Source organism: Bidens hawaiensis, unplaced genomic scaffold, assembly GCF_021521415.1.
Source record: "Bidens hawaiensis isolate Kalapana, Puna unplaced genomic scaffold, B.hawaiensis_p1.1 tig00419434_1, whole genome shotgun sequence".
NCBI lineage: Eukaryota > Viridiplantae > Streptophyta > Magnoliopsida > Asterales > Asteraceae > Bidens > Bidens hawaiensis.
In genome coordinates this window covers 514703-586791 of record NW_027504859.1, presented here as the reverse complement: position 1 = coordinate 586791, position 72089 = coordinate 514703, and positions in this window count along the sequence as shown.

The window sequence follows — 72089 nt, the reverse complement described above, 5'->3', positions numbered from 1 at the left end:
CATGTAGCTCCCTATTGAAAATTATCTGTAGAAATCTTGGATAAGCTCAGAATCTATCCTTTTCAGCCTTGCTCAAAATGCCTACCTCCCATCAAAGATCATCTTGGAGAAATTCAACGGTAGATTATAGATAATAGCAACAGTGGCGTTTTCTAAATAACGACTCATTAGAGTCCAAGATCCATTCCTCGGGGCAAAGCCATGGACCAAATGTTGTATCAGAAATCTGTATAACATAGGGAACATGCCCTTTTGAAATTATCATTCGCGCACTGTCCCCTGATATCCCATTGTTTGTACAAAAATTCTCAGCAGATGATCAGTATTGAAGTTGATCGGATTGTGGTCGTCATCGTGCAACTGCAAGCATCTTCTGATTAATCGTTTCGTTATTTGAATTTCTTGCCTTGCAACGGTAGCCTCAATCCTCCTACCGTTCATATCATCATACAATCTAGCTGAGCGCGAGAAATCAAGTGAATGATTTCTATAAATGACCAGGCATTCTGTCATGGCAAAACGGATGTTCGATCTTATCAGCCACCTTATCATCATATCCACTTCCTCATTGTCAGGAGTTACCTGCAACAAGGCACACATGTTGTGCTTTTGTTCAAAGGGATATCTTGGATTTCCTTGATTCGCCATATCTGAACACACTAACAAAAATATTCAAAGCAAAAATTAGTCCTAAAGTTCACAACTTTAAGTAATTTCAAGTTATAATTTAAAGAGGATAAGAAAAAAATTCATTCAGAACCTGATCTTTGACAAATTTATAACCTACACACATAATAGAGAGTTAGTAAATATGCATAATCAAAGCCCATTATGAATTAAATGTTGTGGAAAAACACTTAATTGAGGCTTACCGAGTCGAAAAAAGTGGGGTGGTAAATTAGGGTAAGGGAATTGAGATTATTACAATTAGGCAGTTGAGTTTCTGAAACAAGGGTGAGAGAGTGGAAGGTGAGAGAGAAAGTGGGAAAAACGAGGGTGAGAGAGTGGAAGGTGAGTGTTAAATCAACTGAACAACAGTTTGCTCTATATGCATCCTTCATTGCATCTTATGAGAACTACATCAAAGGTAAAATAGTCGACCATGCAACTTTGGTTGAAGACTATGATCAGATTGATGCTGATGATTTGGAAGAGATGGAACTGCAGTGGCAGATGGCTATGATAGTAAGAAGGGTAAAGAGATTCATGAAGAAAACGGGTAAAAAGTTCGTTGGAGAAAGACGGGTTTGATAAATCAAAGGTTCGATGTTACAACTGTCAACAGAATGGTCACTTAGCTAAGGAATGTACAAATGAGAGAGTCGAACGAAGTCAGAACAAGCATGCACAACAGAATGGGGGAGGTAGTGAGAATAGGGCTATGGTATGTAACGATTCCGACGAAACCCGGTACACCCTAACCGGTGGACAATAGTTACGTCATATTTAATGTCGGGTACATGAGTTACCATAGTAATTATACGAGAATACATGGTTCACTGTATTGATTGTACGTGAATATATAATTCATCGTATTAAATATGCGATTAATCGATCGATAGTTATTGAAACCCGAACGAATCGAGGGTTCAATTATAGACGATATCTATAATATTTAGTGATTTTACGGAGCATTAATGCTTCGGGATAAGTAAAATACGGCACAGAAAAAGAATTTCGATTTAATGGTACGTCAGTACATTAAACGAAACCTTTAATACCAAACCAAGCAAGAGACGATCGATCAAGCCGAAAAAGATGCATAATTATTAATAATATGATGTTTCAAGTTAATAAATGTCATGGTTTAAGTTTATAAAGTTTTTAAATCGGTTTTATATAAATTTCATTTTTTAGCCGAAAAACGACCGTTTTAGCCTCGTTTTAAGCCGAATTAAACATTTAACCGAAAAACGAATTGAACCAGATTATCCAAAACATTATCCGGATTTCGAGAATCCAAACATGTGGCTAGAAATGGAGAGGTGGGTCCCATCCCACCCCCCTCATACATTCCGATCGGCAGCCCCCTTTGCCACTTTTATATTTTTTTTTCAAGCATTCCAACATTATCCTTCTTTCTCTCAACAATTTCATCCAAAAACCCGGAATTGTAGCATGAAAACCGAGGTAAAAACCGAGTTATTTACGTGTTCATCTTCATTTCTTGAGTTTATTTGCAAGAAAATGAGGTTTCAAGTGATAAAAGGGTGAAAACCCGAGATGAAAACCGATTCTTGCATGATCAAGTGATGTATACGGGTTATACAAGGGATCTTGGTCCAAGAAAGGAGTTAAACGAACCGAGAACGAATTTTTACGGTTAAATCTTTGTTTTTAAAGCAATAACCGAAACTATAGTGTATGAGGCTTGATCGTGAGTGTAACTTGCTTGGTATTGTGGTATGTTGGTTGTAGGTTCTGTATTTAGTGGTAGATAAGGCGGAAAGACGAGTTTGTAGCTTGCAGTGGCGGAAAACGAAAGGTATATTCGGTTTATGTTCGGTTTTGGAGTTTTTGGACAGATTGTTGATGGTTTAGAGTTGGGTCATAAATTTTAAAGGGATGTTCTACACATGAAAATAAGAGTTCTGTGAATTTTTGGACAAAGGATAAATATTTGGTGAATTTAATGCTCGGTTTTGGCTAAAAATGGTGAAAAATAGTTAAATATCATGCAAAATTCTGGAAAATTGCAGATAAGCTTTTTATATCATGTATAAGTCACACACAAAATTTGAGGTCAGTTGGAGAAGTCTAAGTAGGCTTTTCGGTTAAACGAGTTTTAGGGTTTTCTAGCTCGGTTTTAATGAAAATGGCATGTAAAAAGAGATTTTGGTTCTGGAAAAATTAGAGGGGACTATGGGGATGGCAGGGGTCATCCAGGAAAAATTTGGAATTTTTCTAAGGTCGTTTGGTATTTACGACATATTTAGTGTTTAAATGGTGTTTAAAAATAGATAAATAAATTTTAATTATAAAAATTAATTCTGGAAATATTTTTATAAAATTCCCCACTGTCAAAAAGTGATTTGTGCAAAATTTCAAGATCCTAGACTAAACGGATAATTATTTGTGCAAAAAAGAAAATAAAAACAAACTTTTAAAGCTTAAAACGCGTAAACCGGTAAAGTTCGCTTAAGCGAGCTGACTGGTGTATAAAAACCCTAAAAATGAACTATTTTCATATAATTGAGTTAAACAAGTAAAAATAAATCATCCGAAAATAATTCGGATGAATTAGGTAATTTATTCCGATTTAACGGTTTCCGGTACGCTAAAGACGGAAACGGGTCCCGCGGCCAATCGGGACGTCTAAACCAAGCTCTAATTTCACAAATTTAATTAAATTATCAGTCAACCACTACTTTCGGGTCGTGTGTGACCAAACTCATTTTTGAAACGTAAAAACGGATAACCGTGCTAGGCACGCAAAACGAGAAAATCGACTAATAGTAATTGTGGCCATGGAACTCTAAACGATATCACAATCTGAGTCCGGAGAAGTGTTTCTGGATTAACATTGCCCCCGGAATGGGTACAGTACTTGGTTAACAGTGTCCCCAGATGTACCGGTTAACACGGTTAAAGTTATATTAATAATGAGTGTATAGTAACGATCGTAGGGATCATATTACAGATTGGACGTGTTAACTGATAATGATTGTTGTTACCTGCTTGTATGTGCTAAGGTGAGTTTCACGAGCCCCTTTTTCTGAATTGTTTTTAAATATTTTCCCGGGGCGAAAGCATGTTACTATTGAAATGTTTAAGTACATACTAAACGCATGGATTTGCGTGGATTTATATATATTTTATTGTACGGGAATCGTACGGAAATGTACTAAGATGGTAATTGTCTGAGTTGCTAACATTCTAAGGCCCCGGAACACGAGTGATTAACTGAAAGCCGGTAGAGTGTGGATAGTACTATTGGTCCAACAAACCCAACTGGTCCGGCATGGATTTGCTGATGTTTCCCAGCCAGTTGCACATGTCTATTTTGGGTGTTATATATATTTTGCTATGTAATGTTAGACATAGCGGTTTGGGGCAGGTTCGTGGGCGGAGTATGCCACGGGGTTGTGTGTGATAGTCAGAGGTTTCACTTGTGGGCTCAGCATAATTACATCGATAATATTATAATTTGATAATGATTTATCATGGCTTACTCGAGTTGTGAAACTCACCAACTATTCGTAGTTGACCCGTTTTCTCACATGCTTTTCAGGTACAACTAAGATGAAGTGATTGCTTACGTGCTAAGTGCTTGATGTGTGTAAGATTTGCGTGCTGGATGTTAGGATACATTATAATAAATAGAATTATGTATCGTATTGTATGATGTGTGTATCACCTAGACGGTAATGAAATACAAGATAATGTAATTTGAGGTATATTAATGTATTCAGTTTTCTTTATAAACAATGTGGTTGATATCAGAGGTGTCTGTTGCATCCCGTTTACGTTTCCGCTGCGGTTACGTGGTGTTACAGAACTTGGTATCAGAGCCATTGGTTATAAGGAATTATGATGTCTTTAAAAGATACCTAAAATATAACCAGTAGCTCAAGTATTATAGGATCTGAATATCAACTAATAATTTATAGTGACGAGAGCTGGATGAACTTGGATGGACAAGTGAGTTATTATGGTCCGGAACATAATAACAGACTTGTCCGCAAGAGGGAATTCAGGGGAAGTCACGGGGTACATTAATAGGTAAAAATGGAAACATATGTGTAAAGTATATAATATTATTTATGTGTGCTAATGTGTATATATATATATGTACATATCTTGTGGGTACGTGTATTGGGAAATAGGACCCGGATAAGGAACCGGAGGATGAAATAATAAAAGTACCGAGGATGCTGAAATTTCTAGAGCATCGGTTGATGATAAGTCTGACTTATCGGGTCATAGTTATGATAGTGCCAAGTTAGATCTCCCGTTTGACATTAACCAGAAATATCAAGTAACCGTCACTCCCAACCAAAATTGATAAATCCCTTAACCTACCAACACCGGTACCGTATATCCTAATAACCCCCTATGTTCACCCGAACCGTCGACCCTCACGTACGGACGGACCCGTACCTGAACCCGTTCTTATTCCATTAAGGTAAATAAATAAAATAAAATAATAATAATAATAAATTTGATAATAAATCAGCAGATAAAAATAATATATAGAAATATATATATGTATTTCTCACTCCCAAACATTTGAGACATACCTTCTCCAGATCGAGAATTACCGATTTCAGCGAACCTAGAACGCCTGAGGACATTGACTGAGCAAGTGATAGAGTTTCCCATAATAGTAATTGATAATATTTGAAGGCAACCCATGTTGCGCGATTACCTTGAACCTTGCAACTCCCTATGTTATCCTTACATCCGTTAGATGTCTATACCTATGTATACTCGAATAGAATGATTACCCATACACAAAGAGGTTTTGGAATCATTATAGCATAGTTGGTTGTTCGTTCGTAGGTGGTATACCGTGTATGCCGAATATACAAATAGACACGGATATTATAACTCCGTGGTACGTAATCGTTTGGTGCTCACGGTGAGCATGGATAGGTTATGCTAACATGCCGAAGGATATTGAAATCAAGCATCTTAAACATTAATCTTTGTTGAGAAAGATCTATATGTCAGTTGGTGACAAGGGTTATGAAGCATATTTAAACGTTAACCGACGTCAGGTTAAGTCCATATGTTATTATACTTGTGGGACATATATACTAGATACTGGTATGTGTAATATGTATGATAATATTTGGTGTGTATGTGTACCTGCTGTTATGATTGAACTGGTAACGAGTTATACGGTGAGATTAGTATTGATTACTGCGTACAGGACGAGTACGGCATAATGACATACAAAAAGAGTAACTCTAATGATGGAGATTGATATGATTCATTTTATTGCTCAAAGATAGCAGATGATGATACCGAATGTCGTATCACAGATCACTGCTAGTGTTGATGCAAATGTGATCGCGGAATTATAGATCGAGCAACCACATGAATATGAATATTTCAATTCTTAGTGGTATTACTAAGAGTGATAATGTCCCACCGAATACTATTATGACTACAAATATTAATTATAAACTAAACATGAATAGTAGTCGTAATGAATTAGATCCGGTATGAAGGATATGTTTGTTGGTTGTGTTAAGGAAATTATTAATAGTTTACTAATGGTAAAGGGAGGAATAGATAAGTGAGTGGATAGAAAAGATCGAAATGGGTAAGGATATTGGTAAGAGCCTAGAACATTGTGTAGTGAAATATGCTACAGATATGTTGGTAGATTATGTTGTACCGTGATGGAACACGATGGTACGAAATTATGGTTAGAAAATTTTTACTCAGATGATGTGGTCAGAATTTAAAATTCTTGTGCTAGAGCACTTTTATTCGAGTAATTAAGTTCAGAGATTGGAAACTGAGCTATGGAAGATAGAAATGTTGTGTGCTGATCACTTAGAACACGCTAATTGTTTGAAGGAATTGTCATGTCTGATAACATGGCTAATTACTCCTGAACCTAAGCGAAGTGAGCACTATATTAGGGACTAACTCCATCGATAAGGAGTATAGTCAATCCTGTAAAATATACAACCTTTGGAAGGGTTGTGTCACAAGCCAGCATTGATATATTTGACTCTATGGGAAGCGGACTGGAAGGACGTTAGGTGAGACGTCGAGTGTTAAAGAAGAGAAATGATAAAGGTATAGTGCAAGATAGGCTTTCGAATAAGTATGTATGTCCTACAACCCAGAATTATACTAAGACTAGTTCTGGTGTGAAAACTTGAACCGCATGAAGTGTCCTTCCCTAAATGTGGAAGATATGGTTATCGGCAGGAAGAAGAATGTCGAGTGATAGTAGGCCACAGGTGTGGTAAAGATGGACGTAATGCCCCAATTGTAGAACCAATTGAAGCCATGTGAACCGGCAACCCCAACCCATTCGTGTAACAACCACTCCGAACCCAACAACTTCAATAACAATCCATCCAAAGAAACCAAATTATGCCAAACAGTTGTACTTGCTATGAATGTGGACGTACATAACGTTTCAAGAGAAATTGCCCAAAGTTGAACCAAGGTGTCGTTGGAAGACGAACCTCATGACAAGCATCAACCTCTGATCAAGCAAGGAGCCGTGTTTTTGTGAGTAATTCGAATAAAGCACGTCATGATCCAAAGGTGGTATTAAGTACGTTGTAGTTTTAAATCAATAGACTTCAGCGATATTTTTACGGTCGTCGATAGAAGTTAGTTCCTGTTAACCTCCTATCATTTGGAAAGATACCGATTAGTGAAACTATAGAACCCTATACTGTAGAATCGCTAACGGTAAACCCCTAATGGTTAACTAAATTGTTCGGAATTGTCCCATTATTCTGAACGATTAACCTTTCTTTATTGACCTACGACCAGTAAAGTTAAGAAGTTTTGACGTAATAGTTAACATGGATTGGCTAACTCAACATGAAGCTGAAATCAAATATGAAAAGAAGATGATTAGAAGCTCTCCTTCGGACGATGAAGCGATTAGATACAGAGAAAAGTGTACGGGATTATGTTACCACTCTAATCTCATCTTGAGATGTTATAATATTTACGACAAGAAGACGTGGTGTATTTAACAAACGCGATTGCCAAAGTATTTAAAAGAAAACATATAGAAGATATCCCGATGGTAATTGAATTTCCACAAGTTTTCCCAGAAGAACTTCCGGGATTACCGCCAACCCGACAGGTCGAATTCAGAATCGATTTAATGCCTCAAGCTGGCCCTGTTGCTAAAATACCTTACCGACTTGCACCAACTGAAATGCAAGAATTTTTGGATAAGGTTTTATACGACCTAGTTAGTCACTATGGGGTGTACCAGTGTTATTTGGGAAATGAAGGACGGAAGTGTTAGGATATGTATTGATTAGAGAGAATGGAATAAAGTGACGATCAAGAATAGGTATTCACTTCTTCGAAGTAAATGATCTGTTTAACCAACTGCAATGGGCGATTTATTTTTAGAAAATTGATCTTAGATATAGTTATCACCAAATGAAAAATCCAAGAGGAGGACGTTGCAACAACAGCGTTTCGGACTCGTTACGACCATTATGAATTCTTAGTTATGCCTTTCGGGCTAACGAATGCGCCGGAAGCATTCATGGAAGTCATGAATCGAGTCTGTAAACCCTACCTCGACAAATTCGTCATCGTGTTTATTGACGATATTTTGATATATTCGCAACGTAAAGAAGAGCACGAACGACGGTTAAGGAAAATTGTGGAAGTGTTAAAGCAAGAAGAGTTGTACGCGAAGTTTTAGAAATATGATTTTGAATAAAGAAGGCATAATCCCTTGGTCATGTTGTAAAGCAAAAAGGATTTCACATAGACCCAAATAAAATAGAAACCATTAAAACTGGTAGTCACCCAAGGCACCAAAGGGAATGCGCCAATTTTTAGGACTAGCCGGAGAGTATCAGCGGTTTATCGAAGAATTTTTAGCGTTACCCAACTCATAATCCTTTGTACGACGCAAATGTACAAATTTTATAGATGATAAGAGACCGCAGTCTCATATTCATCGAAGATGGGTCGAGTTGTTAAGCGATTATGACTGTGACATCCGTTATCACCCCGGCAAGGCCAACGTCGTAGCCAATGCCTTGACTAGGAAAGATCGGGTTAAGCCATTGCGAGTGCGAGCGCTGGGGATGATAGTCCAGTCGAACCTTTCGGGCCTGATACGAGTCGCTCAACGTGAGGCGTTGAAAGAGGAACAATTGGAAAAGGAGGGACTTTACGGCAATAAGAAGAATTTCGAACAGCGCGTGGACGAAATTCTCTATTTCAAAAATCGGGTTTGGATCCCGACCCTCCATGACCTTCGTGAATTAATCATGGACGAAGCACATAGATCGAAATATTCCATACATCCGGGATCGGATTAGACTATTGATGATACGATTATCTGAAAGGATTTTGTTAATGGCCGAGTTTGGAAAAAGATATGGTTACGTATGTTGGTGAATATTTAAGTTATACAGGAGATAAGGCTGCACACCGAAAACCCTAGGGAACGCCACAACGACAGAAAATTCGCCAATGATAGTGGGAATAAATTACAATGGACTTCGGGACGCAAATTCCCAAGATATACCAAAGGCATGATGTAAATTGGGTAATCGCGGATCGATTAACCAATCCTCGCATTTCATCCCAATCCATGACGATTACCACAATGATTTCTCGCCCAAATTCATGGTGGTGAAATGGTATCTCGTCGTGGGGTACCATTTTCAATTATCTCAGATCGAAATAGTCATCCTACTTCCATGATTGGAAGGCGGGGAAGGAAGCATCGAGAGCTTGAAGCTTTCTATGGGTGAAGTAATTATCGCCAATTTGTTAAATTGAAAATGGGCGTCAATCAAGCCATAATATTTGAATTGATTCGAGAAACAACAAATCGGATTTATAATATTTTAGATAAGTTGAAAGCAGCGCGAGATTGGCAAAGGATTTATGCCAACATTCAGAGGAAACCATTGTCGCTGGAAAGACGTGACAACGTATTTTTAAGGCATCACCTTAGAGAGGTGATATGAGGTTTGGCAAAACCGAAAATAGCTCCTTAATTATTGGACCTCATGAGACTATCTCCATGGTTGGTCATTTAGTTTATCGATTAAAGTACTCCAGGGGCTAAGTACTATACATGATGTTTACCATGTATTCGGATTGAAAAGTACCTAAGCGATGAGGCAACGAAAGTACTAGTAATGGAGGTACTCATATAAGATATACTTGATATCATAAATAATTCTGTAGAGATAGTAGACGGGAAAAATAAACAATTTGGACATACCAAGCTTTGCTGATTAAGATTAAGTGGAATTCACAGCGAGGACCAGATTATACCTGGTAACGCGAGGGTGAATTCTGAAGAAAAACCCCCACCTTCCTCTCGGAAGGGGATAGTGGGCGTGTAAAATTTCGAGGACGAAATTTCTTAACGGGGGGAGAATGTAACGATTCCGACGAAACCCGGTACACCCTAACCGGTGGACAATAGTTACGTCATATTTAATGTCGGGTACATGAGTTACCATAGTAATTATACGAGAATACATGGTTCACTGTATTGATTGTACGTGAATATATAATTCATCGTATTAAATATGCGATTAATCGATCGATATTTATTGAAACCCGAACGAATCGAGGGTTCAATTATAGACGATATCTATAATATTTAGTGATTTTACGGAGCATTAATGCTTCGGGATAAGTAAAATACGGCACAGAAAAAGAATTTCGATTTAATGGTACGTCGGTAAATTAAACGATACCTTTAATACCAAACCAAGCAAGAGACGATCGATCAAGCCGAAAAAGATGCACAATTATTAATAATATGATGTTTCAAGTTAATAAATGTCATGGTTTAAGTTTATAAAATTTTAAATCGGTTTTATATAAATTTAATTTTTTAGCCGAAAAACGACCGTTTTAGCCTCGTTTTAAGCCGAATTAAACATTTAACCGAAAAACGAACTGAACCAGATTATCCAAAACTGCTAAAGAGGACTATCAAAGCTAGTTGGGCCTACCGACATATCATTTATCGTTTAATGTAGAACAAAAACAATTTTCAAGGGACGTTTATCTTTAAAACTTTTTTTTAAAACTTTTTTATTTTAAACTTTTTTTTAAAATCGTCCTCGATGAGAACAAGGAAAAGAAATAAAATTAAACTAAAACTTAAATTAGCAAAAATTAAAATAGAGAACAGGATTACTCCCCTGGTTTATATGTGGAATCTTCATCAGTTGTTTATCAATCGAGCGACTGTATAACATTTCATTCGCAGCCGCAACCTCAGGAGAACCAGTTCCAAAACGCCAATAGAGCTACCATGCGCATAATAATACCTGTAATAACTCAAACTCACTCGCATGTAGCGGCGTACAAAACAGAAAACATAAACATAAGAAATAAACATATTTTTGTGTTTTTGTATTTTTAATTTTTTTTATTTTTATTTACTTTTTAATCTTTTTGAATTTTTATTTTTTAAATTTTTAATTTGTAAAAATAAAATAAATAAATAAATAAAATAGATAATAAAGAAAATCATGATACAAACTATTAAACTCGGGCTATCTCCCGAGTGATGCACCCAAACGCGTCTATGCCTCGGTAAATGAGTCAAGGTAGAGCACCTCGACTGTCTGATCAGCTCTCGGCTCTCCTAGGTAGTGCTTCAACCTGTGACCGTTCACCTTAAACTTCCCGCTTCGATCTTGAATCTCAATAGTGCCATACGGGAATACCTTAGTGACTGTGAACGGTCCCGACCATTGGGATTTCAACTTTCCCAGAAATAACCTCAACAGGAAGTTATACAATATGACCTTATCCCCACACTTGAACTGCTTATTACCCTTCAGTTTTCTATCATGCAGTTCCTTCTTGTGCTCCTTATACTTAAATGACTATGCATACTCATGATCCGGGAGCTCATTTAACTCGTGCAACTGATAGAAACGATTGCCCTCTGTGGCGGAAAATCAAGATTAACCCTTTGAAGGGCCCATGAAGCGCGGTGTTCCAACTCAACAGGGAGATGACAGGCCTTCCCATAAATCATCCGAAATGGTTTGGAACCGGTCGGAGTCTTGTAGGCTGTACAGAAGGCCCACAAAGCGTCATCTAATTTTTCGGACAAATCCCGACGATTTGAACTTACCGTTTTCTCGAGAATACGTTTGATTCCCCGATTACTCACTTCCACTTGCCCACTAGTCTGTGGGTGGTAGGCAGTCTTAAGCCGATGGGTGACCCCATAGCACTGCAGCGCCTTATCCATCTGCGAATTGCAGAAGTGAGTACCTCGATCACTTATTAAGGCTTTCGGGAAACCAAAACGAGCGAATAGACTTTTTAGAAAATGAACTACCACTCGGGCATCATTCGTAGGTAGAGCTTTGGCCTCAACCCACTTAGACACGTAATCGACAGTCACGAGTATTTACTTGTTCCCATGCGAAGATGTTAACGGTCCCATGAAATCAATGGCCACACATCGAAAACCTCACAAACTTGAATAGCATTCTTCGGCACTTCGTTTCGCGATGAAATGTTGCCAACACGCTAGCAACGATCACAGCTCCTAACAAACGCATATGTGTCCTTAAAGATAGAAGCCCAGTAAAAACCATAATCAAATACCTTTTTTTCCGTCGAACTCACACTATGGTGACCTCCTGTCGGACCCACAAGACAATGGATCAGAATCTGCCATCCCTCCTTGACATCTACATACCTCCTAATCAGCTAATCAACACCGGTGCGGAAAAGATACGGGTTGTCCCATAGGTAAAAGTTAATGCCAGCAAAGAATTTCCTCTTTTGCTGAAAAGGCATCTTTGAGAGGTACCCGTCAGCGAGATAGTTCGCGAAATCAGCGAACCATGGAAAAACTTCCTCCTGCGCCGTAACAAACATGAGACTCTCTGTCGGAAAACGATTTTCAATCCTAACCCCCGAATCTCCTAACTCTGCTCCCTCTAGACGCGAAAGAAGATCGGCTGCCATATTTTCGGCCCCTTTTATCGCGGATCTCATTGTAAAACTCTTGAAGCAACAGGATCCAACGGATAAGACGAGGCTTAGCATCCTACATGCTGAAGAGATATCGAATAGCAGCATGATCCTTGTAAACAATCGTCTTAGACAAAATAAGATAAGACCTAAATTTGTCGAATGCAAACACCACAGCTAAAAGCTCTTTCTCGGTGGTAGTATTGCTTTCCTGTGCGCCATTTAAGGTCTGGCTAATGTAGTAGATCGGCTGGAAGTGTTTATCCTTCAGCTGTCCAAGAACCGCTCCGACTGCGAAGTCGCTCGCGTCACACTTCAACTCGAATGGTAACGACCAGTCGGGAGCAACCATGATCGGGGCGTTAATGAGTTTTTCTTTTAAAAAATAAAACTCCTTGATACACTAATTAGAAAAGACGAATGGTGCATCCTTCTCTAGAAGTTGGGTCATGGGTCTCGCGATCTTAGAAAAATCTTTGATGAACCGGCGGTAGAACCCGACATGACCTTGAAAACTACGAATGGATCTCACAGAAGTGGGCAGGGGAAGATTAGAAATGGTCTACACCTTTGCTCGATCAACCTCTATCCCTGCACTTGAAATCCAATGCCCAATAACAATGCCCTCGCGAACCATGAAATTACACTTCTTCCATTAAGGACTAGGTTGGTGTCGACACCGCGGAACATCATCCTTTCTATATTAGAAAAACAATGATCGAAGGAACTCCAAAATACAGAAAAATCGTCAATGAAAACCTCCATGTGTTAGTGCACGGTTTTGCGTCTAGAGTCTTTGTATTTATCGTTAATGTATATTTGATGTTTTATGTAATATTTAATGTTTATTTTGAACTAGTTCGTTAAGGTTAAGTCTAGTTCGCTAGGGTTGTTAGCGAACTACATCTAGTTCGTTAAGGTGAAGTCTAGTTTGCTAGAGATGTTAGCGACCTAAGACATTATTATGTATTCCCTCCTGATTCGTTAGGGGATGTTAACGAATCAGGAGGCAGTTCGTTATGATAAATTATATAACGAAGGGGAAGCTGGTTTGCTAGGGGATGTTAGCGAACCAGGTCGCCTTCTATATGTAGTGAACAACTGTTCACTTGTAAACAGAAGCGAAGTTTTTCTGAGAAATAAGTTAATAGAGAAAATTATTGAGTAATTACTCTCTTTCAAGCTTCATATTAATATTATTGATAATAATTTACACATATATAACACTAAATCAAGGTAAATTATAAGTTCGATCTATAAACGTATTGATAGGATATTCACAGATCCAAGATCTGTTTATTGATATTGATTATTGATTCGGGAACCAACAAGTGGTATATAGCCGTTGGTGCTTGTTACACTTGATTTGGTGTTTTTTTTAATTGTTATTATTATTAAGTTTTTCAGTTTGTGTTTTATTTTGAATCAATTGGTGTTTGAATTGATTGATTTATGGACGAATTGCATTGAATTCGTGTTGGTTAAAGTATTGTAGAGGTTTGGATTGGATGAATTGAGATTTGGATTGGATTTGTGTGTTTTGGTTTTGGTTTTGGTTTAAGTCCGAAACAGGGGTGGGTTTTTGGTTGATTTGTATTGGTTATTGGTGTTAATCGGTTACGAAGTAATGGGTATTGGATTCGGATTTGGTTTACGAGTATTTTGGTAGTTTATTTGTGCAATTTGGTTGAGAAACGAAGTAGTATTACAGATTTGGTAGTTCTGGGTTTCTGGGTTAATCTTCAACATTTCTGGAAATTTTTTTTAAAGTTTTGAAGATTTGAAGAAGAATGTGATTCGTTATCTTCTTCATGGTGATTCGCTATATGTTTCACTGTGATTCGTTATCAACAATGCTAATTCGTTATCTTATTCGTTAGCCAATTCGTGTGAGTTATTGATTCATGTTATCTAGTTCGTTAAATAGATTAACCGATTCGTGTGACACGTGTTCTTCTTGGGATTTGTGTCATAACAACCTTTGCCACGTGTCATAAGGTATCAGAGTTTGTTACAAATGGTTGTAACAACCTGATTCGTTATAGTATAATTTGCTATCAACTGTAGTTGATTCGTTATCTTAATTCGCTAAGTTTATTAATATTGATCAATTCGTTTGGCCAATTCGTTAAGTTTGACTTGGTTAATTCGTTTGGTCAATTCGTTAAGTTGACTTGGTCAATTCGTTTGGTCAATTCTTTAAGTTGACTTGGTCAATTCGTTTGGTCAATTCGCTAAGTTGACTTGTGATTCGTTAAACCTTTATCACATTCGTTATCTGTTTCGTCCTTTGAGTGATTCGTTAATTTTATTTGTGATTCGTTAAGTTGACTCGTTAAGCTGACTTTTGATTTGCTAAAACCCTCACCTCATTCGTTAAGACTGGATTCGCTACACTATTCATAGTTCGTTAAAATTGTTCATTGATTCGTTAACCATAGTTTGTAGTTCGCTATAACTGTTCACATCCTTTAAACTTGTTAATTTATTTGTCAAATATACTGATGCAACAGATGTTGCAACTTGATACCGAGATAGGTTCATATTCTAAATGTCCAAGATTGATGAAGTTCAGTGATATTGCCAAGTGGGAACCTCGATTTCGTGCCCATTTGGGATCTGTTCATCCTGACTGCTCATATTGTCTTGATGAAGTTTATGTTGCACCAATGATTGGCGATCATACTATTGGGTATACTCCTAAAGCCATTTCTCAATACTCATAAGAAGAGAAGAAAGCTTTAGAATTCGAGATAAAAGCATATTCTACTTTGACTACGGCATTACCAGAAAATATCTTTCATCAAGTTGGTCATATCAAGAGATGTGCGTCTTTATTTCAACATCTGCGTATGAGAAGCATGGGGAACACTGCTGAAAGTAAGAAAGTGATGCTCAAGTTTCAGTTTCGAAACTTTAACTTATTGAAAGGAGAAACAGTTGAAGAGATGACTACAAGATTTAGTCATTTAATTGCTGAAACGGACAAAATGAAAATGGAAATTTCTTAAAGAGATAAAATTGACACTATTAAAAGTGTGCTTCCAAGTTCTTACTCAACATTTCTAATAGTTTTGAAAGAAAATGACTATTTTCTGAATGAAGATTTGACGGCACTTGAATTTCTACAAAAGATCGAAGATAGAGAATATGATCTTAAGTGTCAAAAATCCTCCAAAGAAAATCAAGATCCAGCTTTCTATGGTGGAAGTATGCCTCTCAGTTCAACAATCTCTCCAATCACTGCTCTTCTTACTCATGCGGCAAGTGAAAAAGAATCAACAATGTTAAATGATCCAAAAGTTTGTTTTTACTCTGCTGGTAATTCGGGTGGTTCTGGAAGTTCGACAAGTACAAATCCATTTGCTACACTACCTAGTGTTAATATGAAGGAAGCTGAGCAAAACTTTGCTTTTCTGACGGCTTTTATGTCTTCATATGAAAACTTAGTGAGTAGTAAAATTGCCACAAGTGATTTAACAGATGAGGACTATGATCAGATAGACCCAGATGATCTAGAAATCATGGATTTGAAATGGAACATGGCGATGATCGTTCGTAAAGTTAAAAGATTCATGCAGAGAACTGGAAAAGATCTTCCAGCTTTAAACAAGAAGTTGGGTTTTGACAAATTAAAAGTAAAGTGTTATAATTGTCAAGAATTTGGGCATTTCGCGAAGGAATGTGATAAGCCAAGTAAAGAATACACTGGACCTCGTGGTCAGAGTCAAAATGCTTCTTCACGATGAGGAAGTGATGTTGAAAAGAAACCATCTTCTGCTACAACACAAGCAATGTTAGCAGATGGTAATGATTGGTCACAACGGCTACTATGCAATGATGTTCAAGCAAATTTGGCTATGTTTGGGTTACATGAAGATTGTCAAGATGCTACTGGTAGTGAGATGTCTTCCGATAATGATACTGGATCTGATTCTGACGACTCTTGCGACAAGCCTTCTGAATCAATGTTTGCTTGCATGGCCAAGATCAATGAGGTTAGTAATTCTATTTCTACTACTAAATGTGTTAAAATATCATGTGTTGACTGTGAATCTAACAAATCTAATTTAGAAGCATTGAAAAATCAAAATGATAATCTTATAAGAGAAATTGCTTCTCTTAAGGATACTTCGACAATCTCTTGAATCTCAAATGAGATCTCGAGAAAAGATTGAAGCATTGTCAACAAGTAACCACGATCTCAAAGCCGAGTTATCTGTGAAAATGACCATTAATGATCAAAAGTCTCAAGAAATCTTGAAAAATCGTTCTAAGATAACTGAGCTTGAGAATTAGGTTCTTGAGTTGAAAAACAAATTGGGGAAATTTAGAAATTCATCGTTTCTGTTGAATGAATTATTGAAATATCTGGGAAACAAAAAGATTCCAAGAAAGGTATTGGTTTTGTTGAAATTCCACCACCTTTTCGTAATGATTATAAAATTAATCCTTTTGCAAGAAAAGAAGAAGATTTGATTCAAAAAGAATCTGTGATTCCTGAAAAACCTAAAATGGTTAAACCTGAAATTGTCAAACCCCAAGTTGCTCCTCAGAAACCTCATGTGGAAAGTAAAAAGGTCTTTGTTGAAAATTTTGACAAAGTAATTATTGAGGATGTGTTTGAACCTGAGATTATACACAAGAATAAGAACATTCCTAGTTCTAATCATATTCTTTGTGAACCTCAAGAGTTTGAGGAAGCTGTGTATGGTTCATTCAAGTCTCAGATAAACAAGGAAGAAACAGTGAAAACTAAACCAGTGAGGACAAAGAAGTCAGTTAAACCAAAGATTTCTGACGAGGACTTAATGCGTTTCATTAATCCTCCAAGTTCTAAGTCTTCTTCGGCTAGAGTTTTTAAGTTAAAAGGAATGGACACAATGTTCACTGAAAAAGACATTCCAATCAGTATCATTAAACCTGAACTTATTGAGAGTGTTTTTGTCAATGAAACTTCAAAAATTCAAGAACTTGAACGTGTGTATGCTCAAATAAAAACTTTAGTTAAATCTGATCCATTGACTAAGGCAAAACAATTTTTAAAACAAGCTAAAAAGATCAATTTTGTGAAATCAACTGGAACAGATACACTAAAAAGTTTTTCGAACAGTTCTAATTTGGATTTTTACTTAAAGAAGAAATCTGAATTATCTGATGAGTTTGCTAAGAGCATGACTAAAAATGTGAGTCATCATCAACCATCTGCATCATTTATTCCAATTACTTCTAAACATCATCATGTAGACATGCGAACTTGTTTTTTATGCGGTCAACAAGGTCATGTTGGGAAGAATTGTAGTCACCAGAATTATCAGAATCTTCATCCTTTTATCAAGGACAAATCTAAGCCAATTCCAGTGGTCAAGGAGATTCTGTAACGATCTGTGTCGTATGCTGATGATACTCATATTTTGTTCTCCGATGTGAATCCTCGGAAGGTTCTTCATGTCAATGAGACATACGGTCAAGTGAAAACAAAATTCATTCCAACTGAACCTATATGTCAAAACAAGAATTCAAACATTGTTCAGGCAGCTTATTTAAGACGAAAGTCTAGGAAGCCGGTAACTTATTCACAAGTGGCTGAACAACAATTGAAATCTGTTAAAGTTAATGATCAAAAAGAAAACCAAAAGGTGCTCAAGACTGAGGCCTGGGCTGCCTTTTTGAACTAATCACTTTTGCTTGTGTGTAGGGTTCATCCAAGACCATTTCTGGTGAAAACTGGATCATGGATAGCGGATGTTCTCGTCATATCACTGGGAATCTCAACCTATTAACCAACGTAAGAAATATTCAAGGGGGTTATGTAGCGTTTGCTGGGAATCCTGGGGCATGATCACACAAGAGGGTGAAGTTTCAAATCGTCACATTACGTTTGAGAAAGTGAATTATTGCGACAAGGTTGATTATAACTTATTGAGTGTATCGCAGATTTGTGATAAAAAGTACACTATGATATTTACTGACAAAGAGTGTCTTATCTTGAAACCGGGTTATGTTATTCTGGAGGACATGGTTGTCATGCGATCACCACGATAAAATGATATTTATGTTTTAAATATGAATTCTAAGATATCACCATCGATTGAAATATGTTTTGTCTCGAAAGCAACCGAGAAAGACTCGATTCTATGGCATCGTAGAATGGGTCATATACATGTTAGAAAGATGAATTATTTAATGGCAAATGACTTAGTTGAGGGTGTCTCGTTAAAGAATTTTAATTTATCTGATCACTGCGTTGCATGTAAAAACGGCAAGCAGAAGAAGATGACACATCCCTCTAAGTTATTGAATTCCATTGATACTCCTCTTGAACGACTTCATATGGATTTGTCTGGTCCAGTGAATCATGCGAGTATTTCTGGAGACTGGTATTGTCTTGTAGTGACAGATGATTATTCAAGATATTCATGGGTGTTATTTATAAGTTCAAAAGATCAAACACCGGTTTTGGTACAAAATCTTATTACTAAGATCGAATCACTGTACAAACAAAAGGTGAGGAGAATCCGAAGTGATAATGGTACTGAATTCAAAAACACTATATTGGATTTCTTTTGTATTCAAAAGGGAATTCACCGAGAATATAGTGCACCTTATGTACCACAACAAAATGGTGTTGCTGAAAGGAAAAATAGAACTCTGATTGAAGCTGCAAGTACAATGCTCGCTGATTCAAAGCTTCCTGTCCAATTTTGGAATGAGGCAGTGAATACAGCTTGTTAGACGCTTAATCGAGTTCTAACAGTGAAACGACACAAGAAGACAATCTATGAGATCTTAAATAATAGAAAACCTAATTTAAAGTACCTGGAACCATTTGGGTGTCCGTGTACAATGTTGAAGAAGAATTCGGGTAAATTTGAAGAAAAATCTATCGAAGGGTATTTCTTGGGACATGCATCTCCAAAGAAAAGGGTTTTTAACTTCACATCTGGTTGTGTTGAAGAATGGTACCATGTGGATTGTCAAAAGTACACAACTCCTCCTTAAGGGAAAGGTCCAGACTGGATGTTTGACTACGATAATTTATTTAATTCTTTTACTCCTTCGACTGAACACATCGATGATGATCTGGTTCGAGCATACTTTGAAGATCATTTGGCAATTCCAAGATATTCAAGTTCTAATGAAGTTGAAGCTCAACCAGATGCTCCAACTGAAGATTCTCCAGTTGTTTCTCCAGTTACTATTGATACTGTTTCTACTTCTTCTGATGATGATCAAGCTGAAATTCAAGTTATTGATCTTGACAGTGATAATGTTTCATCTCCCGAATTAGGTGAACATTACACTAACTTATTTGATAATGTTGTTGTTCCTGAAAATCCCACTCTTCTGATACATGGATATCATCCACAGGAAAATATCATTGGAGAACTTGATGTGGGCGTTCGTACACGTCATCAAGTTGCTTCATCAAAGTGACAATAACATATTATGTGCTTACACTAATTTACATTCTTTGGGAATCGTGAATGTTGCTAAATTCAATTGCTTTCTATCTCAAGTTGAGCCAACTACAGCTCGTAAGGCACTTGAATATCCTTCTTGGGTAGAAGCTATGCAAGAGGAATTACAGCAGTTTGCACGATTGGGTGTTTGGGATTAAATAGACAAACCAGCTAGAGTTAAGAAAGCCATTCCGACTAAGTGGGTATTTAAGTGTTAGAAGGACGATCGAGGGGTGATTATCAGAAACAAAGCACGTCTAGTGGTGCAAGTGTTTCATCAGGAAGAGTGTATTGATTACACAGAGGTATATGCTCCAGTTGCAAGATTAGAGTCGATTCGAATCTTCCTGGCTTATGCATCTTATAAGAATATCAAGGTCTATCAAATGGATGTTAAAAGTGCTTTTCTCAATGGTGAATTACACGAGGAAGTGTTTGTCCAACAACCACCTGGTTTTGAAGATCCTAATTATCCAGACCGTGTTTACCGATTAAACAAGGCACTGTATGGTCTACATCAAGGCCCGAGAGCCTGGTATGGCACGCTCGCCAACCATCTGACTGATAATGGCTTCAAACGAGGAACTGTTGACTGCACTTTATTTCATAAAACTGTTGGTGATGATCTTCTTCTAGTCCAGATTTATGTTGACGATATTATTTTTGGGTCTAAAAACGACACATTGTGTAAGGAGTTCGAGAAGTCCATGCAAACAAAGTTCGAGATGAGCTCGATGGGAGAGATGAATTTCTTTTTAGGGTTGCAGGTTCACCAGTCTGCTCACGGAATTTTTATTCACCAGACTAAGTATGTGAATGACGTCTTGAGCCGATTCAAGATTTCTGCCGGAAAAATCCCTTCTACCCCTCTTCCAGTAAGGCACAATTTATCACTGGATGAATTGGAGGATTCCATTGATCCTACCCTATTTCGTGCAATGATCGGTTCTTTAATGTACTTAACGGCTTCTAGCCCTGATATTATGTTTGTTGTTTGTCTTTGTGCTAGGTACCACGCTAGTCCCCGAGTGACTCACCTGGCAGCGGTCAAGCGTATTTTGCAATATCTACGGGGAAATCCAGACATCGGGTTGGGGTACCCCAAAGATAATACTTTCGATCTTACCGCCTACTCAGACTCAGACTATGGAGGATGCAAGATCAACTTCAAATCAACGACTGCAGGGTGTCAATTTTTAGGAAACCGGCTTGTTTCCTGGCAGTGTAAGAAGCAGACAACGGTCTCCACTTCAACCGCCGAAGCTGAGTATGTTGCATCCTCGAGTTGCTGTTCCCAGGTTTTGTGGATACAACAACATCTTCGCGACTACGATTTGAAGTTTCTTACTACTCCTATTTTGATTGACAATTCTGCTGCTATTAGTATCACCAAGAATCCCGTACAACATTCTATAACAAAACATATTGAAATTCGATATCATTTTATACGGGATTGCTATGAAAAGAAATTAATCGATCTTGAGAAAGTACATACTGATTTTCAGAAAGCCGATCTGTTTACTAAAGCTTTTGACAAAACGCGTTTTAAATTTTTTCTTGATTTAAACGGATTGAAGACCCTCACTGATATCCTTAAACAAGGATGACTATCTTTATTTTTCTGGCATATATTTCTTTTAAAATTTTATTTTGGTTTTAGGGGGTGAAAATCTAGAAAACACAAAAAGAGTGTGTTTTCGTTTCTATAGATAAAATCCAAAAACAGTTTAAAATTTTGAAAAACCAAAAAGAATGTGATTTATGTTTTTGTACAGAAAAATCCGAAAATCCTAAAAGAATGTGAAGTTTATTTTGTTTATAAGAAAAGTGAAAAAGACAAAAATATTGTGTTTTTAAAGTTTGTACAGAGAAAAACCAAAAAGATTTTTGCAGATGTTTTTAGATTATTTTCTCGCTGAAAATTACGTCGGTTATTTAAGTTTGTGAAGCATGCTTGCATGTCTTGGTCCTATGATTCACTCGTGAATTGATGGTTAGCCATTTATTTATTAACATAAGTTAACTGGGGCGATTAAATTTATCTTTTCTTTATTTTATGCTCCTCAAAATTTTGAGTTTTTGAAGTAAAAAGAGAAAATGATAGTACATTGATTATCTTGACCCCAAGTTCAGCAAAAAGTAAGCTTAAAAGACTGTGTGCTTAATTGCATTGGTGCATTGGTAGGACTTAAAACAACCCAGTAGAGTAAAGTATGTGATATAAACATAAAGAAACGCTAATTTGAAAGGGGTGTTAGTCTCTAGCAAAAGTCTCGGTGAGGATGGCAGAAATGTAATAACCGGTCATACTCAAGCCTTATATTTGTTAATCACCCAAAACAAAATAAAGCAAATAACAAGAGTTAAGATTCTGGACACTGTGGGTCTTAATGTTGCTTAACCATCTGGGTATTCATAAGCATGAATATTTCACTCGCTTTCTAGAGCAAACCCAAAGTCATTAAACTTGATCACCGCTGTACTTCGTACAATTTAAATTATAGACTTGATAAAAATCCGTTGTTAGTCATACAATTGTTCCTCCCTTGCGTGCGTCTTAATACCATTAAGAAACGGACCCTAGGGGATACAATGTATGTAAGCCGACAGATGGACTCGTGCATACTTACTCACAGTAAAGGAAACTTGATGCATTGCTCAAAATTTCTACAATTGGTATCAAAAATTTTGATCAACAATATAATGGTTTAAGTCAAGTTGGGGTGATTTGGAAAAAATCAAATTAAGCTTGAACCGTGATTAGAGGCTGATAGTTTCTGATATTCTGTGCTTTAATTGAACAATTTTAATCATATCACAAAAATACTTGAATGTGTGTTATTAGATTTATGTGGACAACAATACCAATGACCGACTTATTGTTTGTCATAATATCGCTGAAATATAAAACTGTGATGGAAGGGCAATTTGGTCAATACGATTCTCTGCTCAAACTCAACAAAAATACAAAAATATGTACTTCTTTTGCTAAAAATTAGAAAAAAATGGTCTATTTTAAAGGGTTGGATATTCTTCTGTAAATACATTCTTTAATTCTTTAAATTTTGCAAAATACCAAAAATTTTTAGTTAGGTTTCGGAAATCTGAAACAATTTTTTTAACGTATCTGGTTGTCGGGATAAAAGGATTTCTCGATATTTTAATTATTTTATTTATTTAATTCTTTAATTTATTCAAGTTATTCAATTAATTATTTAATTTAAAATTAAATAAAAGAGTTTAATTCGCTAAACTCCCATTCGTTATGTATGGATAACGAACTAGGTGATTCATAGCAAACTAGCTTCTGGTTCGCTAACCTAATTCGCTTCCGCACTCTGTAACGAATCATCCTTCGTTATGCATATTTAACGAATCATGACACGAATCATGTCTTGATTCGCTACCTTTAATCTAACGAATCAAGTAGCGATTCGCCCACTTAAAGTAACGAATTTGTTAGCGAATGGGCTTATTCGCTAGCATTAAGTTAAACGAATTGTCTGATTCGTACAAGTGTACCTAGGGCTTTGTGCACTGATATATAAGACAAGAAAACATATAGTATTCCACTGTTCGCCTTCTTTCTTCTTCTTTAAGCAACCCTGTTCAAATTTTTCTCTGAAATCTTGATTCCTTGTTTGGATATTTCAAAGGTCTTTTTGCGTTACTAAGGTATAGCCGATCTTGGCGATATCATTTTCGTCAATAATGGCTGTGTGTTGATAGTTAAATTATGAAATTTCAGGGGTTTAAGGGTTTTGAACTTTTGAAACTCATTTGTGTATAATTTATGTTCATAATTTTATGATTTTGATGTCATTATGATCGGATTCACATTCCGATACCCATGGTGTGCTTCAATCAGATTTGATTGTTGTTTGCCGGGTTAATTATTGTTTGTGTTATTTGGTGTTTACTGTTGGTTCGTTTAACCCTCAGTACATCTTGGTATTGAGTCTCAATCTCAACCACCTAAGCTTACTAGTGTGATTCCGAGCTCAACGAGCTGATTATCCTGATGATTCAATGATAGTTATAATCCAATTGCCTCTGGGTTTACCATGGTAACTATTGTTGTTCATTCTAATTTTGACTTTGACTTTGTGAAGTCAAAGAATAAGTCTTATTTATGACCATTCGTTAGTCTTAGCGAATTGGAACTGTTTCGTGTCAAATTCGTTAAGATTTTACACGAACTACCTTAGCGAATAAGATGTCACACGAATCAGATTCTAATTAGCTTAAAATATAACGAACTAGAGTTTAGTTCGTTAAAATTAATTAGTGATTCGCTAGGTTTAGTTCGTTAAGATATTTACTTGATAGCGAATCGCCTGATTCGTTATCTTGGTATAACGAATCAGTGTGATTCTTAACGAATGACATTTAAAAAAAATAAAAAAAAATAAAAATAAATAAATAAATAAAAGTGAGAGTAATTTTTGTAACCATTTAATTCATTATTATTCAGTTAATTTAAGTAAAGGATTTAAATCGTTTAATACACATATTTTTGATTATATATCCTAATATCTATTCTCATATTCCGTTTTTATTTATACAGTAAACATGGCTGATCAAGAACAACAAAATCAACCGCCGCAGGAAGAACCTCCACAAGGACAACCACAACAACCTGATCAAAAAGCTGAAATGATTTTATTACCGTTTGATAAGAAGCACAACATCTGTGCTTATGTTGATCAAGACGTAACTGATTTAAGAACGTTCGGAGCTATGTTGACTTTCCTACGCCGTTCGAAGATACATTATGCAATCACTGCTAAACCTAAAGTGTATCTTAGTATAATCAGGCAGTTTTGTAACACGGCAGAATTTGTTGAAGAAAATAATTGGGTTCGAGCTACAATTAATTAGATTCCTATCACGATTGATGTTGAGGTCATTTGTCGGGTACTTCAATTTGACGATAGTGATGATTACCCGAGTGAATTTGACAGGACATTAGTTCGGGGGTTATTCACACGCTTGAATTATGGAGGTGATATTCGTAGATCTATGTTGAACAAGAATGGGTTGTGTCCACCATACAAGTATCTGCTGCATGTTTTACTTCATTGTATGAGTGGACTTCGAGGTGGTTTTGATGAATGTAGACTAAGTTTACAATCTGCGTTTGTTACCCTAATCCTGAACAAGCCATTCAACTACTCAGAACTTATCTTCGATCATCTGAAAGAACAAGTTCAACAAACTCTACCGTCGAAGAAGCTATTGATGTATCCTCGCTTTCTACCTCTAATTATTTAGGATCTGATACCGAATTTGGTGATTAATCGATCGTTGGTGAACGATGTTCTTGATATGGAACATATGAAAGCTGAAATAGTGCATCGTATGTTAATCTATCAAAAAGACAAGCCACATAATAAACAGATGATTAGTCATATAATCAATCCGGATTACGTATGTCCTCCTAATGAGTGCTGGATCCATGATGATTCGGATTCCGAGCGTGAAGGGGGAGAAGGTGGGAACAATGATGGTGGAGATGATGATGGTGACAATGATGATAATAATGGTGATGGTGGAGCTAGTGAACGTGCTCTGAAAGAACAACAAGATGCAGTCGATGCTGCCCTAGCTGCCACCATGAAAGCTCAGTTAGAAAGAAAACAAAAAGGGAAAGCTGTAGCTACTGGTGAACCATCGAAGAAGCCCCGTGTGTCTGCTGGGGCTGGGGTAATTATTGGAACTCCACCACCACGTCAATCAACTACTCAAAGCTCGGCGGTGCCGCTAACTACTAGCACTCCGATGCTTACCTTGACAACGACGATGGTGTCACATGAGAGGCTCGGTCCTATTTCTCAAATGGCATTGACCGAGATACCGAGGCCTCCTGTTGTGTTCTCTATAGTATCTTCCACAACATCAATGAGACCTCCTCCTCTGCCAACAACTACCTCTCCTCCAACGAAAAATGATGAGTTATATTTCTTTCTGTCAGAAGGAGACTAAGTCGATACGTACGATTGTTGAGTCTCAGGGGGTGAAATTAAAGGAACAAGAAGATTTAATTTTACAATTAACTTGTAAAGAAGATGCCCTCAAGAAACTCAAAAATGACGATGATGATCCTGACGAATCAGATGCAGGAGGTGAGCCTAAACAATCGCATGGTTCATCCTCTGGTGCAGGTGTTAATGGTGCTGATGATTCGAACAAGCAGATAATTATTTATCAAGATCCAACAGCTGCTAAGCCAATTGAAATGATTGAGGCTAACACGGTGATATTTATTGATGGGTCAGGAGTGGTTAGAAGCGTGGTGAACAGAGATGAGATAGAGGTCGGTGAGTTTACTGTTAGATCTTTGACACGGGAGCAGATTTCGATTCTGCTTAGGCTGAATGACGATCAGTAGACTGCTTTAGAGACTAAGCCCGATGTCGAAGTGATCAATGAGGATGAGACGGAAGTTGATCCTTTATTTATGGATACGGAATTTATTTACGAGAACGAGGAGATTGAGATGGAGGATGTGACAGCTGAAGAGTACCCAGACTTGTATCAACACGCAAACGTTGATCAAGGTGCTCCGGTATTTCACGAAGACGTAATTAAAGAGACTGAGGATGAACTACAGAAGATTGTGCAGCGAACAGTTCCTTCACTAAAAGAAGTGACTGATGATGACATTGAAAGATGGTTCAAACGTCAGAAAGTGGGTAAGATCATCAGTGCTTATCGGTATGTTGATCAAGAAAGAAAAGATACTGCTGCTGCTTGGATTGAGGCGAATCAGGTGACTACCTTCAAGACTGTTTCTAAGGTGCATGGTGATATTGTCTCCTAGCTCTATGATTCAGACCTTAAGGTATGTATAGTCAAGTGGGAAAAGTGTAACGATTCCGACGAAACCAGGTATACCCTAACCGGTAGACTGTAGTTATGTCATATTTAATGTCGGGTACATGAATTACCATAGTAATCATACGAGAATACATGGTTCATTGTACTGATTGTACGTGAATATATAATTCACCGTATTGAATATGCGATCAATCGATCGATAGTTATTGAAACCCGAATGAATCGAGGGTTCAATTATAGACGAGATATATGATATTTAGTGATGTTACGAAGTATTAAAGCTTCGGGATAAGTGGATTAAAGCACAGAAAAAGGATTTCGATTTAATAGTACGTCGGTACGTTAAACGAAACCTTTAATACCAAACCGAGCAAGAGTTGATCGATCAAGCCGAAAAAGATGCACAATTATTAATACTATGATGTTTTAAGTTAATAAATGTCATGGTTTAAGTTTTTAAATAGGTTTTATATAATTTTATTTTTAAGCCGAAAAACGACCGTTTAAGCCTCGTTTTGAGCGAAATTAAACGTTTAACCGAAAAACGAACTGAACAAGATTATCCACAACATTATCCAGATTGCGTAATCCGAATGTGTGGCCAAGAATGAAGGAGTGGGCCCCACCCCACCCCTTGATAATTCCGATCGGCCTCCCTTGGCATCATTTTCTTTTTTTTTTCTTTTTTCAAACAACAATCAACAATCTTCATCACTTCCTCTCAATCTCATGAGCTAAAACCCGAGACTTGGAGCAAGAAAACCGAGGTAAAGGTTGAGTTATTTACGTTCCATCTTCGTTTCTTGAGTTTATTTGCAAGAAAATGAGGTTTCAAAGATGAAAACAGATACTTGCATGATCAAGTGATGTATACGGGTTATACAAGGGATCTTGGTCCAAGAAAGGAGTTAAACGAACCAAAAACGAATTTTTACGGTTTAAACTTTAGTTTTGAAACAATAACCAAAACTATAGTGTAAGAGGCTTGATCGTGAGTGTAACTTGCTTGGTATTGTGGTATGTTGTTTGTAGGCTCTGTATTTAGTGGTAGATAAGGCGGAAAGACGAGTTTGTAGCTTGTAGTGGCGGAAAACGAAAGGTATATTCGGTTTATGTCGGTGTATGTGTTTTTGGACAGATTGTTGGTCGTTTAGAGTTAGGTCATGAAATTTTTCAGGGATTTTCTACACATGAAAATAAGAGTTCTGTGAATTTTTGGTAATTTTTGGTTAAAGGATGAATATTTGGTGAATTTAATGCGCGGTTTTGGCCAAAAATGGTGAAAAATAGTTAAATATCATGAAAAATTCTGGAAAACTGCAGATAAGCTTTTCATATCATGTATAAGTCACACACAAAATTTTAGGTCCGTTGGAGAAGTCTAAGTAGGCTTTTCGGTTAAACGAGTTTTAGGGATTTCTAGCTCGGTTTTGGTAAAAAGGGCATGTAAAAGAAGATTTTAGTTCTGGAAAAATTACAGGGGACTATGTGGATGGCAGGGGACATCCAGGAAAGTTTGGGATTTTTCTAAGATCGTTTGGTATTTACGACATATTTAGTGTTTAAATGGTGTTTAAAAATAGATAAATAAATTTTAAATATAAGAATTAATTCTAGAAATATTTTTATAAAATTCCCCACTGTTAAAAAGTGATTTGAGCAAAATTTTAAGATCCGAGAGTAAACGGATAGTAATTAATAATATTTGAAGGCAACCCATGTTGCGCAATTACCTTGAACCTTGCAACTCCCTATGTTATCCTTACATCCGTTAGATGTTTACACCCATGTATGCTCGAATAGAATGATTACCTATACACAAAGAAGTGTTGGAATCATTATAGCATAGTTGGTTGTTCGTTCGTAGGAGGTATACTGTGTATGCCGGATATACGAATAAACACGGATATTGTAACTCCGTGGTATGTAATCGTTTGGTGCTCACGGTGAGCATGTATCGGTTATGCTGACATGCAGACGGATATTGAAATCAAGCATATTAAGCATTGATCTTTGTTGAGAAGATCTCTATGTCAGTTGGTGACAAGGGTTATGAAGCGTATTTAAAAGTTAACCGACGTTAGGTTAAGTCCATATGTTATTATACTTGTGGGACATATATACTAGATACTGGTATGTGTAATATGTATGATAATATTTGGTGTGTATGTGTATCTGCTGTTATGATTGAACTGGTAACGAGTTATACGGTGAGATTAGTATTGATTACTCCGTACGGGATGAGTACGGCAGAATGACATAAAAAGAGTAACTCCAATGATGGAGATTGATATGATTCAGTTGATTGCTCAAAGATAGCAGATGATGATACCGAATGTAGTATCACAGATCACTGCTAGTGTTGATGCAAATGTGATCGCAGAATTATAGAGCGAGCAATCACATGATTATGAATATTTCAATTCTTAGTGGTATTACTAAGAGTGATAATGTCCCACCGAATGCTATTATGACTACAAGTATTAGTTATATACTAAACATGAATAGTAGTCGTAATGAATTAGATCCGGTATGAAGGATATGTTTATCGGTTGTGTTAAGGAGATTATTAATAGTTTGCTGATGGTAAAGGGAGGAATAGATTAGCGAGTGGATAGAAAAGATCGAAATGGTTAAGGATATTGGTAAGAGTCTAGAACATTGTGTAGTGAAGTATGCTACAGATATGTTGGTAGATTATGTTGTATCGTGATGGAACACGATGGTACAAAATAATAGATAGAAAATTTTTGCTCAGATGATGTGGTCGAAATTTAAAATTCTTGTGCTAGAGCACTTTTATTCGAGTAATTAAGTTCAGAGATTGGAAACTGAACTATGGAAGATAGAAATGTTGTATGCAGATCACTTAGAAAACGCTAATCGTTTGAAGGAATTGTCATGTTTGGTAACATGGCTAATTACTCCTGAAACTAAGCGAAGTGAGCGCAATATTAGGGACTAACTCCATCGATAAAGAGTATAGTCAATCCTGTAAAATATACAACCTTTGAAAGGGTTGTGTCGCAAGCCAGCATTGATATATTTTACTCTGTGGGAAGTGGACTGGAAGGACGTTGGGTGAGACGTCGAGTGTTAAAGAAGAGAAGTGATAAAGGCATGGTGCAAGATAGACTTTGAATAAGTAGGAAGAAGAATGTCGAGTAATAGTAGACCATAGGTGTGGTAAAGATAGACGTAATGCCCCAATTGTAGAACCAATTGAAGCCGTGTGAACCGGCAACCCCAACCCATTCGTGTACAACCACTCCGAAACCAACAACTTCAATAACAATCCATTCAAAGAGACTAAATTATGCCAAACAGTTGTACTTGCTATGAATGTGGCAGTACAGAACGTTTCAAGAGAAATTGCCCAAAGTTGAACCAAGGTGTCATTGGAAGACGAACCTCAGGACAAGCATCAACCTTTGATCAAGCAAGGAGCCGAGAATTCGAATAAAGTACGTCATGATTCAAAGGTGGTATTAAGTATGTTGTAGTTTTAAATCAATAGGCTTCAGTGATATTTTTGCGGTTGCCGATAGAAGCTAGTTCCTGTTAACCTCCTATCATTTGGAAAGATACCGATTAGTGAAACTATAGACCCCGATACTGTAGAGTCGCTAAGGGTAAATCCCAAATGGTTAGCTAAATGGTTCAGAATTGTCCTATTATTCTGAACGATTAACCTTTCCTTATTGACCTACGACCAGTAATGTTAAGGAGTTTTAACGTAATAGTTAACATGGATTGGCTAACTCAACATGAAGCTGAAATCAAATATGAGAAGAAGATGATTGGAAGCTCTCTTTCGGACGATGAAGCGATTAGATACAGAGAAAAGTGTACGATTTAAAAGAAAACATATAGAAGATACCCCGATGGTACTCGAATTTCCACAAGTTTTCCCAGAAGAACTTCCTGAATTACCGCCAAACCGACAGGTCGAATGCAGAATCGATTTAATGTCTCAAGCTGGCCCTGTTGCTAAAGCACCCTACCGACTTGCACCGTCCGAGATGCAAGAATTATCCAATCAGTTACAAGAATTGTTGGATAAGATTTTATACGACCTAGTTAGTCACCATGGGATGCACCAGTTTTAATTGGGAAATGAAGGACGGAAGTGTTAGGATATGTGTTGATTAGGGAGAATTTAATAAAGTGACGATCAAGAATAGGTATTCACTTCTTCGAAGTAAATGATCCGTTTAACCAACTGCAAAGGGCGATTTATCTTTAGAAAATTGATCTTATATATAGTTATCACCAAATGAAAAATCCAAGAGGAGGATTGCAGCAACAGCGGTGCGGACTCGCTACGGCCATTATGAATTCTTATTCATGCCGTTCAGGTTAACAAATGCGCAGGCAGTATTCATAGAACTCATGAATCGAGTCTGTAAACCTAACTTTGACAAATTTGTCATAGCATTCATTGATGATATTTTGATATATTCGCAACGTAAAGAAGAGCACGAACGACGATTAAGGAAAATTGTGGAAGTGTTAAAACAAGAAGAGCTATACGCGAAGTTTTCAAAATGTGATTTTGAATAAAGAAGGCATAATCCCTTGGTCATGTTGTAAAGCTACAAAGATTTCACAAAGATCCAAATAAGATAGAAACCATTAAAATTGTGCCAAGCGCCTATTTTAAGTCTCCCCGATGGAGACAATGGTTTTGTCGCGTATTATGACGCATCGCGTAAAGGGTTAGGATGCGTGTTGACGCAGTATATTAAGTTTATAGCCTATGTTTCCCGTCAGTTAAAAGTACACGAGTAAAATTACACTACTCACGACTTAGAATTGGGAGCGGTTATCTACGCACTTAAAATGTGGAGACATTGTCTCTACGATACGAAGTGCACCATCTTCACCGATCATAAAAGTTTGCAACACATATTCGATCAGAAAGAACTGAATATGAGGCAACGAAGATGGGTCGAGATGTTAAGCGACTATGACTGTGACATCCGTTATCACCCCGGCAAGGCTAACGTCGTAGCCGATGCCTTGAGTAGGAAAGATCGAGTTAAACCATTGCGTGTGCGAGCGCTGGGGATGATAGTCCAGTCGAACCTTTCGGATTTGATTCGAGTCGCTCAACGTGAGGCGTTGAAAGAGGAACAAATGGAAAACGAGTGACTTTACGGCAATAAGAAGAATTTCGAACAGCGCGAGGACGAATTTCTCTATTTCAAAAATCGGGTTTGGATCCCGACCCTCCATGACCTTCGGGAATTAATCATGGACGAAGCGCATAGATCGAAATATTCCATACATCCGGGATCGGATTAGACTATTGATGATATGAATATTTGAAAGGATTTTATCAATAACCGAGTGTGGAGAAAGATATGGCTACGTATGTTGGTGAAAATTTAAGTTATGCAAGAGATAAGGCTGCATACCGAAAACCCTAGGGAATGCCACAACGACAGAACATTCGCCAATGATAGTGGGAATAAATTACAATGGATTTCGGGACGCAAATTCCCAAGATATATCAAAGGCATGAGGTAAATTGGGTAATCGCGGATCGATTAACCAATCCTCGCATTTCATTCCAATCTATGACGATTACCACAATGAATTCTCGCCCAAATTCCTGATGGGGAAATGGTATCTCGTCGTTGAGTACCATTTTCAATGATCTCAGATCGAAATAGTCATCCTACTTCCATTATTGGAAGGAGGGGAAGGAAGCATCGAGAGCTTGAAGTTTTCTATGGGTGAAGTAGTTATCACCAATTTGTTAAATTGAAAATGGGTGTCGATCAAGCCATAAGATTTGAATTGATTCGATAAACAACCAATCGGATTTATAATATTTAAGATAAGTTGAAAGCAGCGCGAGATTGGCAAAGGATTTATGCCAACCTTCAAAGGAAACCATTGTCACTGGAAAGAGGTGACAAGGCATTTTTTTTAGGGCATCACCTTCGAGAGGTGATATGAGGTTTGGCAAAACCGAAAATAGCTCCTTAATATATTAGACCTCATGAGACTATCTCCATGATTGGTCATTTAGTTTATCGATTAAAGTACTCCATGGGCTAAGTACTATACATGATGTTTTGCCATGTATACGGATTGAAAAGTACCTAAGCGGTGAGGCAACGAAAGTACTAGTAATGGAAGTACTCATAGAAGTCATACTTGATATCATAAATAATTCCGTAGAGATAATAGACGGGAAAACTAAACAGTTTGGACATACCAAGCTTTATTGATTGAGATTAAGTAGAATTCACAGCGAGGACTATATTATACCTGGTAACGCGAGGGTGAATTATGAAGGAAAAACCCCCACCTTCCTCTCGGAAGGGGATAGTGGGCGTGTAAAATTTCGAGGACGAAATTTCTTAACGGGGGGGGGAATGTAACGATTCCGACGAAACCAGGTATACCCTAACCGGTAGACTGTAGTTACGTCATATTTAATGTCGGGTACATGAATTACCATAGTAATCATACGAGAATACATGGTTCATTGAACTGATTGTACGTGAATATATAATTCACCGTATTGAATATGCGATCAATCGATCGGTAGTTATTGAAACCCGAATGAATCGAGGGTTCAATTATAGACGAGATATATGATATTTAGTGATGTAACGAATTATTAAAGCTTCGGGATAAGTGGATTAAAGCACAGAAAAAGGATTTCGATTTAATAGTACGTCGGTACGTTAAACGAAACCTTTAATACCAAACCGAGCAAGAGATGATCGATCAAGCCGAAAAAGATGCACAATTATTAATACTATGATGTTTTAAGTTAATAAATGTCATGGTTTAAGTTTTTAAATCGGTTTTATATAAATTTTATTTTTAAGCCGAAAAAACGACCGTTTAGGCCTCGTTTTGAGCGGAATTAAACGTTTAACCGAAAAACGAACTGAACCAGATTATCCACAACATTATCCAGATTGCGTAATCCGAATGTGTGGCCAAGAATGAAGGAGTGGGCCCCACCCCACCCCTTGATAATTCCGACCGGCCTCCCTTGGCATCATTTTCTTTTTTTTTCTTTTTTCAAACAACAATCAACAATCTTCATCACTTCCTCTCAATCTCATGAGCTAAAACTCGAGACTTGGAGCAAGAAAACCGAGGTAAAGGTTGAGTTATTTACGTTCCATCTTCGTTTCTTGAGTTTATTTGCAAGAAAATGAGGTTTCAAAGATAAAAACCGATACTTGCATGATCAAGTGATGTATACGGGTTATACAAGGGATCTTGGTCCAAGAAAGGAGTTAAACGAACCGAAAACGAATTTTTACGGTTTAAACTTTAGTTTTGAAACAATAACCAAAACTATAGTGTAAGAGGCTTGATCGTGAGTGTAACTTGCTTGGTATTGTGGTATGTTGTTTGTAGGCTCTGTATTTAGTGGTAGATAAGGCGGAAAGACGAGTTTGTAGCTTGTAGTGGCGGAAAACGAAAGGTATATTCGGTTTATGTCGGTGTATGTGTTTTTGGACAGATTGTTGGTCGTTTAGAGTTAGGTCATGAAATTTTCACTGATGTTCTACACATGAAAATAAGAGTTCTGTGAATTTTTGGATAAAGGATGAATATTTGGTGAATTTAATGCTCGGTTTTGGCCAAAAATGGTGAAAAATAGTTAAATATCATGAAAAATTCTGGAAAATTGCAGATAAGCTTTTCATATCATTTATAAGTCACACACAAAATTTTAGGTCCGTTGGAGAAGTCTAAGTAGGCTTTTCGGTTAAACGAGTTCTAGGGATTTCTAGCTCGGTTTTGGTAAAAAGGGCATGTAAAAGAATATTTTGGTTTTGGAAAAATTACAGGGGACTATGTGGATGGCAGGGGACATCCAGGAAAAGTTTGGGACTTTTCTATGATCGTTTGGTATTTACGACATATTTAGTTTTTAAATGGTGTTTAAAAATAGATAAATAAATTTTAAATATAAGAATTAATTCTGGAAATATTTTTATAAAATTCCCCATTGTTAAAAAGTGATTTGTGCAAAATTTTAAGATCCGAGAGTAAACGGATAATTAATCGTGCTAATTATCAAACTTTTAAAGTTAAAACGCGTAAACCGGTGAAGTTCGCTTAAGCGAGCTGACTGGTGTATAAAAACCCTAAAAATGAACTGTTTTCATATAAATGAGTTAAACAAGTAAAAATAAATCATCCGAAAATAATTCGGATGATTTGAGTAATTTTAACCTATTTTAACAGTTTCCGGTACGCCAAAGACGGAAACGGGTCCCGCGGCCAATCGGGACGTCTAAACCGAGCTATAATTTCACATTTTAAATTAAATTATCAGACAACCACTATTTTCGGGTCGTGTGTGACCAAACTCATTTTTGAAACATAAAAACGGATAATCGTGCTAGGAACGCAAAACGAGAAAAACGACTAATAGCAATTGTGACCATGGAACTCTAAACGATATCACAATCTGAGTCCGGAAAAGTGTTTCTGGGTTAACATTGCCCCCGGAATGAGTACAGGACTGGGTTAACAGTGTCTCCAGATGTACCGGTTGATACGATTAAAGTTATATTAATAATGAGTGTATAGTAATGATCGTAGGGATCATATTACAGATTGGACGGGTTAACTGATATTGATTATTGCTACCTGCTTGCATGTGCTAAGGTGAGTTTCACGAGCCCCATTTTCTGAATTGTTTTAAATGTTTTCCCGGGGCGGAAGCATGTTACTACTGAAATATTTAAGTACATACTGAACGCATGGATTTGCGTGGATTTATATATATTGTTTATTGTACGGGAATCGTATGGAAATGTACTAAGATGGTAATTGTCTGAGTTGTTAATATTGTAAGGTCCCGCAACAGTGTTCTGGGTTAACAGTGTCCCCAGATGTCATTGGAAGTGTTCTGGGTTAACAGTGTCCCCAGATGTCTTTGGAAGTGTTTCCGGGTTAACTTTGTCCCCGGAGTGGGTACAGTACTGGGTTAACAGTGTCCCCAGATAATATTATATTATGATATGGATTTATCATGGTTTACTCAAATTGTGAAACTCACCAACTATTCGTAGTTGACCCGTTTTCTCACATGCTTTTCAGGTACAACTAAGATGAAGTGATTGCTTACGTGCTAAGTGCTTGATGTGTGTAAGATTTGCGTGCAGGATATTTGGATACATTATAACAAATAGAATTGTGTATCATATTGTATGATGTGTGTATCACCTAGACGGTAATGAAATACAAGATAATGTAATTTGAAGCATATTAATGTATTCAGTTTTCTTTATAAACAATGTGGTTGATATCAGAGGTGTCTGTTGCATCCCGTTTACGTTTCCGCTGCAGTTACGGGGTGTTACAAAAAGGGTGTCCAGTATTACGAGTGGATAATGGATGTTTTGACTTTACCCCGTTGGGATGTACGTACCCTCGCGAGATGTCCATTTATCAATCGTGGGGGTCACCGAACGGCTGAGTGGTTTCATCAACACTTACTGTTCGAGGTCAATCATGGCTTCAAATTCTTCAAGCCCCAGGTCCCAAGACGTAAGCGCACTGATGAGATTGATCCAAGGACCGGCTGGAAGAAACTTGTCTTGAAAGTGAAGCCGCCAAAGACGATGAAGAAGGTTCCTGTGAAGACAATGCCTCAAGATATTTATCTGTCTTTCAACCGTTGGTACTTTGACAATCGTACTGGCAAGGCCGTTATTGTTTGTGGTCGAGTACTGCAGACAGAGCTCATCAAGATATTCGACCCGATGTGGTTAGTTAATTTATCAGAGACAGACAACGACGTGCTATACAGGAAGCAGATTTTGTTTGAACGCCAAGAAAATTACGACCTGGCTATGCAATTCCAACGAGTTGTTCGTATGTGTCACGAACATGGAATTCATAGTTGCAGAGACTGGCAGTCCAAGCGCTTCAAATAAGTTAAAGACAAAGAGCTCAAGACGAGGGGGTGTCTGTTAGTGCACGGTTTTGCATCTAGAGTCTTTGTATTTATCGTTAATGTATATATTTGATGTTTTATGTAATATCTAATGTTTATTTTGAACTAGTTCGTTAAGGTTAAGTCTAGTTCGCTAGGGTTGTTAGCGAACTAAGTCTAGTTCGTTAAGGTTAAGTCTAGTTCGCTAGAGATGTTAGCGAACTAAGACATTATTATGTATTCCCTCCTGATTCGTTAGAGAATATTAACGAATCATGAGGCGGTTCGTTATGATAAATTATATAACAAAGGGGAAGCTGGTTAGCGAACCAGGTCGCCTTCTATATATAGTGAAAAACTATTCACTTGCAAACAGAAGTGAAGTTTTTCAGAGAAATAAGTTAATAGAGAAAATTATTGAGTAATTACTCTCTTTCAAGCTTCATCTTAATATTATTGATAATAATTTACACATATACAACACTAAATCAAGGTAAATTATAAGTTAGATCTATAAACGTATTGATAGGATATTCACAGATCCAAGATCTGTTTATTGTTATTGATTATTGATTCGGGAACCAACAGAGTCCTCGATCATATCATGGAAAATGGCCACCATACACCTTTGGAATGTGGCCAGAGCATTACACAGTCTGAACGGCATACGTTTGTAAGCAATCGTTCCATAAGGGCAGGTAAAAGTGGTTTTCTCCTGGTCGTCGGGAGCTATCGGAACATGGAAGTACACGTAGAAACCATTTTAGAAGCAGTAGTACTGTTGACCTGCTAAACGCTCTAACATCTGATCAATGAAGGGTAAAGGAAAGTGGTCTTTCCTGGTGGCATCATTTAGTCTGCCATAGTCGATGCAGACTCGCCATCCCGTCACTGTCCTAGTTGGAATAAGTTCTTTCCTCTAATTGGTGACGACAATCATGCCACCCTTTTTAGGAACCACCAGGACTGGACTCCCCCAAGCACTATCAGAAATGGGTAAAATGATCCCCTCATCAAGGAGTTTAATGATCTCCTTCTTCACGACCTCTTGCATTATCGGATTAAGCCGCCGTTGCGGCTGAATGACATTTTTAAAATTTTCCTCCATTAGGATTTTATGAGTGCAAAACGAAGGGTTGATACCCTTAATGTCGATAATCTTCCATCTGATTGCCTCTTTCTGCTCTCGTAGCACCCTCAACAACTTCTCCTTCTCGACCTTCATCAAAGCAGATGAAATGATAACCGGAATTTTCCTCTCTTCATCTAAAAATGCATACTCAAGGTGGGCAGGCAAATCCTTAAGAACTAAGGAAGAAGGAGGACCCTCGACCGAAGGTCGGTCCATCGGATCGTCTCGTACGATTTCAGAAGACACGCCAGATTCAGGGATATGCGACTCGATGTCGTCATCTAAAGATTGATTAGTCATGGCAACCATCTCAATCTCTGGAATCTCCCTATCGAGAATTTGGGTGTCGGAGGTAGATCCTCCATAGATTTCGCTGCAAAACTCCCCAACGTGTTCCATGATGGTATCAATGAAGTATTAGGAGTCATCAGCAGACTTGGGGTGTTTCAGTGACTGTCGAACGTCAAACTTGACGTTCTCATCCCCAAATCTTAAGATCAACTTACCCTCGCAGACGTTGTTCAACGCGTGTACAGTGGCAAGGAATGGTCGGCCCAAGATTAGTGGGACAGTATCGTCATCATTCATGTCCAAGATGACAAAGTCCACCAGGAAGATGAACTTGTCGACACGAACAAGCATGTTCTCAACCACCCCTCGGGGGTATTTCACAGAACGATCAGCAAGCTGGATGCTCATCCGGGTAGGCCGTAGTTCGCCTAGACCAAACTTGCGAAACACAGAATACGACATGAGATTAATACTGGCACCAAGATTCGCCAGCGCATGAACAACTGTATATTCACTCAAGATGCAGGGAATCGTGAAACTCCCAGGATCAGACATCTTTTCTGGTAACTTTCTCTACAAAACTGCAAATCAACCAGCACTTAGAGGAATGGAAGAGACTTCAGCTAACTTCTCATTATTTGAAAGAATATCATTAAGGAACTTCGCATATTTGGGCATTTGCGTGAGTGCCTCATGGAATGGAATGTTAAAATGAAGTTGCTTAAAAAGATCAAGAAATTTGGAGTTATGCTTCTCGTCTTTATCCCTACGGACTCTCCAGGGATATGGAAGTCTAGGTTTGTAGACTCTCGCTGGTATGCTGGGTAATGGCTGGTTCTCGTCCTGTGCTGTACTTCCTGGGCTGCGCCTCTGATGCACCTTGGCCGGTGGAGACTCCAACTGAATCTCCTCGTCTACCTGCTCCTCTACATATAAGGCAGGTTCCTTGATGTGTGCATACTAGTGGTATAAAACATAAGAGATGGATGATTAGCTTTTGAACAAGATCGTGTTTTAAATTTAAATAAGTGTTTTCTAGAAAGACAAAACACACACAAAATAGGCAAGTGTACCTATCGTATATGTAGAATAGTATTGGTAAGAACCAAGTATCGATCCGTGGACACAAATGTTTCTAATGATAAATCGTTGTTTTACTTTAATCGGAGGTTTTAATCATTTTGGGGTTAATTTTCGAACTTTTTATAAAATATATATACTTATATATAATATATAGGTGACCAAGATGAGAGATTCTAAACGAGTTGTTAAATTATGTGAAGGTTACCATCTAAGATCAAGAATCCACTCCATTCTAATATTGATAGTTAATATTTAAACATGTGATAAACTTGCCATAGCAATATATGATAGATAGCTCCTTAAACCTTAAGTGAGCATCTTTGGCACAAAGGAGATAGCATGCGCATTTTAAAGTCCACCCTTTCCTAATGTCATGCCATCTCAATGATGTCAATTTATAGCAGTTTCGTAAAGTAGAAAGATTAGGATTGACTTTGATTTCTCAAATACCAATTCTAACAACTTCAAGTGGTTTTAGTTCATCACTCAACCTCCCCTTGGTTGATTTTTGTAGATTATGATTACACATTCCATTAACATATGATTTCTTTAACATATGATATCCTAAGCAAACTATTTTCGGATTACCAAGACATAGAGAAATACATCATAACTTATATCTCATCATTTCTAAGTACAATATAAGGATCCGTGTTTCGATAATGTATCAAAGTATTTCTATCTTTCAAGAACATGAATCGATCATGAACGATTGCCAATAAAATTGACAACCACCAACTTTGAATTAGTGATTTAAAATGGTGAAACATTTGTCATCAAAAGATAATTGTAATCTAACCATGTACTTTACATGACTACATCACATGTTTTATATAATTATCAAGTAGAACAAAGCTTCTTCATAGATTTTAGATTGTAAAAGGAGTTTAGCTCATAATGAGCATGATGATAAACATTAAGATTAATGATGATAGCAAATACATGATTAAACTTGGAACAATCTAACCAAATGTAGATGAATCTTCTTTCTTAATGATTATGATGATGGATAATGATGATGGTTGATGGTGATGACCTCCAAGCCTTCAAACTCTCCACTAAATCTTCTATGTGAGTGTTAGTGTATCTTTTTATAAGAGAGAACCGGATGGAATTCTTTTCAAGGAACCCTCTTCAAATGGCACAAGAGCCATTATTTATAGGCTGTCTGGAGAGAAAAGCACGGACCCGTGCTTTATTAAGCACGGCCTCTGTTGAGTCCAGATTTGACCCAAAACTTATTAAAGGAAGATTGGAATCTTCTCAACCTCCTCTGATATTGCTAATTATGGAACCGGGCACACCTGAGACATCCGAGCATTGTTTTACTTAGAAGGCATGATATTTTGCCTATCGGTGAAGGTTATCTTCTTGAATTCTTCTTTAGAGGATATCCGGCCAGGGTTCACACTTTAGTGTTTACCCGGGTAGGGTTCACTAGTTAGTGTATACCTGGTTAAGGTTTTCTATATCAAGGAGGTTTGTTATTCATAGACGAGTAACGTTTACTTCAGAGTAAGCTATTGGCTAACCAAGCTCGTGAAACCAAGTAATTGGAAGATAAGGCAAAGTATTCTTCAATAATACAGTGGTCCGAGTAAGCTTGATGTGTAATGAAATATCTCAAGTAATTTCGGGCAGGGTTCAACTCAAGTAAGGTACAGTGCTCCCAAGCACACTTTTCTAATATGCTAATTCCAAGCAAGGAGTTAATGGGACAATTGAAGAACAAGGTTGCTCATTGGATTATTTCGGGCAAAATCGGATATAATCAAGAAAATTGATGTCTACCTGGTGTGTATTTTCCTTTGGAAATACTCCAAGTAAAGCATACCCAGAAAAATATTCCCAGGCACACTTCAAGGTTACCAAGTGTAACAAGAAAGGCAGAGTACAAAGTCTACTCGGAGAAGATTACTTCTACAAAGCCTACCCGGAAGACTTGTTTTACACTTAGGATAATTCTGAATATGTATATTGTATTTAGGGTTTCTAGAAGGAATGACAGCTGTCCAGAGGTGTCAGACCAATAAAAGAAATATTTATGGCACACCTCTAGAAGAGCGGCTGAATACGAATTAAGTGAGAAATTTGTTGAGTGATGGCTGTTCTTAATTGTACGGACATAACTTTCCCATCAAGTATCCCTGGATAGATTATTGTTTGTATGATAAATATTATATAAATGGAAATCTGTTGAGTGAATCTTGTGTGTTAGTTACCTTTGATTATTTATTCAGCCATTCCACTGTTTGTTATTGATTCCGCCTTTAACAAACGGTTTTCTTTCTAAATATAGCAACCCGTCATTAACTCTCTTTTCAACACTTTATTGTGTGAGTTATGACCTAATTTGTTAAAGATATACCAACAATCGGGGACCTGACAAGTGGTATCAGAGCAGGTCACTGCTATTTTAGTAAGAAATTATTCCTGATTTAAGATTTGAAGAACAATGACGTAAGCAGAACACTGTTCCATTAAAGAGTGATGTCAGCTGCTCTGTTTTTCATTTCGGTCCAGAACTACATCTTTCCGGTGTTTTCTCTTCGTTATTTCTATTAAAGCTAGGTCTGTCATGGGAAATATTGACCAAGGTTGCACATCACACAACAGCTAAGGCTATGTATGATGCAATCCTTGAAATGTTTGAGGGAAACACTTAATTGAAGAACATCAAAAAGTAGAGGATCAAGCAACAGTTAGAGAGACTAAAATACAAGGATGGAGAGTGATTGAAGTCAATTCTGGAAAGATTCTTAACAACTGTGAATGAGCTAAGAACCACTGACTATGTCATGACTGATTTTGACCTGAACACCAAGCTGCATAACTCAATGCCTAAGGAATGGTACATTGCCTGCAAATTCATCATCCAAAAGCCCAATTTCAATAATTTGAAAGTGGATGATATAGTGTGCTTCCTTCAGGCTGCAGAAATTGAAATGATTGAAAATGAAATGATTAAAGAAGAGAAGCCATGTTTCCAGGTCACTAATGCACTCATTGCTCTAATGGGAAACTTGTTAACCAAAAATCAACAACAAATTCCTATCACTGATGAACCAGTTGAGCATGGTGTGGATACATCTAAATCTTTTGTTGGTGGTAGTACAAGTCATCATGGAAACCAGCAAAGGTTCAATGTGCAACTTATGGATGATACTGATTCTGCCTCAATGGCTAGTGGACATGTACCTTACACTGGTGGAGGTAGTGGCCAAGGAAGTGAAACACGGGCTTTGCTCTCCATGTTTACAGAATCATACAATGCTTTTGTTGCAAAGAATCTGATTCACACAAGTGTCATCCAGGATGACCTTGAACAGATAGATGTTGATGATTTGGAAGACATGGATTTGAAATGGCAAGCAACCATGTTGGCTCTTAGAAGCAAAAGGCTATACAACAGGACTGGTAGATCACTCCTATCAGGGCCTAATGAAAAAATTGGTTTTAACAAGTCAAAAGCCATTTGCTATAACTGCCAACAGCATTGTCATTTTGCTAGAGAATGTAACATGCCAAGAAACTTCTAGATGAATCAACACCAAAAACAGTCAATAAATCAGCAGCATCAATATCAGCAGAATCAGCAGAGAATCAACAATCCCAACCACAACAACTTCAACAAATATAATTCCAACTTCAACAACTTTCGACAGGCTCAAATGAACAATAATCATCAAGTTGTGCCTCAGATTTAAAACTTTCAAAGAAACAACAATCAAAACCTTCATACCATTCCAAACAACACAGTCCCAACTAATCAATCTCAACAATGAAACAAAGGGAATGTGGCTGTAACCACACAGCATGAGGGTAATTTTGATTGGAGCAATCATGAAGAAGACATTGTTGATGGTATCAAGAGGGAATATGTGGCACTTATGGCCTTGATTGAGAAAGAAGCAGGATTATCATCTCAGATACACTCTGCTCCTACTGATGATTTAAATGAAATTATCAACGAATTGAAAACAAAAGTAGGCAAGCTGGAAAGTGAGTGTTTTAGGAAGCAAAGTATAATCAATGGATATGAGTCTAGGGAACTGATCACTGAAGAAAAGATTAAAAGCTTAGAAGATGACTGCATAAATAGTAACAGATCTCAAAAAAGATACACTTCTGAGATTAATGGGCTGAAGATGATGATTGTTGAAGAAAAGGTGCAGAACACAAAATTGCAGGTTGAAAATGAATTTTTGAAGAACTTGGTTTTCACTGGAAAAATCTGTGGTATTCTAAACCAAGAAGATGAGAAAGACAAATACAAAGCAGTTCCACCACCATTCAACAACAACTTTATGCCAAAAGTTGATAAAGAAAAAAAAGATGCATACCTGCAACAATTCAGAGATGTCTTTCAAGACAAAGGGAAATTTGTTGATCTGTATAAGAATGTTGAAGTGAATCAAGAAGGTGAATTTGTGATCAAAGAAGAAGTAAAAGAAGATAAGTCAATTGGAGTTCAAGTCTCTGAAGATGAGTTTGATTCTGTTGATCTGAATCAAGATGATTTAAGTGATTTGAGTGATCAAGTCACTGATGAGGAAATCAAAGCTGCTGAAAGAGAAAGAAGATACAAGAAACCAGAGTCAATTGATAAACTTTCAATGTATCCACCTGTCTCACCAAAAATGAAGAAACATAATGAAAGAATGAAAAGAGAACATGTGTCTTTTGACATTTGTGAAAGGAAGAAGATAAGCTACAATGTAGTGAGGTCTTCAAGCAAAGTTGTGTTAGAAAGGATAAAGGAAAACAACAAGAAAAGGGTGACTGAAACTGTTGATGTTGAAAATTTTATTCTAGTTTACCCTGTTTTTTCTAGTCATGAGGTGTTTGACATTGGAGAGGTGGAAACCATGGAAGAATATGAGAAAAAGCAATCAAGACATAGAGAAAGTCAAGATGAGGAATCTATGATTGTGGAAAAGATTGACTTTGATGACAAAACATCAAGATTGAGGAGTTTATGCCCTTCTCAATCAACTTTGATGGTCTAAAGAATCATAATACACTTGGAGTCAAAGCTCCCAAACCAAGTGAAAGATTCAAGAAGGGAAGCAATCATGAAAAATACAAGGGAAAAGTTTGGTGCAAGAAGTGTGATAAGTATGGTCATCACACAGACTCAGGTAATGAAAGATTCCACTTCAAACCTTTCCATGTCCCAGTTGAAACAAAGTATGGCAAAGACTTTGTTCTGTACAAGAAAAAATATGATGCATACCTGGGAAAAGGAAAAGTGTGTGGAAATGAAACCACAAGTAAAGATGAATTGAAATCAGCCGAGGAGACAAGAAATGAAAAGAAAACTAAATTCAAAATCAAGAAACAAGTGACTAATTCAGTAAGAAGAAGTGTGTCTCTTAAGAAGCATGAGAAAGTTGTCAAAAAGGACTTTCAACCTTTGAGAATCAGTCCCAAACAAGATATTCAATCAGTCAAGTCTGATGAATCTCAAGGTTCACCTAGCAGTAAATAGACAAGAAACAAAGGTGTCTTTCCAAGAAAGAAACCAATTGAAATGACAGGTGATGAGAAGTTTTTGTTAAAGCATGGATATGAACCAGAAGGATTCCTTTGGAAACCTAAGGTTGAGGCTAAAGTGGATAGAACTACTAATGTATGAGAATACTCAGAAAAGAAAGATTATGTAGTTCAAGAATATGACAATGAACTAGAATAATCCCAAGTCACAACCCCATTTGTAAAAACTCAAAGAGAGTGTGGATATGAAACTAATAACTTAGACAATATTGAATTGACTCATGAAGATCCTAAACCAACAACACTCACTTCCAATGCTGCCATTGAAATTGAAACTGATGAGCTGCAAGTTGAAATAACTTGAACTTTATCACTCAACTAATCAAACTCTTTCTTTTGTGTAGGAAAAATCCACTCCACTTAATGACATATGGTACATGGATAGTGGATGTTCTAGGCACATGACTTGTGACAGGAGGTCACTTGTTAATTATGAAGAAAAGTTTGAAGGTCCTATGGCATTTGGAAGTGATGAGAATGGTGGAAAGATTGTTGGAAAATGAATGTTAACAAATGGAAAAGTTTCATTTGATAATGTGTTTCATGTTGAAGGTCTACCGTACAATCTGCTAAGCATATCACAAATGTGTGATAAGGGTTACGAAGTTGGTTTTGATGACTCACAATGTTTCAACTTAAAACCTGAATTTGTAATTCCACCTGATATGATTATGATGATAGCCCCAAGAAATGGCAACCTATATGAGCTTAATATGAAAGAGGCTGTTTCAAGGGGAGGTATATGTTTTGTTTACAAAGCCACTGAGAATAAGTCAAAATTGTGGCATAGGAAATTGTGTCATGTGAATCTAAAGAACATGAACAAACTTGTTAAGGGTGAGCATGTCATTGGCTTACCTACAAGAGAGTTCAAATTGGAAGATCATTGTGGTTCATGCCAGAAAGGCAAGCAGCACTATTATTCTCAAAAGACAAAGATCATCAACTCAATTGATCAAGCACTTGAATTACTTCACATGGATCTTATTGGTCCTCTGAGTGTGCCAAGTATAGGGAAGAAAAGATATTTTCTGGTGATCATTGATGATTACTTAAGATACACTTGGGTTTATTTCCTAAGTACAAAGGATGAGACTGTTGAGCTGATTAAGGGATGTATGACAATGATTGAGAACAAACTAAATAAGAAAGTAAAAACAATGAGAAGTGATAATGGTACTGAGTTCAAAAATGGAGTCATGGAAGAATTTTTATTCTGAAAAGGGAATATTTCAACAATTCTCAGCTCCTAGAACTCCAGAACAGAATGGTGTTGCGGAAAGAAGAAACTAGACACTTATTGAAGCTGCAAGAACCATGCTAGCAGATGCAAATCTACTAGTTACATTTTGGACTGAAGCCATCAATACTGCCTGCTATGTTCAGAACATGATACTTGTCAACAATGGGCATGAAAAGTCACCATATGAAATTTTCTATAATAGGAAGCCATAAATCAAGTTTTTCAAGCCTTTTGGATGCAGATGTTTTCTTCTCAACACCAGGGATTACTTGAACAAATTTCAAGCAAAATCCTTGGATTGCTTCTTTATTGGATATTCTACACACTCAAAAGCATACAGAGTATATGTGAAAGATCATATGAGTGTAATTGAATCATATGATATTGTCTTTATTGAAAATCAGTTCTACACAGTTGATGGTGCAGCATGGCTGTTTGATCATGAGAAATTGATAAGTTATTTCAAGATTTATCCTGAAGACTTTGATGATTCATTTTACAAGACAATTGTGATTGAAGAAAAAGAGAAGAAGACTTTGAATTTAGAAAAGTTGTGGAAGAAGGTTGCTAGTCAAGAAAGGGAGTATACATTTACAAAGGGTCCCTCAAGTGATATTGTTGAACAAGTTCAATACAATGACCAAGAGAACAATCACATTCCAGAACAAGATCATGTTGATGTCAATCAAGACAATCAAGAAGTGAATATTGATCAAGTTCGGATGAAGGAAACCCAAGCAACCAAACATTTGAAGAAGAAGTTGTAACAACAGCCAGATTTCAAGACCTATTTGAGAGGTTGAATATAGGAAAAATGGTGCATCCACTTCAAGACAGCACATTGAAGAAGCACCAGAGTTTCAAGATGCTGAAACATAATTGATCAGTGAGGAACCTGAACTCAATGAATCAAATCTTGACATAAATATGTCTGCAGATATGATAGTTCAAACTCCTTATGTTGAAAAGAATCATCCTTCTGAAACATCATTGGAGATATAAATGAAAGAGTTACTAGAAGCCATTCTGAAATTGCAAACATCTCTTTATACTCCTGCTTTCTATCCCAAATAGAACCAAAGAACATTGTTCAAGCTCTAAATGACAACAGTTGGGTGGAGGCAATGCAGGAGGAACTGGCATAGTTCAAAGATCTACATGTTTGGGATCTTGTTTATAGGCCAAGAATCAAGTTTGCAATTGGAACAAAATGGGTTTTCAGAAAAAAAAGGGATGAGAGGGGTTGGGTGATTAAGAATAAAGCTAGACTTTTGGCACTGGGATGCCTCCAAGAGGAAGGAATAGACTTTGAGGAAGTCTTTGCACCAGTTGCAAGACTTGAGACCATCAGGATCTTTCTGGCATATGCCACCTCAAAGAACATTAAGGTGTTCCAGCTTGATGTCAAGTCTGCATTCCTAAATGGAAAGATTGATGAAGAGGTGTATGCTGCTTAACCTCCAGGTTTTGAGGATCCAATGTATCCAAACAGGGTGTATAAGCTAAATAAAGCCCTATATGGATTGCATCAGGCCCCTAGAGCTTGGTTTGATGAGCTGTTAAATCATTTACTTGAAAATGGTTTCCAAAGGGGAGCCATTGACAAGACACTCTTCTACAAAAGAAAGGGATCAGATTTGCTACTATTACAAGTCTATGTGGATGATATCATCTTTGGGTCAACAAATAAACAAATTTGTATGGAGTTTGAAGGGGTAATGAAATCCAAATACAGCATGAGCTCTATGGGAGAAATTAACTTCTTTCTTGGACTGCAAGTTCAACAAAAAGCTGAGGGGATTTTCATTTACCAAACTAAATATGTACAGGACATTTTGAATAAGTTCAAATGTCATGACTTCAAAACTGCTTCAACTCCAATTGACACAAAAGAAAAGATGATAGCTGATGAAAAGGGAGAGCCTGTGGATGAACATGAACACAGAGCCAAAATTGGATCCCTGATGTATCTAACTGCTACAAGACCTGACATTATGTATGCTGTGTGTGTCTGTGCAAGATTCCAATCAAGTCCAAAAGTCTCTCACATGAACGCGGTCAACAGAATCTTTAGATACTTGAAAGGAAGACAGACTTGGGGATTGGTATCCAAAGAACCAGTCTTTTGACCTAATTGCCTACACAGACAGTGGCTATAATGGCTGCAACATGAGCAGGAAGTCAACCTTAGGTGGATGTCAATTTCTAGGAAACAGGTTGGTGTCATGACAATGCAAGAAGCAGACCACTGTGTCCATATCTACTGCAGAAGCAGAATACATAGTTGCATTTGCTTGATGTGCCCAAGTTCTCTGGATTCAGAACCAAATGCTGGACTATGGTTTGAATTTTCTGAACACTCCTATTTTTATTGATAATACTGCTACATATTTTACTGTTAAAAATCCAGTTCAACATTCAAAGAGTAGGCATATTGAAATCAGACATCACTTCATCAGAGATTGCAATGAAAAAGGTTTGATTGAGATGAAAAGAGTTGAAACAAGTGACAACTTGGCTGACCTATTCACCAAGCCACTTGACAGAACCAGGTTCAACTTTCTCTTGAAAGCCCTGCGGATGATCAACTCAGATGAGGTTTGATTGAAGATATGTACTTAGTGTGTGTCTCTATGTGCTAATTGATTATTTTTAATTGAGATCAAACACATTGAATGTTGATTGAATATGTTTGCATATGCTACTTATTTTGTGTTAACTAAAATGTTCTTAAGTGACTATCTGTGCAACTTAGGTATCATTGATACTTATTATTGCTTGTTAGTTAACTTCTTAGATGTTATGATAAGTAATGTTTTATAGTGTCAAATTTGATATTTTCTGATGTCATGCTGATGTGTTTGTATATGTGTGTTATCTGATCATATGATATTATTAGGATAGGCTAGACTATGAATGTTTGTAATGTCTGCTTGTTTTGATGATGTTATTCATGATTAAGATTTGAATATGTTACAACTGCTTATGTCAAAATGTGTTTTTATGTCAAAATTAAATGATAAAATGAGTTTTCAAATGAATTTTGCATAATCAAAAGACTTTAATCAAAACATGAGCATGTTGTTAATGGTGTAGAGATATGATAATACTATTCAGTTTAAGCTTTGTAGAAGCTCAAAAGAAGGAATTTTCAGTGAAAAGTCTCAAAAAGGTACATTTGCTGAAAATTATGTCATTTGCTCAAGTTGGACAGGAATATAATCACATATATGTTTGGTCCTGTCATCTGTTATCAAAATTGATAGGATAGCCATTAAGCTGGAAAACTGAAAGCATTTGGGGCAAAATGTAACTTGTTTTGTGTTCATTCACTTAAAATCAAGTCAATAACTCTGACTTTGAAAGGACATATATTCATATATATGTTTCGTCCTGCTGACCACTTGTAGTCAAACAGGATAGCCATTTACCTACCAATTAAGAGAAATTGGGGTGATTGAATATTAAACTTTATTTAATTGGGAAATGATAGTACATTGACTACTTAGCCAATCATATGGATTTAATAGGCCAAAAGGGCACTTAGTACAGTCATTAACATGTATGGTTGCTTTCTCATGATGTGTAATATCTAAGGTGATATAAACTTAAAGAAACTGCTAAGATCTATATGGAGTTACATTGTTGTCTATGCATGTTCGTAGATAAATCTTTTCAAATGATAGGCAGAAAAGTGATTATCCAGTCATAGACAAGCCTGTTGGTATTTGTTCACCAAAATGAAATGTCTAATTTAAAAGAATGACACAGAACATCTGTGAACAACATAATTTTTTAAATATTTTCTCAACCAAAAGTTGATTGATGTTCACAAAACATTTTGAAAGAAAACACAAACATGAGGGTTAATTATAGAACTACAGGGGTGGAGGCAATAATATAAGTCCTTTAAACGACCTGAATGAAAGGCCTGTAAGTCCGAATTACGTAGCATGTAAGTCCAATGTTCAACTTCACATATGTTTGTAAATTTTAAAAGAAAAATTCACAAACATTTTCTACAAAAAATGTTATATCATTAAAAGGTTTCCCAAAACCAGTGGGGTCAAAGTCAAATTGGGGTGATTTGGAGAAAGCCAAATAAGCCTTGAGGATAGATACAGAGCATCAGGACACAACATGTGTTATCCATTAAATTTTCTGCAACTTAATTGAAACTTAATCATATCACCAAGGAAATGGAATTCATGTTAAGTCTAGACCTGCTGTTGACATGTCTATTTTTCATAATAATGCTGAGAAAGAAGTATTGAGAAAGCTACTTAGTCAATATGATCCCATTCTTGAGATCTTTTCAGTTAAATAAAGAAAATGTTTTGAAGAGAAACATGACCGAAATTTGATCTCTAAATGTACTATTTGCTCTTAAAACTATGATCTTTAATCAAACATATTCGACAAATGTCATGACATGTGGTTTTTAAGTAAAAAAGAGTTACATTTTGCCTCAAAATGGTTGAATATGTATATTCGGGTAAGGTTTGATATTTTCAAACCTTCCCGGGCTCAAAACAGATGAATATGTATTTTCGGGTAAGGTTTGACGTTTTATAACCTTTCCGAGTAAGCTTAGTCACTTTGGACTAACGATCTTATTTTCGGGCAGGCTTGGAAGTATTTTAACTTTTTCAGGTAAAGTTCAGTAATTTACTTAGAACTTAACTTTCCGGGCCCGCCTGATTTGTGTATGAGTATCCTAGCAAGCTTAGTGCTAACATAGGATTTCCGGGCACGCTTTGGAAATTTTAGACTATAGCACACATAGGTATTTTTATGTTTAATTTTATTCCAGGCATGCTATGTGTTATTTGTGATTATAATTTATTTGAAATTATAAGTGTTTCCGGGCAGACTTTGTCTTCTAGGCACACTTATATTCCGGGTACACTATTGTTCCCTCAATATACTTGGTAATTTCAAAAATTTTGACTCTCCGGGTACACTTTTTGCTATTTATCTTTTCAGGCACACTTTGTACTCTAGGAAGGTTATTCGGGTTTACATTGCATACGAAGATTTTTCGGGCACACTATACATTAGGAAGGTTACTCGGTCACACTATGCATCAAAGTATGCTTGATTGAATGTGTTTCTTACTTTGATAGGGTTTATGCTAGATTGTGTAATTTAATTTACATTTGAGAAATTAATATGGGTATCTTAATTGATTCCTAGCAAGGATGCTTATTTGATATTTCATACTTGATTATTTATCTTGTGATTGAGTTCTCAAGAAATCTGGTATTTCGGGTAAGCTTTCTTCATCATTACTTGACTTTAAATTACTTAACTTAACCAAGCAAGGTTTGTAAGTGGAAGGTTCCCAGAAAAACTTTGTCAATTTCATAATAAAATACCGGGCAAGGTTTGACACGTTGATTTTATCGGATAAGATTTAGGTGTTACATTTTTAAATGGATAAGATTATTATGTTTAACAGCTAATAACTCACTACACGACAAATGCATTTAAAACCCACTTTCAAAAGATATATAAGAGGGAGTTAGAGATATTTTTCAACATTATTTTCCCCCTCTATCTCTCTCTCCTTCCACTGCAACTGCTCTCTCTCTCGAAGAAACCTAAACCGACTTATCACATTCACTTTAATCCAAACCCTAACTTTAACCAGACCTCTAATTCCGACTCGGTAAGCAATAATAATATGTTTTCCGATAACGATTAGACATTAATGGGCTTTGAATATGTATTTATGTCACACCCCGACTAGGTAGTTGCGGAAGCGTAATACGGGGATGTAACAGATAACACTGGTATCAACAACATTGTTTATAAAGAAATTCATAAACTAATTTACATCATAATACATGGGTTGGTACTAAGTTTACAAACTAGATGAAAAACACATAACCGGTTTACGAGCTTCTTATACAGTATTATATCAGCGTCTATTCACTGCTATTCAACTTTCTTCCTAACACCAAGCATGTAAGCAAATCATTCCACTTTTGCTTTACCTGAAAAGCATGTTAAAACGGGTCAACTACGTCTAGTTGGTGAGTTTCAAGTTTCACGAGTATCAATGAAATCAGTTCACGAGTTCGTAAAGTTTACAGTGTGTATGTATATATGTCTGTGTATGATGCATTATACTAAGCCACAAGTGAAACCGAAACGAGCTATACTGCATGGCCTCTCCTGCCCATGCACTCCTGTTGGCATTTAACAGCCAATTTGCCCCATGTATGTATTATGTCTAACACCACATAGCAGTATGTAAATATATAATGACAATGTGCAACTGGTTTTACATATGTTCCGGCTTACCCCACCGGCTCTGTCACAGTTGGGTTTGTCAAACCGATAGTACTATCCACACGTCACCGGCACGAAGTTAATCACTTGTGTTTGTGGGGACTTGTCAAGTGTTAGTACTTAGATAATCCACATCATCACACGTTTTCAAGTATAACAGTTTATGTAAACATGCTTTTCACCCCAAAAGTTCGTAAAACAATTTAGAAAGTGGGGGTCGTGAAACTCACCTTATCGTAGTTCGCACAGAAATCACGTATCAATAAGTCATATGCCTCGTTTATAGCCTGATTCCTATAAACGGTATCGTATTGTTATTACTAGTACAGTGTTCAAGCTAAGTCGGGCTGTATAGATAATCTGGGTATAGCTGTTAGGCCCAGAACATGACCATAGTCTTAGATTGTGACGTTGTATACTATGAAATGTTTAAAACTGGATTTGGCTCAGTTTCACCGTTTTCCGAGCCTAGCTCAGTTGATCGTTTATACGTTTCGGGATTAGGTAAGATCACATAAAACTTAAGTAAATATATTGATTGATAAAATAATTTGATTTATGAAAGAATTTTAAAGTTTCGGTGTCTAGTTTGATTGCAGGGTTCGTTTCCGTTTTTATACGGGTTTGATTATACAAAACGCGCACAATCCACCCGAATTGTCCGGAATTCTCGTAAAAAGTTTGTTTTTATTAATATCATTCAAAAATATGATCTTTGACCACTTTTGACATTTTGACATACCAGTCAGTCCGTTAAACACAAAGATGCCGGTTTCGTTAAAACAATTATAATTTAATTTTTTGATTAATCATAACTAAATATGTACTTATATATAAATTATGTAAATTTTTGTAAAAATACATTAAGACATGGAAAATTTTATAAAAATGTTTTCAGAAATTTTATGATTCTTTATTTATTTATAAAAATTCATTTTATAGGTTATAATCGTGTAATAAATGACCCGTTTATATCAAACGACCTCCGAAAAATCCGATAATTTTTACCAATGGCCTCAATGTCATTACATAGCCCCTGCAAAATTTCCAGAACCTAACTCTTTTGACAAAATGCTTTTTTGTGCGTTTTTCGGCTGTTAAAATCCGGTTAAGCCATGATCGCACAAACCATACTTAGACATTTCCAATGATTCCCAAACTTTACCAGTGATCTTACCATTACATATTAAACTCCAAAACCAAGTTTCATAATTTTTCAATATGTTTAGCTATTTTTCCCAAATAAACGCTCATAAACGGGAATAAATTCACCAAATATTCTCCGGTTATCGAAAAATTACCAAATTTGAACAGGGACTCATTTATATGATCCCTAATGTCCCTGCAAGTTTTCACAAGCTAACAACTTGCACGTCACAACCTAATACTAAACAGCCCCTAAACGAGTGTTACGGGTTTACCTTGTCGGTTTTCGATGAATTTTGCTAGCTTAAACGACTTTCCGGGTCTCGGGTTGCAAACTCAGTATATCTACATATCATATAACATCAAACCAAGCATAAATCATCCATGTAACAGCCTTGATAATTAGGGTTTCGGTTTTGGATTCAAACCGAACTTTCTAACCGTAAAAACGTTGTATTCATGTTCTAATCCGCGTTTTTGACCAAAAAAGTATATGTTCCTGGTTTGTAAACATGTTTAACATCAAAGTATGATTTTACTTGATTTTTAGGGTTTTTGGATGGTTAAACATGTTTAAAACTAACTAAAACATGTTTATATGTTAATTATATAAATCAAACTTGGTTAAATCTTCATAAATTTGATCTTACCTTAGGGTTTTTGAAAGGGAGTTGAGAGAACAGGGGTAGAGCTGCTTGGACTTCAAAATTCAGTATGTTAAAATGAATAACAAGTCTTAGGGAGTAAGTTAAATAAAAAGGTGTGATGTTTGGTGGGAAAAGTGTTCCGATCGGAATTGTGTATAGGCCCATAATGGGCTGTTTTGGCCCATTAATCCAATCATACAAGCCCAAACATGAAAAGCCCACTTTAAATTTAATTCGGGTTCGGTTTTTCGCAAGAAAATTAATTCGGGTATGAGAAATAACGAAAAAACGAGTGTTTTTCAGCTTATTTTTGTAAAATAAGAAAAACGTACCGACTCGTTGTAAAATTCCAAAATATTTTCACGGTTTGCTTAGAACATGTCATATAAGTGTTTTATAAATCTTTTTCGGCTTAATGGATGCTACAATGCTTGTTTTGATATTAACGACTGCGTTTAAGCTTATAGCGTATCGATAAACGAAACCTTTTTCGTTTAAAGAGTTTTAAACGTACTAAGGCCTAAATATCAATATGTTAGCCTCTATAACATATATATAACTCGTATATGACCCCTCAGTATGTATACGGGTCATAATTAGTATCGGTCGGTTACTCGTTTAAGCACTACGAATTAACCGATTTATCGTTTACTTGTTACGTAATGAATGTAGTGTACCTTGTTTTGTCATGAATGTCACATTCTCCCCCCGTTAAGAAATTTCGTCCCCGAAATTTAATGTGTCATCGGTTTTCTAGGGAACAGGTGTGGGTATTTCTTTCGGAATTCGTCCTTTCATTCCCAAGTATATTCGGGTCCTTGTTTTGAATTCCACCGAACTTTTACCAATGAAATTTTGTTATGTCGTAACTGTTTGGTTTTCCCGTCTACAATTTCTACCGGTTCCTCTACGAAGTTGAGTTTTTCGTTGATCTGAACATCTTCCAGTGGTACTATTGTTGTTTCATCAGTCAAACACTTTTTCAGATTCGATACATGAAACACGTCATGAATAGTGCTCAGTTCTAAGGGTAGTTTTAATCGGTAAGCTACGGGACCAATTTTTGCGACAATCTCAAAAGGTCCGATGTATCTCGGGGCTAGTTTACCAGTCTTTCCAAATCTTATAACACCTTTCCATGGCGATACTTTTAAAAATACCTTATCACCTATTTCAAAAGATAACGGTTTTCTGCGAACATCGGCATAACTCTTTTGTCGGTCACGGGCTGCCTTCAATTTTTGCTTAATCTGGTGAATTTTATCGGTGGTTTCCTGAATTAAATCGGATCTTGAAATTTGAGTATCACCCACTTCTGTCCAACATAGTGGTGATCTACATTTTCGCCCGTATAGAGCTTCATAAGGTGCTGCTTGTATACTACTGTGATAACTGTTATTGTAAGAGAATTCAATGAGTGGGAGGTGTTGATCCCAATTCCCTTTGAAGTCCAGTACACAAGCACGAAGTAAATCTTCTAAGGTTTGGATGGTTCGTTCAGATTGACCATCAGTTTGGGGATGGTAAGCCGTACTTAGGTCGATTCGGGTTCCCAAGGCTTCTTGTACTGCTTGCCAGAAATGTGAAGTAAAGTGACTGTCTCAATCGGAAATAATCGGAAGAGGTACTCCGTGTCGAGATACTATTTCATCAATGTAGATTTGAGCGAGTTTTTCGGTGGTGTAGTTGTTACGGATGGGAATAAAGTGTGCGGATTTGGTTAATCGGTCCACAATTACCCAAATTGCGTTGTGTCCTCGAGAGGTTTTAGGAAGGTGTGTCACAAAGTCCATGGTAATTTGTTCCCATTTCCATTGTGGGATTTCGGGTTGTTGTAACATTCCCGAAGGTTTTTGATATTCCGCCTTTACCCTTGCACATGTTGCGCATTTACTTACATACACGGCTATATCCTTTTTCATACCAGGCCACCAGTAAAATTCTTTAACATCCTTATACATCTTATCAGTACCTGGATGAATAGAATATTTGGATTTGTGTGCTTCATCAAGAATTAGCTTTCGGAGTTTATGAAGTGTTGGAATCCAGACCCGGTTTTTGTAATAATATACTTCATCAATTTTCTTCTCAAAATTCCTTTCATTTCCATGTAGTTCTTCTTTTTTCTAGCTGATCTGCCTTCAAGGCCTCATCTTGTGCAACGCGAACTTGTTCGGTTAGGCTACTTTGAACAATCATTCCGAGTGCTCGTACCCTTAATGGTTTGATTCTGTCTTTTCGGCTTAAAGCATCAGCTACTACGTTGGCTTTACCCGGATGGTATTTAATCTCACAATCATAATCATTTAACAGTTCTACCCATCTCCTTTGTCTCATGTTTAGCTCTTTCTGATCGAATATGTGTTGTAGGCTTTTGTGATCAGTATAGATGGTACATTTAGTGCCATACAAGTAATGTCTCCAAATCTTCAATGCAAAGATAACTGCTCCCAATTCCAAATCATGGGTCGTATAATTCTTTTCATGTACTTTTAATTGTCGGGAAGCACATGCTATTACTTTCTTTCTTTGCATCAGTACGCATCCTAAACCTTTACGAGATGCGTCACAATATACCACCAATTCATCAATTCCATCTGGAAGGCTTAATATTGGAGCCTCACATAACTTCTGTTTTAACGTTTGGAAGGCCATTTCTTGTTCTTCTCCCCATTCATATGCTCGGTCTTTTTGAGTTAGGAGGGTTAGAGGTTGTGCAATACTTGAAAAGTTTTCAATGAATCTTCTATAATACCCGGCTAGTCCTAAGAATTGGCGAATTTCTTTTGGTGACTTAGGCACTTGCCAATTCTTAATGGCCTCAATTTTACTTGGGTCTACTTGGATTCCTTGATGGTTCACAATGTGTCCCAAAAACTGTACTTCTTGTAGCCAAAACTCACATTTGGACAACTTTGCGTATAACTTCTCTTGCCTCAATAATTTTAAGATTTCCCGCAAATGTTGTTCGTGTTCCTCCTTACTTCTCGAATATATCAAAATGTCATCGATAAACACTATCACGAACTTGTCAGGGTAAGGTTTGCAAATTCGGTTCATGAGGTCCATAAACACTGCAGGTGCGTTTGTCAACCCAAACGGCATAACCAAGAATTCATACTGACCATACCGAGTTCGGAAAGCTGTTTTTGGTACGTCTTCTTCCTGAATTCTTACTTGATGATAACCAGATCTAAGATCAATTTTTGAAAAATACTTTGCACCTTGAAGCTGATCAAACAAGTCATCAATTCGAGGTAAGGGGTATCTATTCTTTATAGTCACTTTATTCAATTCCCAGTAATCAATACACATTCGAAAACTCCCATCTTTCTTCTTTACAAACAACACTGGTGCTCCCCACGGTGAGTAACTAGGGCGAATAAAACCCCTGTCCAGTAATTCTTGTAACTGGTTGGACAGTTCTTGCATTTCAGAAGGTGCAAGTCGATAAGGTGCCTTAGCAATGGGTGCTGCTCCCGGTATCAAGTCAATACGGAATTCAACTTGTCGGGTCGGTGGTAAACCAGGCAACTCATCGGGGAATACATCTGAATACTCGTGTACCACTGGGATGTCTTCCATTCGTTTTTCCTCAGGTTCCCTAACTGTTACGCTTGCCATGTATAAAGTACAACCTTGGCGTAAATATCTCAATACCATAAGTTGAGATATGAGAGGCAGTACCGTACCAGATTTCTCACCTTGAACAATCATAGCTTCATCATTCGAAAGAGGTATCCTAACGGTCTTATCCTTACAGACAATTTCAGCTTTATACTTAGATAGCCAGTCCATACCGACTATAACATCGAAACTTCCCAATTCTACTGGAAGTAAATCAATAAGGAATGGGTGGTCGTTTAGGATAAGGGAACAGTCTCGAGTTATTCGGTTAACAAGTATAGACTTACCGTTAGCGAGTTCTATAGTATATGGTTTTGTTAGTTCACTAACCGGCATATTTTCTAAAGGTAAGAAGTTAACAGATATGAAACTTCTATCGGCACCCGTATCAAACAAAACTGAAGCATACTGACCCGAAACTAAGAATGTACCTGTCACCACATTCGGATCATGACGCGCTTCACCCGGTCCTAATACAAACGCGCGTCCCTTATCTGCATTGGAGGTTGATGCTTGTGCTTGGTTCTGCCTTCTCACTGTACCAGGGTTCAAATTGGGGCAGTATCTCCGAAAATGTTCCGTACTGCCACATTTATAACATGTATGAGGGTTCATTGTAGATGGAGTTTGCTGATTAGATTGTTGTCGGATTGGTTGGTGACTAGGTGTTTGTGAACGACGAGGTTGGGTTGTTTGAAACTGTCGGTTTGAAGTATTCATTATTGTTCTACCACTTGGGGCATTATGCCCAATATTTCCGCTTCTCTGACATATGATCGTTCGACAATTTCCAGTATGATGAAAATTACACTTTCCACACTTCGGAAATGACCCCTTGTATGTATCATGTTTCATGTCGAAACTGGTCATAGCATAGTCCTGAGTTGTAGGGCATATTCGTTTATTCTGAGATTTCACTTGTGTTCTAGGGGTATAACTAGTTCGTTTCAAACTGGATGGTTCTCCTGGAACTCTTAATACACCATTTCTTGTAAGGTCAAAAGTAACGACGCTGGCTTGTAACACGGCACTCTCTAAAGTTGGGTGGGCTGCGGAATAGACTATACTTCTCACAGCTGGGGTCAGTCCCCAAATATAACGCTCAATGCGCTTGAATTCCGGAATAATTGACCATGGTACCAAACGAGTCAATTCAATGAAACGATTTGTGTAACTTCGATGATCAGTGCCTCTCATTTCCAAATTCCAAAGTTCGTGTTCTAATTTCAGGATCTCATCTCTTGGGCTAAATTGTTCTAACATGAGGGTTTTTAATTCAGTCCATGACATACGATTAATGGCATCTTGTCCCCTTATTTGGACTACCGTGTTCCACCACATCAGCGCTTGGTCTAGAAACATACTGGTAACAAATTTGACCACGCGGTTCGGTGGACACTTACTGATATTAATTACTAATTCGGTCTTTTCTATCCATTCGACCAGTCCGCCAGGTCCTTCAATACCCTTAAACTCAATCGATTTACATGATGTAAATTGTTTGTACGAGTACTCCTGACGCGGGGGTTCTCGGTTATTATTATTGTTATTATCGGTATTGGTCCGAGTATTATCATTATTAGTTGTGTTAACAACCGGTACAGGGTTTGGGTTCGGGATATTATCAGGGTGCACAACAGGTTCTGGGTTCCCAGTGACATTCATAGTTGGGAGGGTGTTATTATTATTTATGACATTATCAGTATTCACCGGGGTAGTAACACCCGGGGCTACATTAGTGTCCGGCGGAGGTGTATTAACAGTGGCCGTGGTGGTGCTCGTAGGTTGATTAACAGCATTGTTAGCACGTATGCTTGCAGTGACTTGTGTTACAATTGTTGGTATCACTGCTTGTAGTTGACGAGCAATCATTGCGGCCACTTCCGCCTCAGACAAAGGGTTTGTTTTCCTCGGGGCCATTCTATAGAATAATCAATTATATAATAATCAATATTGTTTCACTATGATCAACACAACTTTACGATATTACACCTTCACAACACATAACTATGCCAAAGAAAACACGTTTGTATTAATTATAATCATTACTGTACATATGCATCCAAAATTAGCGCATAGGCTCAACCTGGTATAGGCCAGCGCTTGTATATGCGTATCAAAATTTGTCACTAAGTGACATGTAGACTTAACCCGATAAGGGTCAGTGCTTGAAATAGTACTAAACCACAAACAACTCCCAAGTCAGTCCAACACGCTATAACAAAATGCTACTTGGGATATCAAAAGACTATATACATAAGGCTAGACTATTATGTCCTATCCATTCTTGGTAATATGAAGCCACAACCAAACAACAGCAGCCACTAGGGCCGCATTAACCGTTAAGCATACCCCCAGTAGTATCATCGCTCGATCCTGACGCCCGTGGCTGTGAGCACTGGATCTTTGCACAATTCTGATATCTTGCTGCAGGTACAGCATGTGATCTTGCATATCATGTCTATGCAGGTTTAGGTTATTTATAGAATGTGAGTGGTCTAAAAGCTGATCAGTCGCTAAACCAAACCATGCTGAATCAGAATAACGAGGTGGCTCGGGTACCGGGGCGGGTAAACCCCAAGTAGGAATAGGTATCTCGGTTACCTGGACACGCGATGTTTCTCCCCTATGGTACGTAGATCGAGGTGGGAGAGAAGTGTGCTCAGGTGGACGCACTGAAATGTGAGCGGTCTGACGGTTTCTAATAGTGGGTGGGGGTACTGGTGTATGCTGTACAGGTGGAGTAGGGGATCTGGGTGCTCTAACAGGTGAACGATAAGCACTAGTAGCTCCCTGTCCTGCAACATTCCTAGGGGATTCCCTAGGGGGGTAGGTGTCACAACGGTAACCCGATAAGTCGGGTTGATCCGCGGGTACCTCACGTGGAATTACCGCATCTGCACCTTCTCCTATTTCCTCTGGTTCCTCCTCAGTTTCCTCTTCCGGATCCTCCTCTTCCTCCTCAGGCCTTGTTGGTAGGGTATTAGGTAAACGATCATTAGTTCTTGACATATTCCTGCACAATGGTTAGTGATAAGAATAATATCCTTCTATATTAATCATAGTAAGATACGTGCAGGTATTTATACACATAAGCACAAATAATCGTTTATATACACAAATATTTATCTATTATTATATTTTATACACATATGTTGCTGTTTTTACCTATTCGATTGTTTATCGACTTCTTCTCGAATTTCCTCGTACAAACAAGTCCGTTATTACGTTCCGGACCATAATAACCCACTTGTCCATTCGCGTTCATCACGAGAATCATTCGTGTATATTATTTAATATTATTTTATTCCCAGAGTTAATCGAGCCTACGGTTATCTTAGGGTATCCTAAGGGACATCCTAATTCTTTATAACCAATGGCTCTGATACCAACTTCTGTCACACCCCGACTAGGTAGTTGCGGAAGCGTAATACGGGGATGTAACAGATAACACAGGTATCAACAACATTGTTTATAAAGAAATTCATAAACTAATTTACATCATAATACATGGGTTGGTACTAAGTTTACAAACTAGATGAAAAACACATAACCGGTTTACGAGCTTCTTATACAGTATTATATCAGCGTCTATTCACTGCTATTCAACTTTCTTCCTAACACCAAGCATGTAAGCAAATCATTCCACTTTTGCTTTACCTGAAAAGCATGTTAAAACGGGTCAACTACGTCTAGTTGGTGAGTTTCAAGTTTCACGAGTATCAATGAAATCAGTTCACGAGTTCGTAAAGTTTACAGTGTGTATGTATATATGTCTGTGTATGATGCATTATACTAAGCCACAAGTGAAACCGAAACGAGCTATACTGCATGGCCTCTCCTGCCCATGCACTCCTGTTGGCATTTAACAGCCAATTTGCCCCATGTATGTATTATGTCTAACACCACATAGCAGTATGTAAATATATAATGACAATGTGCAACTGGTTTTACATATGTTCCGGCTTACCCCACCGGCTCTGTCACAGTTGGGTTTGTCAAACCGATAGTACTATCCACACGCCACCGGCACGAAGTTAATCACTTGTGTTTGTGGGGACTTGTCAAGTGTTAGTACTTAGATAATCCACATCATCACACGTTTTCAAGTATAACAGTTTATGTAAACATGCTTTTCACCCCAAAAGTTCGTAAAACAATTTAGAAAGTGGGGGTCGTGAAACTCACCTTATCGTAGTTCGCACAGAAATCACGTATCAATAAGTCATATGCCTTGTTTATAGCCTGATTCCTATGAACGGTATCGTATTGTTATTACTAGTACAGTGTTCAAGCTAAGTCGGGCTGTATAGATAATCTGGGTATAGCTGTTAGGCCCAGAACATGACCATAGTCTTAGATTGTGACGTTGTATACTATGAAATGTTTAAAACTGGATTTGGCTCAGTTTCACCGTTTTCCGAGCCTAGCTCAGTTGATCGTTTATACGTTTCGGGATTAGGTAAGATCACATAAAACTTAAGTAAATATATTGATTGATAAAATAATTTGATTTATGAAAGAATTTTAAAGTTTCGGTGTCTGGTTTGATTGCAGGGTTCGTTTCCGTTTTTATACGGGTTTGATTATACAAAACGCGCACAATCCACCCGAATTGTCCAGAATTCTCGTAAAAAGTTTGTTTTTATTAATATCATTCAAAAATATGATCTTTGACCACTTTTGACATTTCGACATACCAGTCAGTCCGTTAAACACAAAACTGCCGGTTTCGTTAAAACAATTATAATTTAATTCTTTGATTAATCATAACTAAATATGTACTTATATATAAATTATGTAAATTTTTGTAAAAATACATTAAGACATGGAGAATTTTATAAAAATGTTTTCAGAAATTTTATGATTCTTTATTTATTTATAAAAATTCAATTTATAGGTTATAATCGTGTAATAAATGACCCGTTTATATCAAACGACCTCCGAAAAATCCGATAATTTTTACCAATGGCCTCAATGTCATTACATAGCCCCTGCAAAATTTCCAGAACCTAACTCTTTTGACAAAATACCTTTTTGTGCGTTTTTCGGCTGTTAAAATCCGGTTAAGCCATGATCGCACAAACCATACTTAGACATTTCCAATGATTCCCAAACTTTACCAGTGATCTTACCATCACATATTAAACTCCAAAACCAAGTTTCATAATTTTTCAATATGTTTAGCTATTTTTCCCAAATAAACGCTCATAAACGGGAATAAATTCACCAAATATTCTCCAGTTATCGAAAAATTACCAAATTTGATCAGGGACTCATTTATATGATCCCTAATGTCCCTGCAAGTTTTCACAAGCTAACAACAAGCACGTCACAACCTAATACTAAACAGCCCCTAAACGAGTGTTACGGGTTTACCTTGTCGGTTTTCGATGAATTTTGCTAGCTTAAACGACTTTCCGGGTCTCGGGTTGCAAACTCAGTATATCTACATATCATGTAACATCAAACCAAGCATAAATCATCCATGTAACAGCCTTGATAATTAGGGTTTCGGTTTTGGATTCAAACCGAACTTTCTGACCGTAAAAACGTTGTATTCATGTTCTAATCCGCGTTTTTGACCAAAAAAGTATATGTTCCTGGTTTGTAAACATGTTTAACATCAAAGTATGATTTTACTTGATTTTTAGGGTTTTTGGATGGTTAAACATGTTTAAAACTAACTAAAACATGTTTATATGTTAATTATATAAATCAAACTTGGTTAAATCTTCATAATTTGATCTTACCTTAGGGTTTTTGAAAGGGAGTTGAGAGAACAGGGGTAGAGCTGCTTGGACTTCAAAATTCAGTATGTTAAAATGAATAACAAGTCTTAGGGAGTAAGTTAAATAAAAAGGTGTGATGTTTGGTGGGAAAAGTGTTCCGATCGGAATTGTGTATAGGCCCATAATGGGCTGTTTTGGCCCATTAATCCAATCATACAAGCCCAAACATGAAAAGCCCACTTTAAATTTAATTCGGGTTCGGTTTTTCGCAAGAAAATTAATTCGGGTATGAGAAATAGCGTAAAAACGAGTGTTTTTCAGCTTATTTTTGTAAAATAAGAAAAACGTACCGACTTGTTGTAAAATTCCAAAATATTTTCACGGTTTGCTTAGAACATGTCATATAAGTGTTTTATAAATCTTTTTCGGCTTAACGGATGCTACAATGCTTGTTTTGATATTAACGATTGCGTTTAAGCTTATAGCGTATCGATAAACGAAACCTTTTTCGTTTAAAGAGTTTTAAACGTACTAAGGCCTAAATATCAATATGTTAGCCTCTATAACATATATATAACTCGTATATGACCCCTCAGTATGTATACGGGTCATAATTAGTATCGGTCGGTTACTCGTTTAAGCACTACGAATTATCCGATTTATCGTTTACTTGTTACGTAATGAATACAGTGTACCTTGTTTTGTCATGAATGTCACAATTTATATGCTAACACTTTGTTTTTGTGTTTAGGTTATAAACTTGTCGAAGAACTGGTTCTTAATGATATTTCTCTCTTTCTACTTCATTTTTTTAACTTGAAATTACTTAAAGTAATGAACTTTATGACTAATTTCATTTTCTCTACCTCACCACAATTAACTCCTCCTGCTGGAAACTCTCTTTTTCAAAGAAATTTGGATCTAATGTTGGAGAATGCTAAGTTAAGGGAAAAAAATGAGGAGGTGACAAAGGAGAATGTGTTTCTATTGGACATGTTGGCCCGGGCAATGATGAAAATTCAATCCCTGGAGCAGGAGATTGAGAAGACCTCAGCTGCCCCAAAACAAGGGGTAGAATATAACTGTGCCAACTGATACTATTGTTAATATTGAGGATGTAGTGATGGAGGATGCAGGAGTGAATGTTGATGGGTTGACAAGTATTCTGAATGCCTGTGATGATGAGGAAGAGAGTGATGAAAGAAGGATGGAGGATGATGAGTATGAAGCTGATAAATCTGATATAGGAGAAGAAAATTACAATGTAAATGATGAAATAATGAATGTTGCTTGGAGTGAAGAGGAGGATAATGTATAGGTGACCATGGATGAAATTGAAAAGACAAATGATGAAGATGATGTGATCACTAATGTGTTAACAGAAACTCAAACTGATGAAATCAATGAGGGAAATACTGCTACTGAGGAGCCTATTACTGAAACTGACCAACCTGAAAGCTCTAAGAGGGTAGAGTTTGATCCAGAATTAGAAGCACTTGAAAAGGAGATTAATTATTTTGAACAATCTAATGTTGAAAAAGATGAACAAAGGAGAGTGGAAAAAGTTAAGGCAAAGGTGTTTGAAGAAGAGCCTGTTAAGGCAAATCTTAAGAAAGACATTTTGTTTAAAGAAGATGAAGAAGCTGCTGCAGAAGCAAGGAGAAAGTTGGAGAATGTTGTAAGAGAAATAAGGGATAGGGAAATCCTAGCCCAAACATTAACTCCTGAGGAAATAGCAGAGCAAGAAGCTTTGATCAATCAAGTCAATGTTGCCAAAATGATAAATGAAGAAGATGCCGTTGATCAAGAGGTTATTGAAGCTTTGATTAAGTTGAAAAGAGTTAAGTAAGTTGACAACTCTTTAGCCACGGTGGAAAGCAAGTTTCAAACTCAAAGTCTACCTGAAAAAGAATCAACTAAAACTGCTGAGCCAACTAGTGTGAATATGGACTTGAATGTGGAAGAAGAAATTGGAGAATCTATTGCCTCAATGGTTGCAAAGAAATGGGCTCAACAGATTGAAGATAATATTAGACAGAACCCAGATGAATGGGAGTGTGTGGATGATCCCAAGTATGGAAAGAAATACTCAAGAAAAAGGGACAAACCAGAATCATTTAAACCCGCTAAAAGAGCTAAGTCTGCCAAGAAAGGGAGATGGGATAATCAGAATAAATACTTTGTAGAGACCCCTGATGATGAGGCAAGTCCAATAAGGGCAATACCTTTGTAAACTTTAAAACCTGATGAATATGTGCAGGGATTGCCCAATGTACCAATCCCTGAAGAGCCAACTCCTGATGAACCAAAAATAGATGTTAATTAAACAACTGAGGAGGAGGATGACTCTGATGAAACTGATAATGACAATGGTGATGATCAGGGAAAGGATACTGAAACTGCTAATGTTATGTCTCCACAAGTTGAAGTGACTAATGAACAGAGGACAAACATTGAATAAAGTCTTTTGGATGCTAAAAAGAAAAATCCTTTGATTGTGAAACTAAGAAGCTATGGCATAAGGTTTGAGAGCTTAGTTGATTTGAATGATGATGAACTGGAGAAAAGATAGAACAAAGAGAGATACACAATTGAGAAGTTGATACAACAAAAGAACATGGATGCCCAGAGATACAGAGATTATTTGAGAACTCATGGGTATTCTGACAAAGATTTTTCTCATTTCAAGATTGAAAAGTTGAGAGAAGCCTATGAAAGCAAAAGGTAAGAGATAAAAGAAAAAATTGTTAAAGAAAATGAAAAGGCTGAAAAGCTTGAAGATTTGAAAGAAAGATTTGGAGGAAAATGTTGCTATTGTTGGAGAAAGGGTTGAAACCTGGAATGGTTGAAGGATTGGATAAAGCCTCAGTTGACACAATTTTCAACAATATGAAAAGAAAAGAAAAACTCAAAAGGATACAACCAGAGCCACTTGCTGAACAGTCAAAGAAAGCTCCAGCTGAACAAGAGCCTACTAAGAAGAAGGAAAATTAACAAATTTGAGGAAGAATCAAGAGGCCAAAAAATAAAAATCAATAGAGGCAACTGCTGTGGAAACCCCAATCAGAGAGGAATTAAAGCCTGAACCAGAAGATGAACCTATAATCCCTTGGGAAAATAAAGAAATGTTTAAGATATTGAGGGGTATAATGATAAACCAGAGGGGAATGGATGAAGCCACTTTTGATGCCTTAGAAAAGGAGGACTTGAAAGAATTTTTCTACATACAAAAGGCTGAATGGGAAAAGGTTCTGAGAGAGGGTGAGAACCCTAGAAGCTTTGTTAATGGAAGGTTTGTGCCTGCAGGATTGTCAAACAATCCTGGGATAGAGAAAATGATGATTATTCTCTTTAAAGAGGCAGGACAAAACTTTGGAGACCTTATTAACCTCCCAGCTGAAATAGTTGAGTCAATTTTTATCAAAACTTTCAAGTTGGGGCCCAACAAACCTATGAAGTCTATTCTATTCAGGCCTCCAATTTCAAGAATACACCAACAAGCAGGTAAAGGTGAATCTTGTAGAACTGGATCCCAAAGAAAAGCAGGATCACAATCCAATGTGGATCTTCAAAGAGATCTCTACTGTGATTCTGCCACTGAATCTTTGAAAGTGATTATGGAAAGCAGACAACTGAGAGACATAGTTGTGAGAAGTGATTTTGCTGAATACACTCAAGAACAACTAGAAAGAATGTCCACACATACTCTGTATGATTATCGAGATAGAAATAAGATGGCTGGAAGACAGCAGAATGATCTCTCTAAGTTTTTAAAAGATGAAGCTGTCAAGGGATTCACATTCTTAAAAGAAAAGAGAATATGGAGAACGATTCAACTTCACAAAGCAAGAAGGACAGCAAAGTAGAAAAAGATGGACAGTGCTGAACTGTATTACAAGATGAATGTAAGAGAAAGGAATCCTATGTCAAACATGACTACCTGCATAAGCTTAAAAAGAAGAATGACACGCCCCAATTACACAGTTCAGAAGAATGGCATCATAAGTGAGATTAAATATAAAGAAGATGATGGCCATTATGTGCTAAGAAACTCTGATGGGCATATATTGGGGATAATTTGAATAGATGAAGACTTGACTTATTTGAACAATGAATATCTTATGGATATAAGGGACATGGTCATTCATGAAAGTCATACTCATTACCAAGTCCTTGATATCTTTAGACAAAGAGCAACAATTGTTATTGTGAATAGAGGACAAGCCTATTACAATGCAAGAAGAAAACAAGATTCTTAGAATAGGAATTTGATGTGTAATGTCTTTGGACAGTTTTTTTAATATGTAATCATTTATTTATGTTATTTGAATATGTAATTTGACTTTGATTTGATGTGTATTTTAATCATGTATAAGTAACTGTAGAAGTGTTTTGGGACAGCTGATGTGTTCCAATCTAGGGGGAGATTGTTGAGTCAAGATTTGACCCAAAACTTATTACAAGGAAGATTGGAATCTTCTCAACCTCCTATAATATTGTTAACTATGGAACCGGTCACAGCTGAGACATCCGAGCAATGTTTTACTTAGCCGGGCAGGATATTTTGCCTATCGGGCAAGGTTATATTCTTGAAGTCTTCTTTATAGGATATCCGTGCAGGGTTCACACTTTAGTGTTTACCCGGGTAGGGTTCACTAGTTAGTGTATACCCAGGCATGGTTCTCTATATCAAGCAGGTTTGTTCTTCATAGCCGAGTAAGGTTTACTTCAGAGTAAGCTCTTGGCTAACCAAGCTCATGAAACCAAGTAATTGGAAGATCGGGCAAGGTATTCTTTAATAATACAGTGGTCCGAGTAAGCTTGATTTGTAATGAAATATTTCAAGTAATATCGGGCAGGGTTCAACTCAAGTAAGGTACAGTGCTCCCAAGCACACTTTTCTAATAAGCTAATTCCAAGAAAGGAGTTGATGGGACCATTGAAGAACAAGGTTGCTCAGTGGATTATGTTGGGCAAAGTCTGATATAATCAAGAAGATTGAATGCCTGGTGAGTATTTTCCTTTGGAAAATACTCCAATTAAAGCATACCCGGAAAACTGTTCCCAGACACACTTCAAGGTTACCAAGTCTAACAAGAAAGGCAGAGTACAAAGTCTACTTAGAGAAGATTACTTCTACAAAGCCTACCCGGAAGACTTGTTTTACACTTAGGATAATTATGAATATGTAATTTGAATATGTACATTATATTTAGGGTTTCTAGAAGGAATGACAGTTGTCCAGAGGTGTCAGACCAATAAAAGGAATATTTAGGGCACACCTCTAGAATAGTAGCTGAATACGAATTAAGTGAGAATATTTGTTGACTAACGGCTGTTCTCAAATTGTACGGACATAACTTTCACATCAAGAAACCCTAGATAAATTATCGTTTGTATGATAAATATTATATAAATGGAAATCTTTTGAGTGAATCTTGTGTGTTAGTTACCTTTGATTAATTTTTCAGCCATTCCACTGTTTGTTATTGATTCCGTCTTTAACAAACGGTTTTCTTTTTAAATATAGTAACCCGTCATTAACTCTTTTGTCAACACTTTATTGTGTGAGTATGACCTAATTTGTTAAAGATCTACCAACAATAGGGGACCTGACAGCCTCGTGTCTATGTGTCCCAGTTGCATGTTGTTAGATCGTACATGATGACTCACCACGACCTCGTGTTTCCTGAGGCACGGTCCCGTGTCTTTTTATGACATGTGCTAATTCTTTTTTTTCTTTTCTGAGAGGTGTCCACGGCCCCGTGGTTGAGAGGCACGGTCCCGTGCTTTTTGTTGACATGTGCTAATTCTTTTTTTCTTTTCTCGTTTCCAAAAGCATGGTGGCGTGTTTCTTGAGGCATAGGGGCGTGTTTCTTTGTTTTTTCTTGTGATTTCTTCTGTTTTTCTTTGTCTTTTTGTTCGTTTCTTCGTTTGAAGCTTGGTTTCACCTGAAATTACATTTTATTATGATAAGTAGTCTTTTATGCTATGTTATTTTATAGAAATTGCAGTTTTTAGGGATTATTGGATACCGAAAAGATGTTTATTTTTTTGTATATCAAACATCCCCACACTTGAACATTGCTTGTCCTCAAGCAATTCACTTATAAATATTCTCAAGAAACAGCAAACTAGGACCATAGTAAATCCCCAAAAAGGTTCCAAGAAAATGGGAACAAAATAACCAACCTTAAATCATAGGAATATACGTAGTGATATATAAAAAGGTTTTGTTTTTATGAGTTTCTGTTTATGAAAAATATCACGTTCTCACAATGTTCACTCACTCTCGGTTATATTCTTTTTATACCTGTTATGTATGTATGTGAACACTCTTTAGCCAAAATGTGACCTGTGATAAATAAGCTTGTAACAAGTTCAATTCTCCACCTTTGTGATGGGTTGAATAAATTAGAGGGTAATAATGGTTGGTTTTGGGTAAGAAGGGATTTTGGTATTGGTGGTCCGGGGTTTAGGTTAATGAGGATGGCAAATACAACTTCTGCTGATTATCGAGAGTCTTATGATGTCTTCAACGTTAGCTCTTTTCTCCCGAATTTTTTTTAGATACCTAGTGACTCTTTTAAGGTCAGATCGTCAAGACCAGTTTTGTCGAGGATGTGGATCAGTTCTTCCTCAATCCTGTTCTGAACATTACTCCCAACTCCAATGGATCGTTCGGCTTTGAGCCTAATACCCCCACCCTCATTAGTTCGGTATATTCATTCTGAGACTGAGTTTGACTTTTTCTACATCTTCCTTCTTGGGACCAGTTTCCGCAACCTAAGCATCGTTCGTATCTTTTCGCTTTTCTCTTCATTGCGTTTTTGGAAATTCCAAAAAATGGTGTCCTTTGTTCGTCTTGGCGCCACTTTTTCCTCACCTCATTGCTAAAGAGAAAGATTTTCTCCCTAAGTTCCAAAGGAAACCTAGGTTTTGTGAAGTGTATGCAGCAAAGGAAATTGAAATCGAAATAATGCATTTCCAGTTTCTTTAGCGCCTGCCGGTAAAAGACCAGTGTTGTATTTTTGCCGGTGAGATAGATGAAGTGGTATGGTTTAGGTTTGAGGTTTTTGGGTTTTGTAATTTGGCGAATGGTTTGATGGAATTGTGATAACATTACCTTCTTCTTTATACAATGCTTCGTGCGGTCTTGAAAAGAATAATTGCGACAAGTGCTAAATCACACGAAACATATGACTCACTAAAAGCTTCCGAAAAAATATTAATATGGCATGAGGTTTATCTCACTGTAAAGGAGAAATTGGGTATAAATGCCATATTTTGCATAAATTTATTTTCTGTAGTACAAAACTTCTTTCTACTTTTTCACTTTTTTTGGTTATAACAGATTTGTAGTTGGTTATTTGCAAAAAAAATTTCTTGGATTTCTTTTCTGATTTTCTAAAAATAATCTTTGTTTGCTATAAAAATATTTGTTGATTAGAGAATAATTTGAATAAACAGTTGGTCAAGTAATTCCCATCCCCACACTTGAACCTCACATTGTCCTCAATGTGGAAAGATTCATGAAAACGATAAAAATTCTGATTGAGAATAGTGGGTTAAAGTGGAGAGTTTCTTCCCTATGGGTTAACGAAATTTCGGCAGAGTGTCCCCTGTATATCGTCCGTTTTCCTATTTTTGCAATCAACCACAAGCATAAACTACTGAAAGTTGGGTATGGAATCATGCATCCCTTGCCCTATCGGGCTAAATTAGTACCTACCATAATGTCTTGGCACATATGGCCATAAAAGTATCCAAACCAACAAATAAACTAACACAAACAACACAGAAAGTAAATTGTTTTAAAACACACATAATAATATCATAAAGTTCCATCAAACCATGCCCATGCCCGACCTACCAGTGCCTCTAGTCATCAGTTACCCGTGTATAGGTCAAATGGTCCCCACTGCCTGTCCATGCGATAGCCCAATCGATCAATCTCTCGCCTCATCTCTAAATATTCGGCTGCTCGCTGTGCATCTGAGGCAGCCATCTGCTCTGAAATACTGTTAAAAGAGGCGGTAGTGTTAGCTGAGAATTGATCAATGAGTCCATATATACCCTCTAAAGAGTATAGGCTGTCGTTTGACGAGCAGGGTCCGGCCCCTGATGAAGATGGGCCTCCTCGCTGATGGTAGGTGCGGCAGCGGTACTGTCTGGGAGGTGATCCTCTCCTTTCATGCACATCCTGAAGCATCATTTCTGCAAGGTCTTCTGGGTCCCAAACCTGGTTATATCTGTCACAATATCTCCACACATATGGGTTCTGCCCGATTCGCTGAATCATCTGCATGCTATCACAATAAACAAGGCTGACGGCTATCGGATCTGGGCTTTGGGTTCCTTCCGTATCCACACGATAAGCTTCATAGAGGTTGTAGATCCAAGGCCCGCCAAAGATCGGTGTATTTCCTTAGGCATTTGCATTTGTC